The sequence below is a fragment of the Diadema antillarum genome, unplaced genomic scaffold, assembly GCF_040938485.1.
Source record: "Diadema antillarum isolate AM-2024a unplaced genomic scaffold, OU_Dant_1.0 seq00000740_RagTag, whole genome shotgun sequence".
Taxonomy (NCBI): domain Eukaryota; kingdom Metazoa; phylum Echinodermata; class Echinoidea; order Diadematoida; family Diadematidae; genus Diadema; species Diadema antillarum.
This window is the reverse complement of record NW_027271638.1, coordinates 363,281-424,228: the sequence shown is the minus strand read 5'-3', so window position 1 is coordinate 424,228 and position 60,948 is coordinate 363,281. Positions and strand designations below refer to the sequence as shown.

Sequence of the window (60,948 nt, the reverse complement as noted above, 5' to 3'; positions counted from 1 at the left end):
GTTCATGTGAATAATGCAAAAATCGCCCATCAGTACATGCGTCACCTTACGAGTGCGTGCATGTGTGTGTGTGTGTGGGTGTGGGTGTGTGAACGTGTCAGTGTGTGTGTGCGTTTGCGGGTATACAGTACTATGTAGGCCTCTATGTTACATCGCTCGACTTCGGTCCCTGGAATTTCCCCGCCTCTATATTTTGTTTGAGAGTACTCGACCTGCTCTGAGTTGGCAAGAAGTGATGTCAGGCGACACACGTAATTGAGTTACTGTCTCCGGGACAATTAAGTCGGTGTGATCACTGCTTTAGCTCAGGCTTGAGTATTGCCCATCAAAAGACGGGTGTAGGCTATACCGGCTCACCAAGCAGGTAGCTAGTCGTTAGCGTGTTTTGTTTTTGTTTTGTTTTTTTCTTCAGAGATTTACCGATTATTCGTCATATTTTCCTCCCTGCTGGGTGTCCCCGCAAATCTTGCGACTCCCAGGTCACATTCCGACGCAGGTAAGTCTGTGCTTGAGCCTTTCTTATTCTTCTCCATTGTATCGTTCATCTTCATGTTAGCTTTCACTATGCATTAAGTTTTCCATATTTGCAAACCCACAAATTACTGAGAGGGATATTCTCGGGCTTTCACCTTCTACCCCCCCCCCCCATCTGATTTTCTTCTCTTCATTTCCACATTATTACTGTGGAATTCGTCTGTTGCGTGTCATGATGAAGAGGACCACAAAGAAGCAGAATAATAAGAAAATCAATCTTTATTCTGATGCCAACAAGATTTGTTTAGATACATTTTGTACACAAAAACAAGGGAAGGAACAAGAAAGAAAGAAAAGTTGTACATTTAATGTTTATTATAGCCAAACTTGTGCAACAGTCTTTTCTACAATATATCGTGTGTATGGGTGGAAATGGTTGTTGGCCTGGCCAGAGTAGTGGAAGTAATGTGACTATCATAACAAACACCTAGAGGAAAGACTACGTAGATCTTGTCATACAGCCGCGATGGTATCATACTTCTTGTTACAACGGTCTTCCCCACTGAAGTCGAAGTATACTTCCTTGGCTTTGGCGGTGCCCTGTCATTATTCCAGCTGTTCAACATTAATCTTTAAATACGGAACAAGAGAAAGAAAATCGTCTTCTTATTTTCTCGTACGAATGGCATAACTTCATGGTTCAACTGATCAACTGTTGTCAAAATAATTGCAGTTTTGTAGACACACTGCAGTGGCCTTCCTGTTAGGCACTGTATAGAGCTTCTGCAAGTGGATATAGTGTAGTAACACTTACATTTTCTCATGCAAATCTCTCTAAAAGAGAAGCCGGCTTAAATTAGAAAACATTAAAAAAAATCATGCGTACACATTATCATGAAACTGGCTCGCTCTAATGAGTGTATAGGTAGATACCAACACAAAGATATACTAAAGTTTTATATACATATATATATATATATATATATATATATATATATATATATATATATATATATAGGAGATTCTCAAAAAGATAAAGTTCTAGTTCCAACATCTCAATTTCTCTTTAAAAAGATTAAAGAGAGGACCAACAAACATAACATCGGTAACAAGTGTACAAACACACTTAACATGAACACACGAGCAAACGCGTTGTTGCGGTGGGTTTTTTTTTCCCCGGAAGTTAATAACTTGTTTCGAGAATTCATGAGGGAAGGAAGCGTGTATAAATGAACAGTATCCTGCCAGAGAAGGCGTTTTCTACAGTAACTCCTTCTTCTCCTTCTTTTTCTTTTCCTTCTCCTTCTCCTCCTCCTTCTTCTCTTCTCTTCTTTTCCTCTTCCTTTCCTCTCCTTCTTGTTATTTTCTTCTTCCTCAACCACCATAGGATATGTGTCGAAAGTTGCACGTCACATTCGCCTGAAATCTTTGATGCGCGGCAACGCTTCAAGGTTGAGGCAATTGAAAATTAACCATTTGCAATTATCGGATTTGCATCTTATCATCGTTTTTTTTTTTTTATTGATTTTCTTCGTGATGTCTTTAACAAGAGCATTAGAACGGCATAATGCCTCGCATTCCTTTGCTTCTTAGATCAGTATCATGTTGCCCCTTGCATTTTTTTTTTTGGGGGGGGGGGTGGTAAGGTAAATTCCCCAGAGATTAGGTACAGCTCTTCGGGGTCCAATGGTAAAACGTGTGTGCATTGCATGGGAATAACAAAAAATAAAGAAAGGTACAGCAGCGGAGGGGGGGGGGGGAGGGCGGCGGGACAGGTGTAGGAAGATTCAAGTTTTATCACTTTGTTTTGCGTTTGTCTTGTGCATTCGTAGACAAACAACATCTGGCTGGACTCATAGATACCGAGTATGTGTAATCTTTTGTTTTAGAACGCTGCTTTCTGAGTGTAGTCACCGATGAGGTTAAAACGTCATCGACCCTTTGAACACGGGGGCCTGGTGCCATCACCGTGTCACGTGTACATTCTCAGTGATTTTGGATTTTGTTGTTATTGTTGTGGCTGCTGCTGTGATCATGCATGTTTAGAGGAGAACAAACGTCTACACATCGCCATGTAATACATGGGTTGTAATTGTTGTATTTGTTTGTTTTTTTTCCTGTTAATTACCCCCCCCCCCCCCTCCCTCAAAGCGTGTGACTATCACGCTGTGACTTGAAAACGATTAATCACCGTCTATGTAATGATTGTAGCCACGAATGGTGTCTTTCTATGTTTGTTTGCAAAAAAAAAAATGTCATTTTGTTCTTGTACAACAGTTTCCTGCACGTGCTGTTAGAGGTTGATACATCTCAATTTGGGTTATGTTTAAGCTTTTTAAAGAATCGCATGAGTGATTAATAATGCGGGATCATATTAGCAATATGCCTTGATAATGTAAATGCGGAGAAATTGAATTTTTCCTTCAATCAGGCAGCACCAAATTATCGCCACAAGTCTATAATCGTAAACTGTTATAAATAGTACACATGACCAGTATTGCTTGTTATAGTGTATTATGTCTGTGAAAATAATGTTGTGTTTAAACTGGCTAGTCAAACTCATTGTTAATGTTAATATCCACGTGTACTCAACATGCTAGCATGTATGATATAGTAGGCTCCTGGCTAGATCCGTCACTGTAGAGAAGATTTGCTCCTAATATCAATCGACGACTGTGCTATCAGAAATTGGTCCTTGCTTTATGGGGATATCATATCAACTTTATCATACAATGTGGAGTACGTGGAATTTGTACAGCATCCCTCCCCTCCTCCACGGCTCGAAAATGTCGGCAATTTCAAGAAACATGAAATTCACTAAGTGTTTACTAGTGTGTAAAATGTTTTAATAGTTCAGTCTAAACACCTTTATCTTTGGAAAGGGAGCGGAAGGTCGAAGTCAATTAGGCCTACTAGTCACGGCAGATCAGTGCTGCAGTAAGCACATCTATAAATTTATAGTATAGGACCCTAGTATGATTGTGTCAATATCATAAATGGCTCGAAAGAGAACACTAATTCAAGGGCAGTCACATGATTGTGTTTTACAGTGTTGGTAATGAATCTCATTTTTGTTCCCCGCATCTTGTTTTTATGTGTTTGATGGTTTGGCGTTTTTGGTTGTTGTTTTTTTTCTTTTACCTCCATTTCTTTGGCTCGTCATAATTAGTCATCTTTTATAAAATAATATATTGTTACCTTGGTGGGAATTTATACCTCCGCAAGTGAAGGTCGTCTCTTTACTATACAACACACGCAGTATATACATTGAATCTATATTTCTTGCTTCCAGACAAAACAGTCTATATGCATTATGCTTGTCGTGACGTTACTGCTTGTGACGGGACTATCAATGCATGCAGCGAAGAACAATATCGTTATATTGCCCGCAGGAACGTCACGTCGAGTAATAATAACAATAATAATAATAATTATTATTATTATTATTATTATTATCACCGTTCTTATATAGCGCATAATACCTTTGGCAAGGTCTCTATGCGCTTTGGAGGGAGACAAAGAAACATACAAAAAAATATAACATTTTACAGAAACGGTAGAATGCTGCATAAATCATCACCGACAATCACTATGTTACTTTCTGAACAGATAATTCCAGACTTTTAGAATTTCCCGACGACGTTATAGAATGAAATATGATAAATCATAATGATATACCTTGTCTATACTGTAACACTGTACGTCTCCTCATCTAAATTTGCCTTAGATTCTGGGATAGGCCTATAAGCTTTGAATCCTTCATATTCGGATGCCTGTTTACTTTCAGGGAATATCGTTTAAAAAAATCCATTGTTATTCTGTCTGCTGCTATTCTCGCTTCGTGTTAGGCCTATAAAAATGTCAATTCTAACGACTGTATCCGAATGCGAAATCACTAACTTACTTTTACAAAATGATGTTTTAATGATTAGATCATTTTTGTCTTTTTCTCTTTTTTTTGTCCCCTCCCCTTCCCCATCATACGCTTTAAGTGTATATTGACATATAGATATAATTGCAGGGGTTTTTTTCATCTGCTACTCATTTTCATATGTACTTTCTTAAATCACATTCTGCATTTATTACAAATATCCTGTACATATGCATTATATATAATTTCTTTGTTTATTTGATGGAAGTGAAAAAATTTTAAATCTTGAATCTATAAAACAATGTCTCAGATAGAAGTGCTGAGCGTTGAAAAATCTTTCATTCGTTTCATTTAGTTTATTTCATTTCAGCAATGTGAAACATTTCATACACAAAATAACACAAATATCAATACAATGTAGTAACAAAGAAAAATACGTGAAGTTAAGAATACTACGCATCACAAAGCAAGTGAAAATTGAATTAAATCTACAGTTGCCGGAAATGGAGGAGACATGCTAAAAGCTAAGCTGAGTATTTTGCAGTCTCCTCGTGGACAAAAAGACTAAATAACATCAAAGAAGCAATTTGCTAGATATCTTTCCACATTACCCACGGCATGGTAAATTTCTCAACGGTTATTTATTACACAAGGGTGTGTTTCATAGCCATATGAAGCATATTCGCGAAGGCAGGAACCCTACTGATGAAATCGTTTAAAACAAAAAACAAAAAACAAAAAACTACAAAAACCTAACGGATCTCTCCTCTTGAATCTCTTGATGATTGTTAAAAGCTACGAAACGGAAGGTGTGTGAAAGCTCGTGTCATCGTTTGCGGTTACTCCGGGTCAGGGCTGCCGCTAGGTGTACTGAAAAAGAAGGAGAACAAAAAAAGATATAGGTTTGGGGCAGAGATGTTTAAAGAAGGAAGTTTGGTTCCCCTGAAAAACGTGCCATGCTTGAAGTACCGAAAGCAGTCAAGGATATGATTAGCGGCCAAGTGATAAGGTTATTTTAATGGGATAGTGCCGCATTGGCAGGAGAAGGAATTCAGCTCTTACATTTTTGCGAGATATTTAGGAATGCCTTTGTGAAATGCTAAGAAGCCTGCAATTCTGAGATGAACTCAAAGTATATTGAGTGAAAATCGGTTTTGAAATGGCTGAGAAAAGGTGGGACCAACGTTTTATTAGGATCGCTTTGTTTTGGGGTGGTTTTTTTTTTTTTTGGATATCTTATCCATTTCAAAACCAATTTTCACTAGATTCATTTCAGAATTGTAGGCTTCTTTTAGCATTTCACAAAGTCATTTCTAAATACCTCGCAAAAGGTTAAAAGCTGAACTCCTACCTCACCCAGGGATAGTTTTGTGCGGGATATTTTGCCAATTTTAAAACTAATTTTCTTCAAATAAACTTTGAATTCCTCTGAGAATTACATGCTCTGTCATATTTCATAAGAGGTTTCTCGTTATCTCAAAAAATCATCATCAAAAAATGATGGAAGCCTCAATCCCCATCTCAACTGAAACTGTACCATCCCTTTAAAGGAGGGTTCCCATTACTTTATTCATGGAACTGTGTGTGCATGGATTCGGTATGTATTATTCTCTGGTTCCTTGAGAGAGTTCTCACCTTGTACTTCGTTCAGAAAGCAAATAATTAGGCCTATCTACTGCGAGGGCGATGTTAGATTGTAACCATTGCCCGAGAAATAGGAGATGGATATTTTCTTTATATTCCACATCGATTGACACATTGAACTAGAGATTTGATTAAAATGTATCAAACACGTAGATTTTTATTTTATGATCGTGCTGAATATTTCAACACAGGCGGTATACAACCGCAGCCCGCGGCAGTCGAGTGAGCGAGACTTCATTAGATCTAAGACGATAACAAGCAATACTCATGTATCGATAATGGATTGTGTGATGTTCACGTGTGTGTGTGCCACTAGAACTTATTGGCACGTCTACCGGGCTTGGCCATGGCCGATAGATGCGAGCGATATGCCTTTATCGATTGCAATCGCAGGTACGGTAAAAAGTGCATGCTAACGAAAAAGTATATCACATGTGTGATAGCACCACGGCATGGATGTTGGGAGAGAAATATCTCTCGGTCACGCGTTCCAAATTCAAGTAATCCCATTGGTCAAACGTACTTATGTGGGATGTAAGTTCAGCCAAAAACATTTTCATGCATGTGGTCACTTTAATACATTTTTGACCCTGGAAATACTCACTGGTGTTTCTTGGACGCGTGACATACAGGTCGTGTTTTTTTTGCCTTTTGCTTGTTTTTAGTCGGAGATAAACACCAATATTTAGATACGTTATACGATCGATATAGGTATAATTCATGTACAATTCCCCTGACACTAACCCTATAATCCTAATCCTGAACATAATCCTAACCCTAACCCAAACTCTATAACCCTAACCCTAATCTCTATACCCTAACATTATCTGATACGGCTTGTACTTGTATCCAATAGCATTCTAGAACAGTGTAAGATGATGAGGGTTCAAACAAAGCAGATGGGGCATTGCGTGCTATCGAGCATTTAAAATTCCATGCGTCACTATTAGCCAGGACCTCGATCTCTATGGCAGCTGACGTCAAGACATGCAACATACCAGCATGCAATATACCAGCACTTTGTCAGTTTTTGTGTCAAAATTTACTGCCAAAAGGAAAAGAAACACAGCAAGTCAAATTTCGAGAACAAGTAAACTGAGAACAAGTTAATGCGTACTTAACAATGTGGTTTTAAGGGCTCTTGTTCAAGATGGATGTTGACCCTTCCTCCTGAAAACAACACTAAATATAATCATATATGATAAAAAAATATGTATATAATAAACCTACTTTTGACTTGTTTTGTGATGACGTCAACTTTTAGTCGTTCGCATTTAATAGTGCAAATTGTTCCCCTTTCATCTAATAACTGAGCATTCAATACAGAGTTTCTCCACTCTACTGAGTTTACCCCAGTTTGTGTTTCTTCTTCTTTTTTCCCCCCTTTTTTGCTGGTTTTTCTTTCTATTCTTTTGAAGCCCTGTTGCGCAAAAAGGTACAATTAAACATAAGTCAGACAATTACACATAAGTCAGGTATCAGCCGATCAGAATTTAGTATTCAGAGACTTATGTTTTATTTTCTGTAAGACCAGTGTGTTTGATCTCAACTTTTATGCAACATGGCCAGATTTAATTCTACGTGCAAGTGGATGACACGCCTTGTGTAGGATATGTTATGTTACATTTCGTGATACACCAGCACGATCACCGTGAGAGTGTCAGCGAGAATTATAGGCCATAATCATAGATGAGGAAAAGAAATACGGGAAGTCTAATTGGATGAGATAAGCTGTAAATGGACACATACAAGTATCGTGTTCTTCCATGCACACAAAATACACCATATTTATGCGCGTTTATCAATAATTGATAAACGCGTATATATGGTGTATTGTGTGTGTTGATGAATTATTTATCAACACTCAATCATTACATTGTGAAACAAGGCTCTGTCAAAATGTAGACACTTAAACATTAGTCATTTTGCGTGTATGTGATATCACAGTGTATATAGACAATATTAAGGTTTAAAACAGGCTACGAGTAAGACGTAACGAGGCATCGATTGGGATTTACTCTTCTAGTGAAGTTGGGATAAGTTTAATCCCAATCTGTAGAAGAGGTGGAGGGTTTCCTCTGCGCAAAAATCCAATGAAAAAGACGCAAACAGGCTTCATGATCCCTAGGCTCGAGACAACGTACACAAAGTATACTTTCGATTGGTTCTGAAGCTGAAGAAAATTAAATTTCCTTATAGTTAATAGCCTCCGCCTGTCCCATCTCCCCTGATCAGCCAGTCCGAGAACGATAATACGAGGACGACTCGCCTCACTTTACCCAGCGACATCTTGGGGAAATCCCCGAACGATGTCAACACACATGAAGAGATCCGCGTCAAAGTTCAGTTTACCACACACCGCACCCCCAAAAAAATATTTACCATTCACTATCAATAGGGTGACCAATTGGTCATCTTTCGCTTTACCTCTGGTTTTACCCAAACTTCAAAAATGCTCAAAGTATTATGCAAATAAAAGACGTCACTGCGGTCTCACGTTTCTGGGCATGCAGATTTCGTAATTTGTCTCCCACTTTACCCTTGCGCTCTATTAGAGCGCAAGGGCAAAGAAAAAAAAAAAGAAAGACTATGTATGATATGTTATGTAAAACAAATGTTTGTGTTAGTTTATCTGTGGCATTTGTATACGCAAATGTACAAACACATACACACATCATTGCCTAACTATTAATGATTTTCTACTACACAACTACCAAGCCTGATCCTTGCGTGTTATTTCTTCTTACAGTCCACAATCCCAAGTCACATATCCCTTTGTCTCCATGCCTTAAGCAGTTGGCAATGTATTAAAGATGACATACCTTATAATAATTAAAGTCATGGGGTCACGTTGCGAGTAATTTTGAATCACAATTTAGTTTTGGCCTTCGTTGTTGTTATTAACGTATTTCATACAGCAAGAAAACCCCAACATTATGGCAAAAGGTGATATAAAATCTGCGTCACTGTATCATGGGCATTGTACGTCACTCTTTACCACCAATTTGCGTCACGAAGCGACAAGATTTTTTTCTATTTGGTCGAAAATGACTCGAAAGTCACTCGTGAGGCGAACAGGTGCTCCGTTGCATAACGAGGCACAGTCACTGTGTGTGCTATACGTGATCACACGTGCGCGAGTGGCTGTGACCGTGATGACTGTTCGATTCAGTTTTAAATCTTTCACCCGTGCTGGCCTCACGCAAATATCGATTGAGGAAGATTGAATGATTAACAAACAATACATTTTCTTCGCTGTGCGAGAAAGAGAAAAGGTAACGTGAAAAGCAGGAGGCCTCACTAACATAATACACTGCAACGATCTTCCTTGCGATGCATGTCTACGTGCAGCCGACGACCAAGCAAGGATCACTGCTCAGCCCTGCCCGAGCTCAAGCGAGACATTGTATCAAAGTTGCTGCCCTGGATTTGCCCAGTACATTGTGCTGGGCATATCAATTGTAGATCTGGGACGTTATATTATAATCGGTTAATGGCGATATCATTGATGATACCACTAAAATGTGTTTGTGTGTTTGTTTGTTCGTTTGTTCGTTTGTTCTTATTCTATTTTTTAGATGACGTGTAAAGCGGCATTTAAGATAACATTTTGTTTCCCAATATGCGGAGAACTTCGGATGATTGTTATTCCCTCTACTACTACAGGATTACAAAATTTAATATAATCATTATTATTTGAGTTTCGTCTATATCTTTCAATGATTAAAGCGTATTTGTTCGCGATTTTGTTTGAATGGTAATCACTTCATCACAAATGATAGAGTAATATTAAATATCTCACTTTGCTAACAGAGCGTTATGGATTTGAAGAAACTTGAAAGAAAAGATGTCATAAAATAGAACAAAGAAGATTATCTATCATAAAACAGATATTCGTTAATATCCTTTTTTTCTTCTTCTTCTTTTTTTGAGTCGTTAGTGGTAGCACAAACGGTACAAAATTATACGAGTCTGGAGAACCAAAAGTTTTGATGAGTTTCTCTCTAATATTTGTCAGAGGGCATGGAGAGCATGGTTGTACTTTAAGCTGTAGACCAAACTTGACTAATGTTTTCTGACAGATGGGCAACGATTTTCTCCGAGAGTTTTCCTGCAATGATAATTATAATAATAATAATTATAATGATAAATAATAATAATGATAATAATAATAATAATTATTATTTTTATTTTTATTATTATTATTATTATTATTGATTATTATTATTATTATCATTATCATTATTATTATTATTATTATTATTATTAAGTGAAATATGCAGAACTGAACAAAATGATTATCACCGTTCCCCAAACGTTCAATATTGCTAGTCTAAACACATAAAACCAAATAGCTCGACAAAAAAGCGAAAATACGACTATAAAGCAAACATGTCTGCGTTATGTACTTTTAGCACTTAACCATCAGAACAAAATAGATTGCACGTCTGTTTGTTTGTTTTTTGCGTGTATATGTGTGTGTGTATGTGTGTGCGTGAAAGAAGCAAGGATTAATAAGTTATAGTATGGAAATGCGTGGAAATACAGCCATAAGCTCTTAATTCAAGATTTCAATATTATTAATTTAATTTGATTTCGATCTTTTTTCTGAATTTCTTTTTCATACATAAAAGAAATACAAAGTCAATTGAACGAACTAATTGAGCACTGTATAATTTGAATCTGACAGTTGAAACAGGTAAGTGATTAATTCAAATATCCAATATTTTTTCTAACACAATGCAAAATAAAAACAAAGAGGCATTATTTCATGCATAGATTCATGCAAACATAGGATCCCATAATATCTGTCATTCAAAGACAAATTAAGCAACTCTGGATGTTATAACAGAAATACAGGAGACTATCGTCATAAGCAAACGCTTGACGAGAACAATGGCCTCAGAAATGATTGTCTAAACAATACGGCATTGTAAGAATATAATATAAAAGTCACCACTCACTGAGTGGCGATAAAGAGCGAGGGAAGAATGAGGAGAAAAAAAAGAAAAAGAAAAGTGCAGCGGTGCATTAGTGTTTGCGTGGAAATGAGTTGTGAATATATTATTATGTGTTAATGTTTGTATTTTTGATGCTGTCTATTAGGGATTTAATTTGGTCATTAATACATCCCTTTCATTACAGACTCACATGGGCATATGGCAGAAAACACACACACAAACACACACACGCACGCACACACACACACACACACACACACACACAGAGAGAGAGGCAAACAATCAGGAGCATTAAGTGTAACGGAACCTTGACTGGTCTATAGCGTTGTCCGACCGTCGCGCGGTCACAACCCGAAGGTCATGGTCAGATAAACCATTGTTAAACAGTGTTAAAAGGGGCAGGTTTTTCCCAGAACGTTGTCTATAATATAGGTCAAGCCAAAGGCAGAACGATTATCAGGAAAACACTCCATGCAAGTCTGCGGAGAGTTCGATGAACCATACAAATGCTATGCGTTATCTAACCCTTTCTATGCCAACGATACAATGTGTACAAATTTCACACACATATCGGGAAATGAACGTGGCACAAAGAGGGTTTAATGTTTTGGTTGATTCTGCATGGTGCCCTATGAAACTATACATACAACGATTTATATGTCACAGTAGTAAAACGATGTCGAGAATATGTGAACTGATTCAGAAGCTCACTCAATTCCATTTCCATAAATTTCCATTTCCATCGTAATTATGAACCTGTGCTATAGTTTACGAATTTGTGGAGGGGGGGGGGGGGGGTCAGTTCATGTAAAACAATACTGTATTGTGTTTTGTTTTGTGGGTTTTTTTTTTTTTTTTTTTTGGTTTGCATATCATTTTTCTTTGGGCCTAAATGCCTGTCAAAAATACAGATATACTTGCTGTTGATGAAAATAGATTAAATTAAAGAAAATTCAATGCAATGCAATTATTCACTAAATGATTTTTTTTAGGATATCGAGACAGCACTTGAAATCTTCCAAAAGCGGTGACTATAGTTTGCCTTCAAAATAGTCAAGCGGAGATGTGCACTTTTTCAAAGAATGTATATTATGAGGAAGTGACAATGGTGTGTGTATGTGTGTGCGTAAAAGAAGCAAGGATTAATAATTTATAGTATGGAAATGCGTGGAAATTCAGCCATAAGCTCTTAATTCAAGATTTCAATATCATTAATTTGATTTGATTTCGATCTTTTTTCTGAATTTCTTTTTCATACATAAAAGAAATACAAAGTCAATTGAACGAACTAATTGAGCACTGTATAATTTGAATCTGACAGTTGAAACAGGTAAGTGATTAATTCAAATATCCAATATTTTTTCTAACACAATGCAAAATAAAAACAAAGAGGCATTATTTCATGCATAGATTCATGCAAACATAGGATCCCATAATATCTGTCATTCAAAGACAAATTAAGCAACTCTGGATGTTATAACAGAAATACAGGAGACTATTGTCATAAGCAAACGCTTGACGAGAACAATGGCCTCAGAAATGATTGTATAAACAGTACGACATTGTAAGAATATAATATAAAAGTCACCATTCACTGAGTGGCGATAAAGAGCGAGGGAAGAATGAGGAGAAGAAAAAAAAGAAAAAGAATAGTGCAGCGGTGCATTAGTGTTTGCGTGGAAATGAGTTGTGAATATATTATTATGTGTTAATGTTTGTATTTTTGATGCTGTCTATTAGGGATTTAATTTGGTCATTAATACATCCCTTTCATTACAGACTCACATGGGCATATGGCAGAAAACACACACACAAACACACACACGCACGCACACACACACACACACACACACACACACACACACACACACACAGAGGCAAACAATCAGGAGCATTAAGTGTAACGGAACCTTGACTGGTCTATAGCGTTGTCCGACCGTCGCGCGGTCACAACCCGAAGGTCATGGTCAGATAAACCATTGTTAAACAGTGTTAAAAGGGGCAGGTTTTTCCCAGAACGTTGTCTATAATATAGGTCAAGCCAAAGGCAGAACGATTATCAGGAAAACACTCCATGCAAGTCTGCGGAGAGTTCGATGAACCATACAAATGCTATGCGTTATCTAACCCTTTATGCCAACGATACAATGTGTACAAATTTCACACACATATCGGGAAATGAACGTGGCACAAAGAGGGTTTAATGTTTTGGTTGATTCTGCATGGTGCCCTATGAAACTATACATACAACGATTTATATGTCACAGTAGTAAAACGATGTCGAGAATATGTGAACTGATTCAGAAGCTCACTCAATTCCATTTCCATAAATTTCCATTTCCATCGTAATTATGAACCTGTGCTATAGTTTACGAATTTGTGGAGGGGGGGGGGGTCAGTTCATGTAAAACAATACTGTATTGTGTTTTGTTTTGTGGGTTTTTTTTTTTTTTTTGGTTTGCATATCATTTTTCTTTGGGCCTAAATGCCTGTCAAAAATACAGATATACTTGCTGTTGATGAAAATAGATTAAATTAAAGAAAATTCAATGCAATGCAATTATTCACTAAATGATTTTTTTTAGGATATCGAGACAGCACTTGAAATCTTCCAAAAGCGGTGACTATAGTTTGCCTTCAAAATAGTCAAGCGGAGATGTGCACTTTTTCAAAGAATGTATATTATGAGGAAGTGACAATGGTCATCAATATTATTATAATAAATGTAGAAATTACAAATCATGAAAAATATATTCTATGATGAATAAAAAAATGAAATTACAGTCCTAACCATTTCAATGATATCAATATCATATTCATAATGATGATAACGATTTTGACTACAACACTATCATAGTATATACGTACTACTTATTTACTGATAGTGACAATAATGAAGCAACGACATGAACGAAGTGAGTGTTACCGAGAGCATTTTCTTTCTTTCTTTTTCTTTTTTTTTCTTTTTTTTTTTTTTTTGGTCTGACTTACAAGTGAATACTCATGGTATATGGATGGTTCCAAGGAGAGAGGTGGGAAAAAGGCTGTTTTTACTAACATTTTAGAAAAGTTACGGACACTCTTTTGTTTTGTTTTGTTTTGTGTTATATCATTATATCCGTGGTGTTAAATCTAACACCGATTTTATCTTACTTCTTTTTTGCAGTGTGCCAAAGAATTTGAGAGGAAAACATAACAATGGTTTCTAACGTGTGTAGGCCTACGTAAAGCTATTTTGCCAGTGGACACCATTTTGTTTAATATACAAAAAACAACAATAACAGAGTATCATAGAATTATATAATAGCGCACGTAATACAGTGGCGAGTAAACAACGGGTAGAAACCTGCGAATGGATCTAGTACTACTATATATTGGAAATTAACGGAATGAAATGAAAAGGTCTAGAATTGGGATATTAGACCCGCGATCTATAGATATCATTTTTACGAAGTCGATCTGCGCCGAAGCTGTCAAAAAAAGTTAATCAACCACACTCTCACAAGTTTCCGAAATCCTAACACATATGACTTTCATTTTAGATATGGCGTCTGGCTTGGTTTTTGTTGTTGTTATTGTTGTTGCTGTTGTTGTTTTTATCATCATAGTTCACTGATCAGCCCAACCTGTTGAGAGAGCCCCCCCCCCCCCTTTATTATTAGTATCATTATTGTGTGTGTGTGTGTGTGTGTGTGTGTGTGTGTCCTATATCATTTCCTCTCATTCAAGAGTAAATATCAAATGTGTTGATCACGGTTTGTGTATGTCGGAAAATGCGCGGTTGTATATTACAGGTGACCTTCAATTTGCTTTTCACAATAGATTGACATTATTAAATGATGTTTGTTGTATTCAAGACACTCATTTTATACCGAGCACTGAGGCAGAAATCCGTAAGGAATGGAAAGGTGAATGTTTTCTTTCATGTAATACCTCAAACTCAAGAGGTGTCGCCATATTATTTAAAGACACAATTCCAGTAAAAGTTAATAGAGTTATGATAGATAAAACAGGAAACTATGTGATATTAGATTTGAAATTATATGAATATAATCTGACATTTATATCTTTATATGGTCCGAATACTGATAAACCTGATTTTTTTGTTGACCTTCAAAAGATTATATTAGAATTCGAAAACCCACATACTATCCTTTGTGGTGATTGGAACTTAGTTCAGGATACAACCCTCGATACATATAATTATGTACATGTAAATAACCCTAGGGCCAAAAAACAATTAGACACAATGAAAAATGATTTAAGTTTATGTGATCCATGGAGAATATGTAATCCGGATGAAAGATGTTATACGTGGCGGCAACAAAATCCCTTTAAACAAAGTAGATTAGACTTTTTTTTGATATCCTCCGAATTGCTCTCTTTAGTTTGTAACACTGATATTTCTTCAGGTTACCGTACTGACCATGCTAAAGTTTCTCTTAGTTTAAATCTTAATGAGTTTAAACGGGGACCAGGGTTTTGGAAATTTAATAATATTTTATTGAAAGATGAAATATATGTTCAGAAAATTAAACAAATTATAAAAGATACAATTATATTTTATGCAAAGGGAAATGTCCAGTTTGATCACAGTGACAACGTAATTGGTGAATGTCAGCTGACTGTTAATGATCAGTTATTTTTTGAAACTTTAATGATGATAATACGTGGGGAAACTATTTCTTACGCTTCTTATATTAAAAAGCAAAATATTGATAGAGAAAAGGAATTGGAGAAAAATATAGAAAATTTAGAAGAAAAATTATTACTGTGTAATGATAAAAGCGAAATATTAGATGAAATAAATAAACAGAAAGAAGAATTTGAAATATTACGCTCAAAAGAAAATGAAAGAATCGCAATGAGAAGCAGGATTAAGTGGATGGAATTAGGAGAGAAGCCCTCAAAGTATTTCTTAACCTTGGAAAAACAGAATAATGTTAATAGACAAATTTGTCAGCTCTTTTGTGAAAATGATATTATTATGAATCAGTGCGATATACAGAAAGAAGTGTTTAAGTTTTATTCCAGTTTGTATGAAGAAAAAGAAACCACAGATGTAGATTTAGACTTATTATTGTCATCTTCTGACATACCAAAACTATCACAACAAATGTCGTTATCATTAGAAGGTCCCTTAAATGAAGAAGAGGTATACTCTGTGTTAAAAAATATGAAATGTAATAAATCTCCCGGATTAGACGGTTTTACCGTGGAGTTTTATCGTGTTTTTTGGAAGGAAATAAAATCTTTTTTGTTAAATTCCTTAAATTATGCTTATTTTTCAGGACAAATGTCGGGAGCACAAAAAATGGGAGTAATCACATTAATTCCAAAAGTAAATCAACCCCGACAGTTTCTAAAGAATTGGCGTCCAATTTCTTTATTGAATGTAATATATAAACTGGCATCTGGTTGTATAGCAAACAGATTTAAGACATTTTTATCATATTTGATACATGGAAATCAAACCGGATTTTTGGAAGGTCGATACATTGGTGAAAATATTCGTTTACTGTATGATATACTTTTATATACAGAGTTACATGATATACCAGGTTTGTTACTTTTAATTGACTTCGAAAAGGCTTTTGATTCTGTGTCTCATAAGTTTCTTTTTAAAGTTTTAGATTTTTTTAACTTTGGCCAATCTATGAAAAAATGGGTTCAGTTGTTTTACAACAATGCTACTTCCAGTGTTTTAGTGAACGGTTATTTTACAGATAGATTCAAAATAGAACAGGGCTGTCGACAAGGAGATCCCTTGTCACCCTACCTTTTTCTGTTGGTCAGTGAAATTCTTGGAATTATGATTAGGCACACAAATTCTGTGGTTGGGTTGCAAATTAATGAAAAAAATTTTAAAGTATTACAATACGCAGATGATACACTTTTAACACTTAACGGATCAGATCAAGATCTAAAAGATGCTCTTGAGATTTTTGATACTTTTGCTAACATATCGAATTTAAGAATTAACCCCAGAAAGACTAAAATAATATGGATAGGAAAGAATCGGAATTGTAGAATTAAATTATTGGAAGATTGTAATTTTGACTGGATTTTTCAGGGTAGGTACTTTAGGTACCTGGGAATAGAATTTTCAGTTAAATTATATGAAATGGTTGAACAAAATTATTGTGAAAAAATGAAAGATATTACAAACACAATGACCTCCTGGTCTAAACGATCACTTACTGTTTTAGGAAGAATTACTGTAGTTAAATCATTATTGATGTCAAAATTAAATTATTTGTTGTTATCACTTCCTGAACCAAATTTTAAAACATTGACAGATATAAATCGTTGTTTTTATTCGTTTATATGGGAAAATAAACCTGATAAAATAAATAGAAATCAAATGTGCCAGCTATATTGTCATGGTGGTACTAAAATGATTGATATTTTCATGCATGCTAAATCTCTTAAAATATCCTGGATCAGAAGGTTTATTTGTGATCCGCAGACTGAAAATTATACGTTCCACATGTTCCGTTCTTTCTTGCCCCAACCAGTATCGTTTCATTTATTTATGGGGTCACTGTACTACAAAAAACTTGCCAATGTAATGTCTAATGATTTTTGGAAAGAGGTACTTCTGGCTTTTTCAGAATTTCTACAAATCAATACAAATGATAATTGGGTAAGCCAGCCTCTTTGGAATAATCCTTTGATTAAAATGAATAATAACACTGTATATTTTAAGTCTTGGTGTGAAAAAGGTGTACGTTTTATAAATGACTTGTTAGATAATGATGGAAAATTTCTTTCATATTTTGAATTTCAGAGGAAGTTTGATATACAAACTAACTTTCTTCAGCACGGTGGACTGTGTAATTCTATCCAATCATTTGCAAAAAACCGCATGTCGAAAATAGCAGACCCTTTTATTCCTCATGGTTTAAATGTAATACTGAAACATAGGAAAGGTTGTTCTGATATTTATCAAACGTTGTTAAGACACACGTCAAAACATTGTAACAGTTTTGTTAAGTGGAGTAGCATGTTGGATCTTGATGATGAAACATGGTCTTTATACTGTTTAATTCCTTTTGAATCAACTGTTGATATTAATATGAGGTGGTTTCAATTTAAGATTCTCAATAGAATATTATATATGAAAGATGCTCTTTTAAAATTTGGTTTTGTAACAGATAAAAAGTGTACGTTTTGTAATGACAGTGAGGAAACCATAATGCATATATTCTGTTCATGTCCTTATTCAAATAATATATGGAATAAGTTTGAGCGATGGTTACTTTTGAAGATAGATAAACAAATTGTATTTACAAACCAACACAAGTTATTCGGATTATATGGTCTCAACAACAGTGCATTAAACTGTATGATGATTGTTATAAGAAGAGAAATTTTTTCAGCGAAATTAAAAAAGACCGTTCCGTCATTCGAACATATAATATCTGAGATAAAATGTTATTTTGAGATGGAAAAATGTATAAGTCAAATGAATAGTAGAGAAAAAACTTTTGTGAAGAAATGGGCTTTATTTATTAAGTGCTTTTGAATATTAAAATTGCATGATATTCATAGTGTTTTCAGGGTTATTTCTGCCAATAAAATAAAAAAAATGATATAAGTTATATGTTATATGTACAAGTGCAGTAGGCCACTCTTTGTCGATGTTTTGTATTTAAAAAATTATTTGTAAATGTGACTTTCTGAATATGTGTATGAATAAAACACCCTGTGGAAGGGAAAAAAAAAATTATTAAATCCAACTGTATGAACTCACCAAGATTCCTCTTCAAATGTTTTGAAAATCTTCAATCTTTGCTGCAGGGGCGACAAGACCTCGTATCTCTAAAATGTCAAATATTCAGGAGAGGAAAAACAAAGCAAAACAAAACAAAACAAAACAAAAACATGCATGGCAGCCAAACTCTTTATCCAATGGGATAGCCTTTCCCATGACATGCCGCGGTAGCCTCATTTTGGGGGCTAAGACAGCTACGACTTGGACAGGACATCACTTAACTCATTATCTGACTATCAATCTAAAAATGGTCATGTTCACCAGAATTTGAGGTACAAGAACTAGGCCTTTGATATAGGTCATGTCACCTCAGCGACGTTCTGCTTGATTCTATATGATCGGCTGAAAATATTTGTCTTTCTGCTGTCACCTTGTGTGAAACAATTAAGCATTGTTTCTCTTCAAAAGACGGCATTTAAGTCATGTTGATCTGCTCTTACGTTTGGTGCTTTTCAATACATTCCAACCCACACCTCCATCTCCAGTTCAGACATCCGTTGTGGTATAATACATGTATATCAGATATAGAGCGGAATCTCACCCGCCCCCATCCGACCGTGAACCTAAACATCTCTTTCTTTTTCTTTTTGCTTCTTCTCTGGTCCATTGACAAATAAGTTTAGCAGGAAACACAGAAGCATTCGCACATGCTGTTACATTTATCACGATGTTTTTTTTAACGTTTGAATCTTCATGTACACATTCTGCATGCGAATGAAATAACAACATCTTTTCAACACTATCCACAGTCATGTTCAAAAGAATCCATTTGATCCATAAAATCTCACTCGGCAAAGTGATTTACACTTATTATCTTCCACGTACTCGAACAGTTTTCTAAAAAAAAAAAGTACAATTATTTTTACAGGACTGCAAACAGTAGAATGATTTTGCTTTTGAAACAACTCAGACTACATCTTTCCAAGTGTATTCAAACGTGAATTAAAGGTCCTGTTTACCATTGGGAGCAATGATTTAAAAAATGTTCGAGATATCACATTGATGCATATTTTGTAAGTCAGTTGTATCACAATTGTGATACAACTGACTTCCTGCAATAATATGTAAAAAGTTTGCCATAAAGCCGTTTAACGAGATATCACTATTTTTCTCCTTAAACCACAACTGTATACTAGACTGTTCAGTCTAGAAACATATCTTATTGCTTAAATGTTGTATATTTAACAATACTTAACATCAACTATACTGATTCAAATTTCTACATTGGTTATGTTTCTATGCCTAACTCACATTTTAGAACTATTTTGAAGCGTCAAAGCTGCATGAGTTTTTGTTTCATCTGCAAATGGTGAATAATGTCTTTAAAGTTATTCATAAATGATTACTCCCCTGTATGCCTCAAGTAATAATAGTCACCCAGGTTCAGGAAAGATATTATTGATACGTATATACTCTGGCATGTGGATTACATACGTATTACATATAATGTAGAGAATTAACTCAATCGTTCTGCATGCAAATTAATATGTAACTCATTTAATTATGTATTATTACAGATGTATTTGTAAACGACAAAAATGATGATAATTGTTGAAAATTTTAACACTACTGTTATTTTGTATAATGTTCATGAAATTGAAGAAAATTTATGTACTTGAAAAAAAATGGCATACAGAGAATAACTCAATTCAAATTAATCAGATTAAATCAAAACGGATGGCTTTAAAAAAAAAGCTCAAACCAAAAAAAGAAACCAGTAAAAATAAACTCATGACTTCCCGAAGTTGGCACTTCAATTCTCAACCCCCCCCCCCTACAAAAAAAAAGAGAGAAAAAGAATGGAAGAGAGAAAAAGAGAATAATCATTATAGATCGTGATTCACTGAACAGTATGCGCATACTGTTCAGTCCCTGAATCATGATTTATAATGATTATTCTCATTGTCTGAGAGGGCCTTGACAAATGGCCAGATAGTATGGGGATTCGAGCATGTCACTGGCGTGAGGGAGGTGAAGGGAGGTGGGGGGGGGGGGGTAGGAGAGGTTTGTACGCATCAGGAAGAGTTAGGAGGTCGGTATAGGAGGGTCGCACAACAGTAACTTCACGAACACGAGTAAGTAGTCGTCCGCTTATGTGACTTGCATGTCTATTTCGAAAAAAAAAGAAAACAAGTTTAGGACACTCCCCGACATAGCCTTGTATTTCAAGCCAGAATTTCTATGGGGTTGAAAATAGATCCATTGATATATAGGCCTATTAATAGGCCTATTGTTTCCATCAGGGAGTTTTGTGGCTTTGAAGTTTTATTTGCGTTTTTTTCTTCTTTCGCTGTTAGTTAAATAAAAAACTTCTACCTGGGATTTGGTGGGTGGTGTTTTTTTTTCCTCTCTCTCTTTCTCTCTCTCTCTCTCTCTCTGCATGTCTCCTTTACTTCGAGGTAGGAGAACGCACAGGTTCATCCAAAATTATGGTTAATTCGGTCCCAATTCTTTTAATAGAGATATACTGTGTACTTTGAGTAGGCAGCAAAGGTTATTGAAAGAATGTGCTTATTATTAAAGGCAGATGTCTACGTGGGTGATCTTTTGAAGGATGAACGAGATAGAACGTGTGTGTATGTGTGTATATGTATGTATTTACAATGTGCGTGTGTGTGTGTGTGTGTGTGTGTGTGTATAGCAGGTAGGATGTTTTTTCATAGAGACTTATTTGATGCAGGAATAATTACAATACAAGATATATTAGATAACGGTCATTTGAGATCTCAGTCACATTTTCAAAGCTTGGGTCTTGGTTTTAAGGTAGAAGAATTGCTTAAACTGAATGATATCTTTAATGCTATACCCCAGAAATGGAAGGACTCTATGAGAGCAGGTACACTTCAGCAAGTTGATTCCACAAACTTTGACTTAAAATTGATTTTTTTTCTGGTCAGAGAGTAAATTTGCAAGTTTTAAAATCGAGAAAAATATATGAGGCTATGGTGGAAGATTTACAGTCATCTTATGTTTTACAAATTAAAGATGACCACAGTAGCTATGATTATACAAACAAAGAAATAAAAGATCTTTTTATTAAACCGAGTAAGTGTACATTGATAAGAAAATATAGAGAATTTCAATTTATGATGTTACATGGCGTAGTTTACACTAAGGAGCGTTTAATGAAGTTTGGTTTTGTAACAGACAGCCTTTGTTCCTTCTGCCAACATGAGCCTGAAACTTATCTGCACTTATTTTTACACTGTGTTAAAGTGAAACCGTTATGGGAATTCATAATTAATTATTTTGATATAAATGAGTTAAGGAATATGGATTGGAGAGATATAATTATTTGGGGGAATCTCGGGTTATTCAAATAGATCAAAATGTGTAAATACTTTGATTATCTTAATAAAATACATCATTTTTAAATCTAGAACGGGAAATAAGTTACCCACTGGAGAAAAGATGCAAAAGATTATTGCTGAATTAATAAATGAGGAAAAAATCCTTGCGACCAAGGCTGGGAAGCTACATGTACATTTACAAAAATGGGAATATTTTGAGACTTCGTTGAATAAACCAGTCTGAAGCTACGTGCAACGTCTGTGACTTTTATGAAAATAGTAATGTTTCCATAGTATTCCACTCTTTCTTTTCTTCATTTTTTTCCTTTCCTTCATTCCTCCTCCTCCTCTTCTTCTTCTTCTTTTTTTTCTCTTGTGTTGTTTTGTATTTTCTCCCCCTCCTTTCCCATGCGTTCCTGTCAGCCTGTTGGCGGGCTGATTATATAACTATATTTACTATATTGTGATGTGTAGGCAAGAGCAGTTAACCAAATTAGGTGCATGTGTATGTGTGTGTGTGTATGGGTGTGTTTGTGTGTGTTTGTGTGTTGCATGTGTACAGATAGGGGTGGGGAGGAAAAAGGAAGGGAGGGAACTGGTGGGGGTGGTCATAGGGACTCAGGAAGGGATATGAGTTAGTAGGTGGGCGGGTATTGGTTGATAAATAATATGGTTCCATTATTTATTACTGTATAATTTTGCTGCATAATTCATTTGGATGATTATTAAGATTAATGCTAGAAGAATTGAATTATCACTGTTGAATTTAAGCAATTTTTTTGAGAGCATAGGGGAAGTGACTGTATGTAAATTGATAATTGTTCATGAAAATGTAATTTTTGTTATGTCATTATGTACAGCAATAACAAATTTGCTATTATGATCACAAATGTATATTTTCGTCATTTCAATTGTAGCAAATGAAAATTGTTATTTTTTTTATTACTTTGAATGGAACAGAATAAACATCGTTGAAAAACAAAAAAGTGTGTGCGTGTGTGTGTGCGCGTGTATGTGTGTGTGTTTAGCAGTCACTCATATACTTACTTTGTAAAAAAAAAATAAAAGCTAATATACATTCTTCCGTGACAAATTGATCTCAACCAAAACAGCCTTGACAGTCCGCCAAAGATTTGGTTTTTGTGTTGCCCTACAAAGCAACATTAATCTATCCAAGTTGAACTACCGAAATAGAGGTGTATTCAAAAGATGTGGTAGAACAGAACATTATATAACCAAGCGACTCCGTTTGAGCGACACCCCTGACTTTTCCTTAAAAATTGATTAAAAAAACGTATGGAGATACATATAAATCTCCATGTACTATAGTGTATATTCAAAGTAATTTGAAATTGTATTGAACACCTTTCCCTACCCATGAAAAGTCGATGATTGTAGTCGATTGTTTGTTGCTATTTGTAGTTGGGCTAACCTTTGGCCAGCGGTCCAGTTAGCAGTTAGTAGCAGTGCATGGTGATTTAAGAGTCATGATGCAAATAAAACACTGTGATAAATATTGGCTTTACCGCTGCATTGAAAAAGAGTAGACTATGATCTCTAGTAATTGCAAAAATAAAAGCAAAGTATACAGTGATACATGACTTGCAAAGCTTCTTCACTTGTGTCATTTATCCTGATCATAAAGTGTAAACAAATTAGGCCCTACCTAACCTCTTTAAGGATGCACAACAGTTTACTTAAGAAGACAAATCCTTCAATGTGCAATTCAGTCTTATGCGCGACTGCAAAAGAGAAAACCATATTCGATGGACGTTTGAAACGCAGGACGCGCTTTTGTTTTAGGCAAATAAACCTTCCGTACGTTCGTAGGAATGTATTTACCGTTTCGCATAGCAGAAGAAAACAATAAAAACAACAAATGACGTCATGTTCTATGGCAGAGGGTCTCTGCTTTAACACCCCCCCCCCCCCCTGATTGTGCCTGACCTTCCACTGGTACCCTTCTCTTGAAGAATTGACAAGCAGCATCAATTGTCTTTTCTTTGATTGAAGAGAATAGGGTTGGCACGCAATCAGGCGTTTTCTTACAGTGCCCCTCCCCCACACACAACATAAATACACAAGGTGGCAAATATTGTGGTGAAATACAAGTTTTTGTGCAACTTTAGCTATACCTTCGATGAATTCCACGCGATGTGTTCCCTTACTTGTCGATTTTCTGTGTCTTCTTTTTGTTGTTGTGCTTTGATGCGTATTTCTTTTTGTTGTTTTTTTAGACAAAGAAATTATATTGTTTGATGTTGGATATGATGGAAAGGTTCAAGAATCGTTAATGAATATAAAAGAACACAAATATTCATACATTGTGTGTGCATTAGTATCTCAATACATTAAAATACATCAACTGTGGCTGAGAAACAAACTTCGATATACATGCCACAATGAGTACATGCTACAGGACAATAATGTACGGATTTGTAGTTCTAACTCCTCTGACGGTTGTGCCGTACAGTGTCTATTCATAAATAATATAACAATGACTTATGTGGTTTATTTCGTTTTATAGACATTCACGGAGCTAAGAGTCTGTGGATTGGTAACCCCTGTTTTACATTTTGCGTGACTTGCGGGAGAGGGCCATTGAACGATACGTCTCATTCCGTGAGTGTGGTGAGTATGGTTTAAGGAAATTGCGTCTCTGGGTTGAAATAAAATTTCGCACGCAAGCGAAAAAAAAACCCTCTAATAATCACCTTGAAATGTTAATTATGATAGTTTTGGATTATTTACTGTTTTGAAGGGTAAGTTGCTGTTGTTTTTGTTGTTGCTGTTTTTGTTGCTGTCTTCACACGATAGAAGTTGTGTGTACTTTCTAGTTCGGTTTTCTACCAGGGAACCCCACAGAACTGTTTCCGCGATGCTGTCGCTGACTGTTTGTTTGTCCGTTCGTTTCATTTTTGTTTTTGTCTCCTGTTCATGGAAATCAGGTAAATTCTAGATCCTGACGTTGTCAATGATTGTTATTACAACTCTTTGTTTCATAAAGTGCACGGTGATAGAGTAAAGCGTATATGTTTGTACGAGGCCCTGTCATCTGATAATTACTATTAACTATTCATTTCAGTATTCAGTGGCTACGACCACTTGTTGTCCATTACAAGGTTCACCTTAAAGTAGCAGCTTTGCCATTATAAGTAAGGCACCTTCTCCTAAAAAAAATCGTGTGTTTGTAATACCAAACAGAAGCCGTGTTGCCCGAGCCCCCAGCCGAAACTCGCAACCGGTTTTCGAACGACTGGTAGCCGGTCTTAATAGGCATGTAGACGAACTACAGGCAAAACCGACCCCACCCCTTACATGGGTAACAGGGCTCTGATTAAAGAGGAAATCCATTCCAAATACAACTTAGTCTGATAAGAAAGAGTAAAATATTACAAGTTCAATGGTTTAATTTTGATCGGAATCGGATGAAAAAAAAAGGAAGTTATGACATTTTGAAGTTTCGCTGTTTTTTTTGTGGGTTTTTTTTGGGGGGTTGTTTTTTTGTTTGTTTTTTTGTTTTGTTTTTTTTTTTGGGGGGGAACAGTTTTGAACAGTCAATATATAATACAAATGGCAAAGTGAGCATGTCATCCCCGCACAACTTACCATATAGTTTGTACATAAAACTTTGAAATTTCCAGTATTTCATTAAAACGCAATTATGCCCGAGGCTCAAACCCTCGTATATCTAACTGATCACTATTCTGAAGTTATTCAACCAGGAATCATGTTTCACACTTCAATGACAGAAATATTGAATTTTCGTCATTTCTTGTACGCGATCAATGGAAAATTGTGAGGGTATGACATGGTAAGCTCATTCATTTAGTCAAATTTTTACTGTTGAACTCATAAGATTTTACTCTTTTTTTATCAGACTAACTTATATTTGGACTGGATTTCTCCTTTAACTACAAATCGGGCTTACTATTAAAAGAGACGCTTTCAAGAAGAACTTGCAGCAAAGACATGATAATAAAAAAAGAAGATGAAATTGAGGATTGACAGAGCTGATAAGAATGGTATCTTCACTGAGTCAGAAGAGAAGGTACAGAGATTACAAGAATAAACAAAAGAGGGGGATCCATAGAGGTAACAACAGACATGATAGAGACGGCTGCTGGGGGTGGGGATTGAATACAATAAAATACGGGTTATTTTGATCAGAGAGGGTGTCTGTTCATGACAATGAGACACATTGCAAGAGCGTGGGAGAGTTGGAGAATTTGGAAAGTTGTGGGACCATGCAAAAAAAAAAAAAGAAAGAAAAGGCACGTTGATGTTAAAACAGCAAGAACTATCATTCCGAAGCTATTATGGAATGGATGGGAGCTTTCGAAAGCTGTATCTGTGCAATGATTATACGACGTAGTTTGTTTGGTTTTGGGTTTTCACTTTTTGTCTGTCTGGCTTTCATTTTCCCTCTCTTTCTCCATTTCACATGGAAATGTTGCGACATGTACTGTAATTAAGATAGAACGTGACACAGTGTAATTCTTTTGAGTAAATTCCTCATCGTGAATTTCACAATTTCAATAGCGTAATGAAGATGATTAGGTATTAAATGCAGCGACACATCGCATCACGTGAATAAAGAAATAGCGTTGGATGCGCCCCTCACGAGAAGTCATAGGACCTAGCGATTATTTATACTTATGATTATTATCAATTTTGACCAATAAAGGGGAAGTAGACATGTTAGGAAACGTCATCATCACATTCTTTCTTTTTTGTGAAACTTCGAAAACATTCATTCCTTCAAGCTCTGTTTAATGTGACGAGCATAATATGCATCTTCTATAGCTGTTATTACCTATATTTATGTCCCCTCGCATTGCAATGTCACGTGTACTAACATAATTATTATACTTTTTGTTTGAGTTATTGTTTGTCATTTCTCTACTTTAATACATTGTCTCCTTCTGCCATTAAAAAGATGTTGAAAGATATCATGTAGTATCATATACTGAAAGTGCAGAAATAAAGTCCTTCCTGAAATAAGGAACCAAAACCAAGAATCTACCAACCGAAAGAGAAAAGAAAATGAAGATTTTCAAGTAAAGTCCCTAAGCATTTTGTGAGATGTGATTTGACACACTTTTAATCACCCAACCTCCTAATTCGTTACGTTAAAACATCGGCGAGGGGCAGGGGTATAAGTTTAAAAGGAGAAGCGACCGATCGTGAGAGCGAGGGCGAGGCCTTGGATATATGCATCTTTACGAATTTTCAATGTGCCAGCATGCATCATTTGCGTCATCATTCATAACCTCCAAGAAAAAAAAAAAGAAAGAAAAAAGAGTTTTCCCCCTGTGCTGGTATAGATCGAACCCGCTCTAAGTATCTGGTGTCGCCTTTATTGTGACACATAAGGAGCCGGCTAGTGTCACGTTCCCCCGTATTCTCTTTTTTTTTTTTTTTTTTTGTGCGGGTCACTGATATTGGATCCTCCGTTTTAGAAGTTGAATAACTTTTGAGTCGCTGAATGTCAATTAAGTTGGGGCACTTGGCGTCAGGTGATCACTCTTTGGCAGGTGTCCAGTTCGGTTCAGTAACGGAAATCACTCGCGAGGAGTGCTAGAAATTTGGCATACAATTAGCCGTCGCATTCACAGCCGAGCGTACTCATCCGGTGACATGAAGAAACGCTTAATTTCGTGCTCTTTAGATTAAGTAAGTCACATCGTTGCCGCATGCTGCAAATTGAAGGAAACGATAATTATGATTATTACCGATCGGTGATGTTGTTTGTCTGTTTATTTCTGTATGATTTTGCAGCGTTCCATGATTCATTGCTGTGTTTTAATCTTTGTCATCCCCCTCCATTTCCATCTGGTCTCCTTTTCATTTTTTCCTTGTCATTGTTTTTTTTTTTAGTATACATGTCTTCTATTCTATTTGTGTGTATGTTTTATGTATGTGTGTGTTGGTGGGTTTACGTTTCATCTTTTTGTTTTCATACTCTGCTGTTACAAATTAACATACTAGCATTATTTTTACAGTCTATAGGTCACGACACATTTTTCATTCATTTCATCTTTGTTGAGAGTTTAATGAACATGACGTTACATTTAGACTCACTCACAGGTTATTCTGTTCTAATTTTCTATGACAGGAATAAAAGCATAAGCCAAACGCAGAGGACAGGATATTCTAAACCGCGTTAACCTACAACATAAGGACCCGTTGCCGATTCTCTGATCGTCATGACTCAGGAGATCGAGGAAAACGGCACCACGACGTCGCCGATGATGAACGAACAGGAGGAAGCGAAGGCGGATGACCGCTACTGCATGGTGGACGAAGATCGCTCGCAGAGTAAAGGCTATGGCTGTTTTTCCTGGCGACCTTCACGATTACAGGTAAGATTACTTTTTGAGCCTTAAAGGGGATGGCTAGTAACTGATCAGTGGGAATCAGTGGGAATGCTGGGGGATGATTGTTCTAATCCTTGTGGGATTCATTTAAGAGCACATAACATATCTATTGTGTTAAAATTATTTGCTTCAGAATGGTCTCATATTCAAATACCATGCATTTAAATGTTTCCAGGTTGGCATGCCTGTACAGTGACGGGGCATATAACTGCACATTACTTTAATATGAGACCGTACTGAAGCAAATAAATTTCACACAACAATAGATATATAATGTCCTCTAAATGACTCCCACAAGAATTGGAACAATCATCCCCAGCATTCCCACTGGTTCCCACTGATCAGTTACTAGCCATCCCTTTAACAAAAGGTTTGGGAGAGAAGGAGGAGAAAAAGGGCTAATGAATAACTTCTATGATATTAATCTCTTCCTCCGCACTGTAATTCTTCACAAACAGAACGCTGCCTTTAACTCTTTTCCGTCCACGTCAGGTTGACGGTTATTCAACGTCGATTTTCCTAATGTGATCAGAGATCCTTACAACGTTGATTGTGCTCATATCATAAGGGGTCCTGATTTTTTTTTCAACCACTATTTCTTTTTGTCTTTACTTTGTGTAAATTAAGGATCTATTCAATGTATGCCACCAGCTCCATGTGGCTGTCCGTGGTGCTGAACTAATATCACGGGTTTAACCATTAAAGTGAAGTTAATGAAGTTAAATTAAGTTAAGTTAAGTTAATTTAAGTTAGTTTTAGTTTAGTTAAGTGTAGTTTAGTCTAGTTTCGTGTAGTTTAGTGTAGTATAGTCTAGTTTAGTTTAGTTTAGTTTAGTTCAGTTTAGTTTAGTTTAGTTTAGTTTAGTTTAGTTTAGTTTAGTTTAGTTCACAAGTTAAGACAAGCTAAATTTTAGGTCCAGCAACTCAACACCGTCAGCATTTCTCCTCGTTTTTGTCTTACATAACGCGTATCATTCAATCTACATCAAAAGGATGGATCGGTGCTGGATAACAAGACTACAAGAACTCGCGTTGTCCAAGTAGTCAACATTATTTTTGTGAATGTAAGGAAAATGCCATGGAATATCTCTCGCAGAATGAAAGAGCGTCTGACTGGCCTCTTTCAGAAGGCAGCGGCAATCATTGTGACCCTGCACCACAAAACCAACAAAAAGTTGCCAGACATTTATTTTTAGTTAAGGACAGATTCTCAAAGAGCAGACTTTAAGCTTTAAAATGATGTATAACTCAATTCAAATGGACTCTCCAAACCCACCTAAATATTGAAAAGAAAACACATACTGTGGAAAAGTGTTAACTTAGAAAAGAGGCTTTGAAGTATAGGGTACTTGCACAGTCACCTTTTTTTTATACATCCAACTTTCTTCACTGTAACCTACTTTTACTTCTAAAGCTCTGTCACCTAGAACTGTCGCACACCAGAACAGATTAGCTCCATGGACAAGCTGCTATCGGGATTATGTGTCTTCAAGGTTCAACGGTTTATTCAAGCTCTCAATTTTACCACGCCGTGCTGGCTGTACGATGAATAGCATTGAAAAACAGGATTTGTTACTTCGTAGCACTTACAATGAATGAATGATTGGATTAGGCTGAAATTGATCACGTTCTAATAACGCATTATATCCATGGCTGATACCAACTTTCAAAGCAGTAGCATTATCCCTTCAAAAGTTCTTACAGTTGAAAGTGAAGATTGTGTACAGGCAAGGAATAAATAGGGGACTTTAAGACACAACTAATCACAATATTCTTAAAAAAAGGGTTGTGGAAAAAAGCTAAAAACACAATTTCTTATTCATTTTATTAACCCACATTTTACCATGATGCAGATGAAGTTTCGCTCTTTCAAAAAATGCAAATTTTCAAGATTGCTTGTAGGTTGACCCATTTCACCTATTTTGAGTCCTAACACAAAATCAGTGTGTGAGACTTTTTGTTGGTTTTGTGATACACGGTCACAATCAATTACCCTCAACATAAGTTTGGCAGTAACAAAAAGAACGAATATGCTATGATTTTCATTCGAAAATTAGATGTTCGGGCAATCGTTTTTAAATTCAATTTCTTTTCTTTTTTTCAATACTGCTGTACCAATGATAATTGTTGTATACTTCTTATTTACTTATATCGGCGTCGAAACTTTAAGAATTTATAACTTTGATCAATTTACTTTGTTCGAATTTCTTCACACCTTACATACTGTCGTTTACGATAATATTCTTCATGCGTTCACTCGATTGACTTAGTATCTTGGGGAATATCCCTTCAACTCTGTAATAAGAACATGTGATCTCCTGGTTCACAGTGTCAATATTGTCTAAAGACGATGATCTATCAACGTGGTTGTAAATTAGAAGGCCGTCATGACAGTTGTACCTCATTTCCCTTTTAACTTAAATGATTCGACTGTTAATTCCAAGAAGTCGAGAACTGTGCAACACAATTTGGGGAAGAAGACACTCAGGCATTCTGTACACAGATTCCCTTGCTCGCATTGGGAAACGATTTAAGTAGAAATCCCCGACGTTTGGGAAATTGAGTCACCATTTTGTTGACTCACGTCACGCTGTATACAGTGTGGTGCCTCCTGTATATTGCCTATACACTGACACCTCTGTGTTTAGTTTCGTTTGTTTCACTACTACTCAATAGGAATCAACGGTTCTTGTTTGAAGTGACCATGTTGAAATATATTTTTGTGTAACAAAGACTATTACAAGATGTTCTTTGGAATAGATTTTAGAGAAATCAATACTGATCAAGCAAATAATGAGGAATTGATAGATAAGTACAGAAGTAAATGAAAACAAGGGATTATTAAACAAGAGGGGTGATGTCATAAGGTTTGAGTTTTCTTCTATTTTGTATGCTCTCTGTACAAATGAAAATGTTTGTACTGCTGACATACATTACATTTTTACAAACATTATTTCGGGACAAAAAAGGATACAGTGGAGGTGGACAAAAGCAGTAACGATCTTCCAAAAAACAAACAAAAAAAAACTGCACCGAAGGCAGATAAATGAGAAGAAAACTCATACCTCATTCCAGAAGTTACAGTTAGACACATGCACAGACAACGTATAGTAACACTGAACTTAAGTTATTTTACAAAAGTCTTCACAATTTGTTTATAACCAGAAACCACTCGAGCGCAGACAGGTTACTCTGTTTGGAAGCATTATAAGTAATTGCATGTTGACCACTGAAATGACTAAAATTGCTATACTCAGTATTGTGATATCAGAGAAAAGAAACTTGACAATAATCTATAGGTACTTTATCGGTTCCTGTTTGAGTTTGTACCCTTAAATCAATATTTGAATATGCTGGTTGTTTGCCTAGCGTTGAACATGTTGAACGCGTGTATGAGTGTGTCTGTTGGTGCGGGGGTGGACCCCATAGCGTAATAAAAATCCACTTGTATACACTGCAATGAGGTTCCGAAGATGGCCACAAGATATCACAGTATTTTGCAAAATGTCATGTTACAAAATCTGTTGAAATCGAACTATCTTCGAGAAAATGAAAATACACAAACAAAAATAATGCTGCCACTGGAACATTCATGGGAGTTATCACGAAACTAGAATGCAGTACCTGGTAAATAAATGTCATTAAACTAATGACTGCCTGGATCCATTTTACCTGTTCATATAATATTTAAGAATATAACAGCTCTAGTTGTAATGGCAACTTCCCATACCAACAGCCAATCAGGAAGCTGGATTATTTGCGTTACCATGGCAGTGGTCATTCCTGCAAGAGTTGCCTCACAACTTTTTATCAAATGTGGCCCAGATCTTGTCTTCTATGTTTGTTTTTATAGTTTATAAAACTGAAACCTACGTATACTGAGAATTAACATCTTGGAATTTCCGATACCACAAAGAAACTCGGCGCGATGAACTTGGAAAATATGGAGCTGAAATATTCCGCAGATAAAACTGTGGAATATGTTTTTGTCCCGTTCACTGAAAATACCTGTAGAATTTTCGTATAGTCGACTGGAAGGGAATGGAGTGGACGGGGGAATATCAGCAACAATAATGTATTTCCCACAAGACTATAGTTTGGCATGATTATCATTGTTCATGTTTAGTTCCTGGCCTCGGGACGGTTCTTCTGCGTGCTGCTCTGCTGGGTAGTGGCCTCAGATGCTTTCAACTCGGGGACCTTCGGCAGCGCAGTGACCTCTCTGGAGACCCGTTACCAGCTACCTTCGTCCAAGCTAGGCTTCATCAATAGCATGTACGAATTGGCGTCTCTCGTTCTGGTGATTTTCGTGGTCTACTACGGCGGCAAGCCCACTAGCCAGCGCCCCCTATGGATCGGACTTGGCGCAATGCTCATGGGCGTCGGCGCGTTGGTGGCGCTGCTGCCGCAGTTCATTTTCGGCGCTTACACGTAAGTTTGTTTGTTATGCTTTTGTTCTATTTGGACGTGAAACGGAAGCTTTTAATATACAATTGCATGTGTGTAATATCTGATAATATAGAACGGGTTCAAGAATGTAGCCTATTATAAGCGGTGAAATGACTCACTTAACGTATATATTATGCACTCTCTCCTTTTTTCCATGACATGTGAGGGAGGGCAAAGAATGTGCAGCAAAACACAAAAGCACAGTGATGCACGCAATAACCTACCTGCTATTCTGTGGCACATGATGGTTCTTCCTTCTGGAAAAAAATGTGAGAAGATCTATCTCAGAACACAAAATTCTGTATATTTTCAACTCCCTTTTACCCTCACATTCGTGTTACAACATGAACGTGAATGTAAGAAGTCTTCTAATATCTGCACTGTATAATCTGTAAAGCAAGTACATTGTTATTTTTGATTGCCTAAACATGACAATTTGAAAAAATATTATTTCATGATCTGCAGAGCGATTTTTGTACAATGCTGTAATTTAAGACTGCCACAGTTGTTTAAACAAACCCAAAACAATTGAGTGATTGTTTGTTTACTGCACTAGCCCCACGGTGGACTCCTCGGGTGAAAACGACACCACTGCCAACGTGTGCAACATCGGGGACCCGCCGGCGGACCACTGCAGCGCGGAGGTGACCGGTGACAAGGAATCGGGCAACCACGCGGCCTTCGTGTTCATCATCTGTGGCCAGATCATCGTCGGTCTCGGCTGGACACCCGTCATGGCGCTCGGCATGTCGTACATCGATGACAACGTGAAGACGGCGACCTCGGCCATGTACATCGGTATGATCAAGAGATCTGAATTATTTTCATTTTCACCTAAAGAACTATTTTAGTTATTGTTTTTTCTACGATTCAACCATATTTGTTATTCATGAAAAAAAAATTGACTGTAATGAAGAACAGGAAATACATTTGTCATTAAAGGTGTGAAGAAAACGCTAGCAAAATAAAGAGGAAATAAAATTCATAATATCAGCCTAAGAGGCTAAATTGTCAGTGGCCTCCTGATTTGATTTCCATTTCATCGCCATGATTAATACTTCAAAGAAAATAAAGATGAAATCTTACATAACCGTCTGACATTTTTCCACTGTGTTTGTTCCACCCCCCCCCCCCCCTCCTCCCCCTCTGCCACATGTACAGGTTATGTCCAGAGCATGTTCGGATTTGGTCGGATCGTCGGATTCCTCATCGGCGGCGTGACGGTTCGCAAGTGGGTGGATTTCTACCGCGACGATCCGGAGAAGTACGGGGTAGGCCCGAAAGACGCCCAGTGGGTTGGGGCTTGGTGGATCGGTAAGCAGCAATGTGATTTCGAGTATCCGGTTACTTTCAATAGGTTATGCATTTCTTTTGGTTTATATTTGCTTTGTTGCCTGTTTTCAGATAATTTTCAGGGAGGGGGAGAGGGAAACAAAATTGAACAAACTCCCTCATCGCTTTCTGTCAATTATAGCAATTATAGTGAGAGTTTTTTTGTAATCTTGGTTATTATCGTAATCACATTTCTCATTAATTCACTTAAACTATTACTTGATGTATATATTCCAAGGGAAAGAGAGAGTTAAGTATGGAGATATATATAAGTGCATGCACACATACACATTCTATTAATAACAATGAGAGATGGGAAGATATTAGTCATTAGCATCAACAAATGCTAGTTGTTTGGCTCAAAAAGTAAACTCGCCGATCCTGCTTTGGTTTTCACGTAAATCAAAGATAACGTAAATAGCTCTGCTTGAATGATTATTTGTTTTAATTCGATTATCATGCATTCATCGACATTCTTGTTCCCTTCAGGTTTAATCATCGCCAGCCTCTCCTATGTCCTCTCCGGGTGCCCACTGCTCGGCTTCCCCAGAAGTCTTCCGAAGAATTACGACGAGGCCCACCATGACTTCATGGGCCAGTCCTGCAAACGCAAAGCGGACAACGGAGAGAACGGGAAGGAGGTGACCAAGCCCGAGGAACCGCGGAAGAAAACCGCCTTCAAAAGTCTAGCCGGTATGGCGTCATTTCTTGTGTATAATATCTTCCTTGTTATCAAATCTCACTCTCTTATTCCTTCTTCCTCCTCCTCTTCTTCTTCTTCTTTCTCTTCTGGTAATTCTTTGATCTATTTCTCATCATTTCTGTCTTATTCTTTATCTTCCTCTTCTTCTTCTTCTTCATCTCTTTTATTTTTTTTCCTTCGTCTCATTATTTTAGTAGCTATACATAAAACCCGTTTATTACAACCACCTCGTGATCACTTGTATTTCGTGACATTCTCGGAAGTACAAGGGTTCCAAACTAATGCAAATGAAATTTATGAACTATATTTAGATGGTTTATTCGGTAGGCTCTTGGCAAATACTCCCCAAAGTCATCGTGCTATAGAAATCATCAGCATCTATAAACAGATGAAGCTCACGTTGAAATTGGGAATATACTGGTAATATCATTCATATCACTAAAACGTGATTTATTTTTTTTTCTCTCTATCTCCTTCTCTATCTCCCATTCTCTATCTATCTATCTATCTATCTATCTATCTATCTATCTATCTATATACCTTCCTGTCTCTATTTCTATCTCTGTCTCTATCTCTACCTCTATATCTCCCTCTCTATCTACATCTCCCCCTCTCTATCTCTATCTCTTTCTCTCTCTATCTCTATCTCTATCTCTATTTCTATCTCTATCTCTATCTCTATCTCTGTCTCTATCTCTATCTCTATCTCTATCTCTATCTCTATCTCTATCTCTATCTCTATCTCTATCTCTATCTCTATCTCTATCTCTATCTCTATCTCTATCTCTATCTCTATCTCTATCTCTATCTCTATCTCTATCTCTATCTCTATCTCTATCTCTATCTCTATCTCTATCTCTATCTCTATCTCTATCTCTATTTCTATCTACTGTATCTATATATATATATATATATATATCTCTATCTCTCACGTTCCTGCTCACCTCATCTTTTCCTTCTCCCTCTGGAATCTGAAATAAACAAAAGTGTTTACTCCCAGGCTGTTGTGATTTTTTTTAAAGGATCAAAACGGGTCAGTCGTGGGACAGAAAGTCTTATAGCGTGCAGTGGCCTCAGGATTCACTACTTCCTATAATTACGGGTATATAGTTCATTATTATGCCCCATCACTCCTGAGCCAGAACAGATATTCATTCCAATGCTGACAGAATGGATATTGTTATTGTTATCGTTATTGCAAGTTTTTGCTATTATAATCATTATTGTCATTTATATTGTTATTGTTATTTTATTATTATCGCCGATTTTATTCTAATTCATATTGCTATTGTTAGAATCATTATTGTCAACTGTTATTACTTTTTTTGCAGAAATGCCGGCGAAATATTGGCAGACGTGCAAGAATCCACTCTACCTCGTAATCAACATGGCCTTCGTCACCGAGTTTGCCGCCCAGATCGGTCTCAACATCTTCTTCCCCAAGTATTTGGAGACCCAGTTTGGTCTGACGTCATCAGTCGCTAACCTCATAACAGGTAATGTATAACACACCAGTTTCTTTGTCGTTTCATTGCAAGGCGCTTCTGCAATATTGTGGCAAAATATGATGATACTATCAATGCGCATGCTTACACAAAGACTGCAAGATGTATTCATGTAAGACTACATACAACCCTATCAAACTCACATCAAAATGTGTTCTTAATACTTAATGTTTAATAGTATTCATACTAATTCTACAGCATTAATTTGAATCGTAATATCGAGGATAATTCTTTCAGTATAGTTAATATACTCAAATCCATGATAATTCATTCTAGGTTTGTTACTATACTATACTAGGGTAACACAAATCATAATCATAAATCTTATTAATTTTTTTTTTTTTGCACAGCATGATGCTTATGGCACAGTTTTATTCGAGTCCCCTCCATGTAAATATACAAAATATAATCGTACAAACCCAATTTTGTATACACTGACATATGCCACTTAAACTGTAAGAATTACAAAAGTCAGTTTTCACTTGTTGAAGTGATTATGGAACTTGTTTTTGTTTTTGTTATTGTTTTGTTTTTTTTTTTGGTGTTTTTTTTTTTTGGGGGGGGGAGGGTCCGGAGTGAAGATGAATTATTTGATTTGTTTATTTGTTTTTTTCTTGCTTGTTATGCGTGCAAAAAGTGACCCCGATTCCATACGCTTAAACAAAAGGTGAATATTTTACCCTTCAAATATTATTACTCCGGGGAAAATAAGGCCAGAGGTTAGACATGATGAAAAGAATTCAGTGCAGGATGTACATGCCCAGGAAACGTCAAGTACCCTCATCATACTTGGACTGTGTGTCGGTATAGTGTTTCAGGCGCTAATTAATGAAGCGAATGGAAGGTTTTCCACCAAAGATATGCTGGTTGATACATACTCTAGAAATGAATACGTAAAGATATCCTTTCGCCTTTATGACGTCACTCTCAAGGAAACAAGAGGGTATCCTTGGTCATCCTTCGGGGCTTGTCAATGATTTCTCTGTATATATCATTAGATTGATGGTTGCAGTTTGCAGCAAAATATAGATCCTGACATTTTTAGAACAGGTACGTTACGTAATGCCTCGCGTGCGAACAACATCTACAAAACCGAACTTTCATTGGACGTCTATAGTGGGCGGAGATAGAATTTGCTAATGAATGTTTTTCTTAGGCTGCCAGATTAATTTTTGTTTGACTGAGTTTGCTCCTGGAAATGTTTATTGTAGCCACACAGTAACTGTTATGATCGGGTTTTCATTACATTTTGACCAGATCCTCTGAGGATTCAGTGATAATGTTGTTGCTGTTGTCCTTGCTTCTAAGCCACATTTATAGGTTATTCTTAACACACATTTTCACATCTACATTTCACAGTAGTCATACCTGAAATAAAGATACCAAGTGAAAAAGACTCGACCGAATATCTGACCCTAGAAAACTAGAATAAAATGCTTGTTTCGTAGTCATGTCGAGGCTTCACAATCATGTCTTGCAATCATGTGACAGATTGAGTAACAGATAAACGTGTTGCGTGTGTTTCAAATGAGATGCACAACCACTAACAAGATAAAAGTGGAAAAGATGTTCCGGCTGAAATATGTAGAGGTTTAAGAACACACACACACACACACACACACACACACACACACACACACACACAGGTGTTTACCTGATGACTAGCTTCAAACGAAGAAGTATAACACTATTGCCTGTTGCAGTTATTCTAGGAGAAAATTTAGAGAAACAACAAACGTTGCATGAGAAATAGAAAGCAGCTATGACAAGTTACGAAATGTTGCCTGTTGCAGGTGCTACCCTTGTGCCTGCGGCCGCCATCGGGTCCATCGTGGGCGGGCTCATCGTCAACAAGCTAAAGACAAAAGCGGAAGGTTCCTGCAAGATAGCCTTGGCTCTGAGTGTTGTGGCAATGTTCCTCCTTCTCATTACCTTTGGCATCGGCTGCAGAACTGTGCCGATGGCTGGAGTCACGACTAGCTACAATGGCGAAAGGTATTAGGCCTTCAATAAGTTTTACCGAAATCTAAACGCGTAGCCCTCCCTCTCTCCTCCTCCTCCTCCCCCTCCTTCTCCTCCTCCATACATATCTATCCATTTACCTATCTAAAAATGCTCGCAGATTATAGAATTATTTTTTTTAATGCTAAAGTGACGATCAAACCACACACAGCGTAAACCTGAGTCATAAATTACTGAGTTGATGTAAATAATTTTGTTGCCTTCGACGGTAAACCAGTCCTGTCTTGATTTAACGGAAGATTATAGATCAACAGCTGAGCTGCATCCAGAGTCGTGAGAGGATCGTAACCATTGGTAACAGCATAAGAACGGAAAGTCTGGCAATCAGATTGCAAATCAATTCAAGTCAAGTCGATTCAATTGTGCTTATATTTCCATCCAACAAAGAATAATACAAGTACAAAGTATACATTTCATAACTCATTTAATGATAAACATCGTGTAATAAGATAATCTATGGAAGAATGAATAGAAACAATGCATTTTATGCAACGGTGACAAAAAGTAAATATAGCCTGGCGTTATAACAAATTTGGCACTGTTTTAACGAGGCAAGTTGACAATCTGAGTATAACCAAGTCATTATGTAAATAACCATATATCGAATTATGTCGGTGTTTGCATTCTTATCTTGTAGAAAATCAATAAGCAGAACCTAGCTTATAACAAAAATAGATTACATTGCACTTTGATAAGTATTCCTTAAAGATTCCTGAGAGGTATTAGTAGAACCAGAGCCATGATATTATCATTTTGTTGATGGACAAAACGCGACTTAACATACTCTTTAATTCTTGATATTGATGGAGCTAGATGGAACTTTAATTACTGTATGTCTCTGATTTTCTGCACTTCCTTGGAACACATCTCGCAGCTCGCTGAACCGAAGTCATACCTGCAACGTAGCCTGTCTGTGTGACTCAGACGTGTTCTCCCCGGTTTGCGGCGAGGACGGTATCACATACGTGTCCGCATGTCACGCTGGCTGTCTCCAGGAGTATGACAATGATGTGAGTATCGTTGTAACCTCCAGCGTTAAAGGCATAATTTACCATTTGGAGATGAAACAAAAACCTAGCTTTAGTACTTCAAAATAGTTCTAAAATGTGAGTTAGGGATAGATACAAACAATGTGAAAAATTGAATCAGTATAATCAATGTTAAGGAATGTTGAATAAAAATATATAAAATGTGAACAATAGTTATGATAAAACTGTTTCCAGGCTAAACAGTCTACAGTTATGGTTCAATGAGAAAAATAGTGATATCTCCGTGTAGTTTGGGCTTTGCTGCAGAATCTTTATGTGTGGTAGGATATTGTGTGATACAACCATCACTGATCCACACCTAAACATCAAATGTGATATCTCGAACATTTTTTATTTTTTTAATCACTGCTGCCACTAGCAAACAATTGTATACCTTTAAAGGTATAAAACAATCGGGGATTCAGAAGGGCGCTGTTAGATGTAGCCATGATTGTCACGGTCATCATTGCGAAGATCAACGATGTAAAGCGAGTTAAACTGTCAATCAAAGTAGATTACGGATTAACACACATGTTTCCGCGGCTTGGTAGCAAGCAAACTTTGTCTGTGGAGGATTAGTTTGTAGCGTCTGGACCCAGTCAGACTTGACTTTTCTACCACCATTTTTAACTTACCCACAGTACGAATCGTCTTTTTGTTTTTTGTTTGTTTGTTTGTTTGTTGTTTTTGTTTTTTTCGGACGTCCGGAACATGGAAGATGCACATCCGTCGACATTATCCAACAGCGCCCTCTTACATCCTGGTTTGTGTTCCTTTAAAGCACGCGTGACCCCGAAAAAAAAAAAACATAATCACTGATTGTTTTTGATCTGCAAAAAATGCTCGCAAACAACAATACAGTATCGAGAATCGAGGGAAAGAAAAAAAAGCATGAATACCAAGAGGCAACCAAATTCACGAGTATTTTGTGTACCACGCGTGGCGTATTTTCCCCTACACTGCTAGTAAGTATCAATGCTTTTATGTTTCTTCTTCTTCTTCTTCTTTTTTTTTTTGCTTTGTTGTAGTTGTTTTCTTGTTTGTTTGTTCGTTTTGTTTGATTCTTTATTAGGTTGTTAATACTTCACAGATAATTGTTTTGAGTACACACTGATACAAGAATCAGGAAATTCCAGTTCGGCGACTTTGTTCAGGCTATCGCTGCAGCGGCGATGCACATGAGCCTGCGTCATCATGCGGGTCCAAGAGTCAAGAATAAGGTCACGAATAATACATTTTGTCTCCCTCTACGTCAGACTTTCGGCGAATGTGGATGCATCAAAGACGGCGGGATGGCGACCGACGGAGGCTGTTCCAATAACTGCCGCACCCTCGTGCCTTTCCTCATCGTGAGCTTCCTGGTCGTCGTCATTTCAGGGGCGGAAGAGATTCCCCAGACACTCATCGCTATGAGGTATAGTACTTCCGGTTGACCTCGTGCCATGGACCGTTTACCTTTGCAGTGCTGTTTCGCGTGACAAAACAATTATTTAATTTCGAAGACTACCCACTTTCTTCAGCATCTGTGACGTAAAGGAGAATGAGAGCAAAATCAACTAAACACAAGCAATGCTCTTTGAGAACATCCTTATAGAATAGTAAAACTAATGATTGTTCATTTTGTGCTTTATCTATCTTTCATAAGTCCTTCCATATGACCTTAAAACTCCCTCCTCTATTCTTTGTTTTTTAACCAACATAGAAAATAACAGTGGCACTTTTATAATATTCTCAGCTGAGTCAACACTCGATGCACAGCTTAAAATGGATTACTGTTTTAACAAAAAACAATCCAGCACCACAGTTGAAATGCTTGCAACTTAATTCATGTCTCTAGAAGAAAGCGGCGAACTGTCTGATGTGGAAAAAGAAAATAGATGATAGATGGTAGATAGAAAAGGAAAACATGGTTTTATCCTCACATTTTCGTTAGCATTATTGTGCAAAAATAAAATCGTGTTTCACCTCTTAATGTATAAAGTTTAATTTATAACTTTTTCAGCCGCCTTATGGAAAATAATGGCATATCGAATTTCATATGCTACAAAGAAAACCCACGAATATTGTCCACACTTTAAAGCGTCGGATTCATTAGTTTTCCTTTATCACAAGATCGCTGTGAATCATACCCATTTGCGTCGTGTAACTACTTAAGAAACCGACAAGTAAAATCCCTCAGAAACAACAATAATAATAGCAATGTACCGAACCTCAATAATGTTCTAGAGATTGATTGTCGTTCGTGTGATGAAATGATTACGTCGCAGTGTATTACGTCATGTACAAAAGAGAGAAAAAAAGGCAATACTAAGACTCGGGAAAAAGACTTAAAGGGATAGTACAGTATTGGTGGAGGTGAGAATTGGGCTTTTAACTTTTTGCGAGATACCAAGAAAACACTTATGGTATAGTACAGAGCATACCATTTTAAGAGGAATTCAAAGTTTATTTGATGAAAATCGGGTTTGGAATGGCTGAAACATCCAAAAACAAAGTAAAACAAAGCGATCGTAATAAAGTGTGGGTCCCACACTTTATTGGAATCGCTCTTTTTTGCATATCTCAGCCATTTCAAAATCAATTTTCATCAAATAAACATTGAATTCCTCATAGAATTACATGCTCTTTCATACTTCATAAGAGTTGTCTCATTATCTCACCAAAAAATATTAGAAACCTGAAATCAGGTCTCAACCAAAACTGTACGATCCCTTTAACATCGAATAGAGAATGAAAATAATGATATTATTCTATCATTGTTCAATCTTTCTTGCAGGTGTGTCGATCAAGACGCGAAGGCCATCGCTCTTGGAATTCGAGCGATCATGATGAGATTACTAGGTAAGAACTCATTAATCTTGCTGTCGATTGCCTGTAGTGCGTTGTTCATATAGTTTAAGATAGTTCAATTACTTAAAAATTTAAAGCATGGTAAAGAGCTGCTTTATGTAATAATGACACGCACGAAACAATCCTGCTGAGACATGTTACACGTGTGCTTTCGTTTAAGTGACCCTTACCAAAATGATCAAAATGATAGCGTTCATACCTGACATGTTCGTTGTACCATGTGTGTGTGTGTCGCTTACATAGGTGCGATCCCCGCCCCGCTCATTTACGGCGCCATGATCGACACGGCGTGCCGCCTGTGGCAGACGGACTGTGGCCAGCAGGGCTCGTGCTGGCTCTACGACCTGGCCGCCTTCCGCTACGCCTACCTCGGCGTCAATTTCATCTTCAAGTTCCTCACGGTCATCTTCTACATCATCGGCTGGTGGCTCATCCGGAGCCAGCGCCTGTGCAATCAGAACGGCGGGCTCCCGGCGGACGAGGAGAAGGCCGACAACGGCCTCGAAGACGGCGGCGACAAGAAGACCAGAAATCGGGTGGCGGACACGGAAAATGCGTGATGGTCGAGGGAAGTAGACGCTGGGGTGGAAAGAGGGGTAGATTGCCTGACTAGATTTTTGGATTCAAAGTGTGAAAGTCTACTGTTGCATTTTGAGACCTTGAATTGCAGACTCAATAAAAAAAAGGATAAACTATATTGTCATATTGGTAAAGCAAACCCTTATTTGTTGTTGTTTTTTAAAGGACTGTATGAAGTGCCTGTATATACTAATTCTTCCTATATACCATATGAGTTTTTCCTTCCAAGTAGAGAACAATTATGTTCACTTCGTGTCTTCCAAAAAAAAAAAAAAATCATCATTCTGGCTCTTGCTTGCTCTAGCACAAATATTTTCTTTATTGTTTTATAATGTGTCGTCTATAAACTCTTCCTGTCATTTATTCCCTTTGATACATACATGGTTTAACAATAAGCGATTCCTTATGATTATTGCATTCCATGTATCTCTATACGTTGTTGCGCAAATTGTGCACAATGACAAATACTTGCTGTTCTGGCATTGTTTATTTGTTTATACACTTTCAAACTTATCTCTAATATCTCTTTTTTACAAACTGATTCACATTATGTCTTCATCTCTCTCTCTCTCTCTCTCTCTCTCTATTGCTAATATTTTGACTATGTTTGTCTATATTTGTCTATGTATGTCATTTACGAAATAATTGTCTGTTTTCGTCGTTTCGTTCAAGCTCTCAATTACAACTGTATCTGCTGAAGGCGGTATTACTAGCATTTCCGCCAAAACTTTACTGTCGAACAATAAGAATATCATCAAAAAAAGTAGCAAGTGGTTACGCTGTGAGTATTCGATCGAGTATCACATGATTCAATACGTGATCAGATATGAGCTAGATGTTGGAGGTGGTAAATGAGAGGGGGAATGGGTTTTTTGACCATGTATAATCATATTGTACAATTATTAGATTGTGACGTTCGTATCTAACGCAACTATATAGCGTCAATCCTACATGGTGTGATATGATTTTGTGTTTATGTTCATGTACGTGTGTCTAGGGAGGTGACACGAGTTCACCTCGTGGCGTGTATGTGTCCGTGTGTGTGTGTGTGTGCTGGGGGGGGGGGGTCTAATATTATTTCTGTCAGTGCCGTACGGCACTAATTTCTGTGATGAGTGTTAATGTGTGTGATCATGATGTCAATGGTGAGAAAACTCGATTGGCTGTTAATCGCACAAAGGTTGTCACATAATTTTCAGAGGACAGTCTGTGACAAAGCACATAAATATGGTACTCAGCAAGTTTATCTATATATTCAGCCATGAAGGTAAGTATGTTTGAGAGCGAGAGGTTGTCGAAAAGAGGGTATGCATTTCTTTGTACATTTCTTTTAGTACGGTTCTGTAAAAGTAGAGCGATTGCGTTCAGTCTATGAGGTATCATGAAAGAAAAAAAAAGAAGATAAAAACGCTAAAATTCATGTGCTGGTTTTTGTAGTAACCCCAACCCAATTGAAGCCTTTCTCGTATGCAAATACAAAGAAAATGTGTAACCAAAAATCATGTAGGCATACAGTATATCATTCTTATTAAGAAGTGAAATGTGGTTCTGTTTATATTCTTTATGGGTGTACTTTTGTGTGTATATTTGATGGTTGTAAATGATGCTGTTTTTGCCTTTTTATTCCATAATTCTGTAAGAATTCGCATCCGTTTGAAAACATATTCTACGAGAATAATATATTACCCGAGATACGTTGTGACGTCAAAAATTAGTGCTTCATGCCAGTTCAGCAGTCAGGGGCCCGTTGCATAAAAGTTACTATTATGGTAACTTTGCCATCCAGTGGTAACTTCCATGGAATCCTTGATCTTGATTGGCTGTTGAGTATTGTTGCCATGGTAGTTGCCATTTGATGGCAAAGTTACCATAAAAGTAATTTTAATGCAACGGGCCCAAGATGGCAGAATTACATTATTTCGTACATTGTATAGTTGCTACAAATCTGTTTTCATTGCGTTGGCAGAAGAGGTTTGCACAATTTCAAACTTCGAGGTTTGTTTTTTTTTTTTTTTGGGGGGGGGGTGGGTGTGTTGTTTTGTTTTCTAATCTAGGTAAGATACAAAAACTGAGTGGAATAGTGTATATAAAATAAATGATCTACTTTCCACATCGCTCTATTAAGGTGCTCTTTAAAATAAATGAAATACCCATTTCTTGTCATAATATTAGAAGGAGAGCATACGCTGTAATCACATTCGTCTGTGTTTAAAGAAAGAGCAAATGAAAGAGTTTGACTCACATTTTGTAAATACTTTTACATTATTGTTTTAATCCAGCCTAAATAGATGTAATTATTCATTATTTTAGGGGGGCATTGAGAGATATCTGTATTTTGTAGAGAAATTAAGACTGATAAAAAAGGAGATTGGGTAATGTTATGTGTTTTGGTACATATAGATATGCCAGTGTTTGCAATAATGTAAAAAAAAAAATCAATATGACTAATGCATTTCAAATATCATGGATGTTATATACATGTGAAAGCATATTCACCGCAGCAAATACTAGTAATGTCTTCCGGTTGTTAAAGAGACTCGTTACAAGTTATACGTACTGAGATGGCTTCTTGGTTACAATAAAACACCAGTGGTTTCATTATATCGTGTTTCGCATTACTTTTCAGAGTTGTTTGTTTGTGTTGTTTGTTTTGTTTCTATGACGAACACTTGGCAGAGAAAGCGACACTTTGTCTCAAAAAAAAGAAGAAAAATCTCATACAAACACACCCCCACTTACACACGCGCATGCACACACACACATTTATACAAACATGGGGCTTTATGTATATACATCTGTATATATATATATATGTATATATATATATATATATATATATATATATATATATATATATATATATAAATGTCACAAAAATATGAACAACTATGACATTACAGTAAATGTTACTAGAGAAAACGAAGTTATCACAAAGTGAAGGGTTTAAATTGTATTATTCATGGGACATATATATTTCAAAACTCAACCCGGGCGAGTAAAAACAGTGTTGATTTGATTTGTTTTGTTTGTGTGGGTTTTTTTTTTCTTTTCTTTCTACAAACTATAACTGACACAAATATTAGCATAATTAGAGGATATACATGTAAGAGCATAATTACATATTACACTCTGTAATGAATATCACAAGCAATGAAAACATACAAACTAAATAAAAAATAGTGGCAAAGAAGGTGGCCTATTGATACGTTGCATGTGAGATTCTAAAAGCTCGCTACGGTCATTCAAACAGTCTCTGTATACTTTGCTCGCTAGATTTCCCCCTGGCTAAAATGCAGTGAGTCAAACGTGGTAGAATAAGGGTGCTATAATCAAAGTGGTAACAGCAACATTCTTTGGAGTATGACCGTAGTCTGTTCAGGATCTCAATGCTTTATGCATGTATATGAGTGAAAATAGCATGAGGACCGCCATGGTTGATAGACAGGTTTGGAGGTGCAACTTCGTTTATGGAACCCGAGATGCCATAGGCTGAAACTAGTACATGCCCTCGAATAAGTAGTAGAAGAAGTAGGACTGCATACATAATATATGGGGCCTACATACTATATTTTTTTAGATCCTTTTTTTTCCTTCCCCAATCTTTAAGGAGATCCATATTAATCATAGGCGTTGCGTGTTATGTGATATTGTGAAGTTTGATCAATTTCTGGCAGTTGCGATATGCGATGTCTCTGATTTCATTTTTGTTTACTTAATTATAATATATTTTGCAACGATGATACAAGCATAATATAATCCATATTTATACATGATATACATGTATGAAGAAAAAGAATTCCCTACGTTATACAAGGATTTACAAATATAAAATCTTACCCAAGCTTGGATGTCATTACTATATAAGATAATATCCCGGCTTGGATATAAGAGAAGCCATCATTTCAACTCAGCCCGACCTAGGTAGCAGGGCCCTTGCCAATTTGACAGCAACAATGTTGATACAGATAGGCCTACTGATGCAGCTCAGCCTATCAAATATTTACCAGGCTCATTGATTACACAATGGTAAAAAATGGTAGGGTAAAACGGACCGTTTCGGGCGAAAATGCAAGATCACGACTTTAAATGACCTGTAATGATTATAACTATAATTGGGTTGACGACCGAATGAAAATCCATCTTAACTATAAAAGGACTATGTATTATCTTAACCTTGGTGAATAGGTCAGCAGCGGCTAATGCTTGCTTTGTTTCTTTACTATTTTTTTGTATTTAAAAAAAGGAATTTAATACTATATACGTCCTCGATGATCAATCCACAGGGATAAGATACAAAAATTCCAAAGTACGTATATGCCAGAATTATTTTGAATAAAGATTATCAAACATCGCACATCTCAAACGTTCCTGTTACTCACGCTGAAATGGATATCAGTTGAGCAACGATCAATATTGTGTTCTTGTTTTTAAAGTACAAAATTATCCAGAACCGACTTATCTAGAATTATTGATAGTAAACGAACTGTACATCATGGGGCACTTTATTATTTGAAATGCCCTCTCCATCTTCCTTGCCCATCAGAACAGGATATAAAAGAAATTCTTTTGGACAAGCCGCACAATTGCGAGGATATGATGTATTCATGACAATTTCATTGTTATAAGCGTTTGAACCTGCACCACTTTATCCATCATAACTATAATAAGCTGAAGTGAAGACTACATGCAATCCAATGGTGTACCGGTAGCACTCCTGTATCTCTGTATTAAGGTGTGAGATGTGTCTTTGGCTTGGAAAATAATGTGAACTGTGAGTATGCGTTGTATGAAATCATTCATGCACGATACGAGCAAACAACTATAATATATAATGTATGCCTTCCTTGAACTGTGTCAACAGTATGCTGTATGGGACATGACGTCCGAAGAATGAAGACTTCACATGCATATATTATGAGCCAGAAAACGACTAACGTTGCAGGAAAGAGCTTCACATTTATTTCTATGCGCTCATTCAACAAAAGAATTCAGTCTGTCTCGGAAGGGCGAATCGATTTGGGCGTGTTTGCCGGTCGTCTTACTTGTTGTTGTTTTTTTTAGAAAACATTGATCACTATCACTACTTCATAGTGTATTACAGCACTATGATCTAAACGTGCATTTAATTCATTCTTTATGAATTATCTCAGTCTTTGACAACCTATGATGAATAGAAGATACCGTCTCGTTCTCATGTTAACATTGGCAGCTACAGTGCTCAATGGCCACACTGGAAAAGGTAAGTTTAATTTCATCAACTTGCACTCGGCTAATGCGTTATCGGGATCCGACAGACAAGTATTATACCAATGTGTGTACGAAATGACACATCCCGCGTGAAAATCACCAAATTAAGAAAATTACTATAACCGCTGGCTGTGTTTGAAGGGAGTTTGTCCGTTATTACTGTTCATTACGTTCCTAGCAACGCTAGGGTAATAATTCAGGGCCCTCTGAGCAGTGGCAGCACTGAAGAGGCTACCGTGGGATAGATAAGACATTATTACTACATTATTATTAGTAGTAGTAGTAGTAGTAGTAGCAGTAGTAGTAGTATTGTTATTGTCATTATTATTGTTATTATTATTGTTATCATTAATGTAGTCACCACTTACATAATATAAACTTTAATTAGGGGAAAACATACTTTATGCTTATGGCATATGGTACTTGTTTGCTTCTGCAGTTCAGTGTACAAACCTCATCAGCTCGTACAATCCTTGTGAGAATCACGACTTCGACAGGCACTAGTCATACAGCTCATGAGCTCGACATTTAAAGGAGACCTCCGGATGATTTTCAAACTTTTACATGATTATGAACAACTACAAATTGGTTTCACTTGGTGCTGATTTTCAGAATTTGTAGTTATTGAGATGAGGAATAGGAGTGTTTTCAAAATTTATAACGAATCACAATGAACAAGGATGATGACATGGCAGCCTCACAACAAGAACGCATGAGTTGGGGCTCAAGGAAGTAGAACAACAGAAGAAGGCATGCATAAATTCCACACAGGTGAACTTGTTAAGCACGTAGTATTGTAATGAAATTACATTGCTACATTTCTGAAATATGTGAGGCTCCTACGTCATCATCTTTGTTCAGTGTAATTTGTGTTTGGTTTCTCAGAATATTGATTTCTCTGCTAAAGGACCACAATAGATTTCACAAATCTATACATGGAGCTGTTGATTCATGTACTACAGGATGTGAAATTATGAAAATTGTCTGGAATGTCCCTTTAACAACGTCCATGAGAATATACAGCCCACGAGTCATACAGCCTACCAGCTCGATACTGAAAAAAAAAAAGCCTACCGGCTCGACATTAGGCAAAGACGGCCCATTAGCCTAACGCTATAGGTAAAGTAAGGCCCAAGAGCTCGGCACTAGGCAAATAAAGCCGACAAGCTCGACACTGTTTAAGCAAAAAAAAAAAACAAACAACAACAACAACAGCAACAAACAAACAAACAAACAAACAAACCATGAGACTAATACCGCGTACTTCAAACCCCTTAATGTAAATGTCGGTCTCTTGGGCCTTATTTGCCTAATGTCGAGTTGGTGGACGGTAGTCCTATAGGGCGTTGGCCTTTATCATGGCCCCTCCGCTGGAAATTGAACGCGGATATTTGTAATTTAACCTCTTTGCCGGCAAAAATGTTTTGTGAAAACAAGATTGGTAGCATGCGTACGAGGTTACACTATGATGTGTATGTACAGCTTAATGCATGCACGGTACAGTACAACAGCTAGGAACTGACTTTGCTCAAATTTCCATCGTGTGAAGCCTCAAGGGTAGGCACTGCCCCCAACGTTCGAGGATGGACAGGAGAAGACATTCGATTGCCATGTGACATCCAGGAGGAGCCTCTCGCTGTGCTCTGGGTCAAGAGGAGCATCTTGCGTCCAGAGCTGAGGGCCACCAAAGCTGAGTTTTTCGATGGAAGCTTTAGGAGCAGGGAAGAGCGGTTCGACATCGACAAGAACTTCAGCCTCGTCATCAGCGACGTGGAGGTGGCAGATGAGGGTCGTTACGATTGCCAGGTGCTGCTGAAGAATTTGCAAAGTTTGGAAAATTCCACCATCATGACGATTAGCTGTAAGTTGTTATTTTTTTTTTCTTGTTTAGGAGGTTCGAGAGATGGAGTTCCACGTGGCTAGTCACTCAAGCAGTTGTCTGTTTTCTACGGAAGCTCAATCAAATTCCATAGGTGCATGTGTGCCTATGATCTCAGCTTTTGATGCCGCCATCTTTCTTAGCAATCTAAAGATTCACTTTAAACTCTGGCATAATGCCGGATAAATTTATCTTGTTTATTCATAAAATGGGATAAAGTTTCTTGTGATGATAAAAAAGTTTAAAACAAAACTTAATTCCGTTCAGAAATGGATGAATTATTGCAAATGAGTATGTCATTATTATGTTTTGAATGTGTTTAAAACTTTACCTTCCTGGAAAACAGATACTATCGCCGTTCGATTAATTTCGAAATCTAAACTAAAATATATCATCCCAAGCCAGTCAAGAGCAGCACAAATTTTGGCACCATGGTACTGAAGACTTCGTCATAATTGTGTTCTGATCCTGATATGAAATAGTCAAATTGAACAAGAACACACCTGTTTGCAGTTTAATTTGTAATCATTAATAGATATCCGGAGTGATGGTTTATAGGCCCACCTCTCTCGATTCCGTGTAAACAGTTCCAACAGGATGAATAAATTGTTCAGATGCTAGATACACTGAGTTCACTAGCAACATAGAATTTCATACAGCCTTAACTTCCACAAATTCAACGCGCATGTGCATGACCCTGGTATTCACACATAGTCCTTTCCGATTCCTAATGATAGATTAGATTGCAAACAGGTAAGTTTTTGGTAAATTGCACTATCATATCAACAGATTGTACAGTTTTATTTTCATCTTCTGCGGTGAACATTCATCAGATTCAAGTCTCATTGAATTCTGTAGATTAAACAGAATAATGGTGCTGCAAAAATTATAACTCTCTCTCTCTCTCCGTGAAACAGATTAAGTTGTTGCATTTTGCTGAGAGAAGAAATGAATTCGAATACAATTCAAAAATACAATTCAATACAATTCAAAATTAAATTTTCCTATTTCCCTAGCAATGGCATCAAGACATGCAATCGAGGAATGCGTTGATAAGAGTCAATCTCGTCAAAGCCAGTGTACATACCAATCTCCCTCCAACACCCCTTCCTTTACTCTTACGTGTGTCGTGAGTGGATTCAAACCTAACGTTTCCATGCTATGGACGGAGAAGTCGGGAAAGAGACTGAATTCCGTGGTTTCACGCCAAAACACACTTTCTGACGACACATACGAGAGGTTCGAGACGATCACTGTTTCAGCTAAACATGGGACAGAGCAAACCTTCATGTGCGTGGCTACCGGTGACTCGCTGAATGGAACGTCGACCGTAGAAATCACCGTTTTGCCAGTATCAGGTTTAGTGCAATGTTGGCTTTTCCTTATTTCTGAAGATAACGGCTAAACAAGCAACAATACTCCAACGATCGTTTTAATTCGATCTTCTCCTTTTTTCTAATTGCACATTTTCTTAGCAAAACAGCCTTACTGTACACGAGTCGTTCTGTCAATCAATTAATTAATCAATTTCAAAGGTAAAGACAGATAACAGCCTTTAACTACTATTCGCAGAATGTCCTCTGAATAATGTATTCTATCAAAATATGTATAGCAGTTTTCTCCATGTAATCGATCGCCTCTTTGGTACTGACACACACACACACACACACACACACACACACACACACAAATGTTAACGTTGTACGTATATCCAGATTTTTATGGATCACTTTCTTGCTGTCTTCTAATGTAGTATTTAATGAAAATGTGCTTCATCTATTTGTATATCAAATCTCAGGGAAACGTGGTCATTCGGGTCTAATGATTGGAATCGCCATTGGTGTGCCTGTTGCCCTAGTCATCCTGTTTCTTCTCGTTGGAAAGTATCTTCAAAACAAATATCCGGACTACCTACCTCAAAAAGGTGTTGATTTTTGCAGTGTTGATATCTTTCTTCATCTGTATGTATGTGTGTGTTTGTGGGGGAGGGGTAGCCACTGCTAACCATATTGAAATGAATAAGAATCGACCTGCCATGCCTGTATTAACGCGAAGCCCGTGAAAAGGAACATGCTATTTTACACACAAGGATGACTGAGACATAGATTACAATACAGGGTTTAAATAGTCGTCATATAGAACTTGTGGTAATAGACCATTACTTCAAAACACTTGTGTGACATATTCAATAGAACGAAAAAATAACAACAATTTGAGGCTAATATTGAATACGTAAGGTATCAAACTATTCTGGCATTGATATACTGTGCGACAACTGCCTCTCAGAGACAGTACTAGTATTCTATACAACAACGATTTCCAATGACTGGTTCAGGTACACAATATTCGTACATTAAATCTGTACACATTATCATTATTTTCTAAAAGATCATTAATATTTCTGCGTATTCTTTCTGTTGTTATGTTTCAGGATGTGGCTGGAATCCCTGCTGGCGAAGAGCAAACATAACAGAGCGTTTTAACGAGGAAGAAGAACTAATGCTGAGTATGAAAAACATTTAAATTATCAGAGTACAATGTATAAATATTCATTGTAGAGGAATAAAGGATTACTGTCACGACTGTTTCTATTTTTACATCATGCACGATGAGTTTTGATATCTCGATTTTCATTCCTTACAAAATGATATCAATTTCATTCTAATTTGAATTTCATTTTATTTTCATATTTATCAATGACAAATACATCAAATATGACAACAAAAAGAATAATGTGATATCCACCTTGGATGTCCACTAGAATATCGAAAACATGATAATAGGTCATAATAAATATTGGTTATCTTTCTTCTCTTCTAAGGAAAATCCTCACTTACAAAGGAACAAGTACAGCAATGCAAGGAAGAACTGAAGGCGTATTACCGTGTGTCACGACGCAGAATCAGAGTGGATCCACTCAACTTTATGGAGCTTGTTGAATTGGATGACATTTATACCAATTTAAGTATAATAGACCGAAGCAGCATGCGTAAGACACCAATAGCGTACGGGGATCTTTTCCACAGCGATGGAAATCTTTCACAACGCCTTCTGATACAGGGTGAGGGAGGTGTTGGGAAGACAACGCTTTGCGCTAAGATTGCCTGGGACTGGTGCCAGGGTAGGATTCTTCAGGATCTGGACATGGTGCTTCTAATTCCTCTTCGAGATGTCAAGAACGCAACAAGTATTGGTTCTATTGTTAAAACTTATCTCTCCCATTCAAATACAGCAACAAAGAAAAAGATAGATGACTATATTTCAGCAAATCTCAGTAAAGTTCTCTTTATGTTTGACGGTTTCGACGAGTTTGATGAACAATTAAGTGAACAGAACAACAATGCGGTCATTCGCATTCTAGGAGTAGAACAATATAAGTCATGCAAGGTAATTGTTACCACACGACCATGGAGAACAGATGAATTCATGATGGACAAGAGTCTTGCCGAAGCTTACACTTTGCTTAGCGTCGAAGGATTTAACAAAGAGAATTTAACAACTTACATCAGGAGGTACTTTCGGATTAGAGAGAGGGACAAGCTTGCAGAAAGCTTGATCAGTTTTATGCAGGAAAATGACGTTATCCGGTGGAAGATGGCCCCGTTTCCCATCTACTGTGCAATGCTTTGCCTCATATGGAACGACTGCGGAGAAGAGAAACGAAAAGAAATGCAAACACTGCAAACTTTCTCTAAAGTGTTTGGAGAAATGATTTATTTTCTGAAAGAACACTACGCGTCAAAACTTTGTAAAAATCTGAAGAATCAAAGCGCGATTACATGTGTGAAGGAAGCTGGTCTGGCAATCGAAGACATAGGTGAGATAGCTCTGAATGGCCTATTGAACAAAAAGCTGTCATTTCCTGAAGAACAATTCAGAGAGTGTCAAGATGCCATGGAAACATGCTGCAGAGTCGGGGTTTTGACAATAGAAAGAGACGTCATGACAAGGGAGCGTCGGCGCGATGTCAACATTCAGTCCTTCGTTGTGTCAACGGTTTCGTTTCCCCACAAATTATTCCAGGAATATATTGCAGGGGTATATATTGAGAATCTTTTCGCCAATGATCGTGATAAGTACGACAATGTGAAAAATGAACTTCATAGTCGGCCTAGAGAGTTCCGCTTCCTACTGTACTTCACCTCAGCTTTACGGAGTGAGCTTGGCCTTGATATCATCCATGGCTTGGTAAACTGTGATAACTATTCCTTCGTACTTTCTAATTCTCCTGGGAGTGCTGATGATAATCAACGTAATTTTTGCGTTGACGTTGCGTTTGAATGTCATACTGAGGAGGCCACCAGAGCAGTGGGAGAACGATGGAAGGAATACAAACTCGCATCATACTTTTCAGAACATACAAATTCAGGAGTTGCGTTCATGGTGCGCTTTAACCAAGTGGTGAGTGATACAACTTGACTATTGATTTGAAAAGCCATTGAACAATTATGTAGAATGACAATGCATAACATTGGGTTTTCACGCACCATGTGTGCGATTCTCAGCGGCTCCTCATCTGCTCTATCTACAGTGGCTAAAAGACCCGATTTGTCACTTAAGGAAATTGTTCTGAAATGCAAAATCTTGTAAAAGTTGAATATCGATTGAAGTGTTATTTTATGCAGGTAATAACTGGTGTCCTCCGTAATGCAGTTGTAAGATAAGAATTGGAGTTTGAGCTAATTCTGAACCTTCATGTCACTTGAAATATGTCTTGTCATCAGGCAAAATGATTTTTGATAAATTGTATGAAATGTCTTTTCTTGGCCTTTTTAAACAAATTTGATTGGGCCAAGAATATGCTCGCATCTGATTAAACGCTGTGTATATCGACTAGAGATGGCGTATCCACTGTGTATGCTGCCTAGGTCCAATACATACACGTTACATAATATACGGCACATAGTAGGAGTATTATCACCTCTCAGCTCTGGTTGATAACAAAATACATGGAGAGTGTAAATTTACTTCATGAATTCTGATTAACGAATCACGACATAAATTGAACGTATCAATTTGCTTCACTTGAATTGAGTTTCCCACGTCCAAGACAACTGCATGTATAGTTCTAAACACCACTCTATGTAGGGCCTACCGTTGCTTGTTACCTCTCACTGATGTCAAATAATTTTCAATCCAATATTCACAGGAAACTTTACTCATCAGCGGAGTGAGGTACGGAAGAACTGTGTCACGTGATTTGGCAAAGGGAATGTGCTCCAGCTCTATTCTTCGCAAAGTAGATATCTTTGACTCACAATTTCACACTGATTTCTACAAGATCCTCAGCACAGAGGCTTTGAGCTGTCAGGTAAGTCTTTATCACGAATACTTTCATGTATTATAATGTACAGGCTAAAGATGAAGTGTTACTACGATATATATGACAATGGGGCAACACAATGAAGGAGATGACTAAAGGGATATCTCTTTCCACCTCCCTGATACAGAATTATTACCTTTATACTGCCTATATGATGTAAGAAACAAAATAAAAGTCAGAAGTATATACAGTGCTATACTGTGGAAAAGGCTTTTGAAACAAAGAAACAAATTTGCATCAGAATTTGTAAAGTTTCGCATACGTATGTAACTGTGAAATGCAGGCTTGACAGGAAGATCCTAAAGGAGCATTCCAGACGATTTTCATAATTTCACATCATGTAGGCCTAGTACACAAATCGACATGGATTTGTGGAATCTATTTTGGTCCCTGAGCAGAGAAACTAAAACTCTCAAAATCTGAAACAAATTACACTGAACAGTGTTCGATGACATAGGAGCCTCACATTTTTCAGTTATGTAGCAGTGTAATTCCATTACAATACCGCTTGCTTCCACTGGCGTAGCCAGGGGGGGGGGGGGGGGGGGGGGGGGCGGTCGCCCCCCCCCCCCCCCTAAGATTTGGACCGCGAATTTGGGAGGCGGAAAAAAAAATGCGCGTATACTGTATGCATGCACATGAAGCGGGTGTCCTTTGCAACCTTTCATCAATATTTTTTTTTTAATATTTCACTCAAAGTGTGCACCAGATCGTTGAATTTCAATTCAAAATATGCAAAATCTCTCGTGCTTGGGAGGGGGTATCCCCCTCCCAAACCCTCCCCCTCTGTGCCTCTTTCCCTAGCTTAGTACACTTTTTAGATTTACAAAAAAAAAATATATATATATATATATATGAATAATTCCGAGTGCACAAGACTTATCACTTATATTCCGAAAACTCAAGGTTCCCTCATGTCCCCTTCTAATCGACCCTTTCCTCCCTCAGTTCCCCCCCCCCCAATCAGTTTTTTTGTGTGTGTGTGTGTGTGTGTGTGTGTGTGTGATTTCCCAAACGTTGATTCCATCAAATATGCGTATACGAGATTATCTCAATTTCAACCTTAAAAAGGCAAAAGCTCCATCGGAAGGTAAGGTTGGAGATAACACTCGCCCACGCCTTTTCCCTGATCGCCCGCCCCTCCTCCTCCCCCCCCCCCCCCTTCCGCCATGCATAGAAGTAGACTGTGGCTATACCCAGATAGCTTTATTTCAATTCTAAAAACGCAAAAGCTCCGCGAGCGGGAGGGGGAATCCCCCTTCCCCTATAAGCTCTACCTCACTAGACTTTATACATACACACAGATGGTGCACATTCGGAATAAGAGCTAAATTCCGTGATTTTAACACTTAGATGAAAAAGTATCGCACCAAAAATTTGCACCAGATCGCTGAATTTCAGGTCTGAAAACGCAAAATCACCTCCGTGTTGGAGGGGGCCCCTATCTACACCCTCGTGTGCATGCTTATTCTGTTTGATTGCTGAACAGACAGCGTTCATGATATTCAGTGTAAGAATTGATACAAGAAGATTATTCAAATGATACCATTTTATAGGCAAATTGTTCAATGATAATCTACACTAAAATATACTGCAACCTTAAACAAGTGGGACTGTTTCAACTCGTTAAAACACGCAAAACATGCATCAAATTGCACCATTTGCAACATCAAAATGCAAAAATTTCCCACGTGGGAGGGGGGACACCCCCCTCCCACACCCTCCCCTCCCCCTTCGCTCGCTCCGCTCGCTCGGGTTCAGTCGCGTTCATGATATTCAGTGAAAAGAATTAATACAAGAAGATTATTTAAATGATACCATCTTATAGGCAAATTGTTCAATAATAATCTACATCAAAATATACTGCTACCTTAAACAAGTGTTACTGTTTCACGTCGATAAAACGCGCAAAAACATGCATCAAATTGCACCATTTGCAACATCAAAATACAAAAAGTTCTCACGTGGGAGGGGGGACACCCCCCTCCCACACCCTCCCCTCTCCCGTCGCTCGCTCCTCTCACTCGGGTTCAGTCGCGTTCATGATATTCAGTGAAAGGAATTAATACAAGAAGTGTATTCAAATCATACCATATTATAGGTAAATTGTTCAATGATAATCTACATCAAAATATACTGCAACCTTAAACAAGTGGGACTGTTTCCACTCGTTAAAACACGCAAAAACATGCATCAAATTGCACCATTTGCAACATCAAAGTGCAAAAAGTTTTCACCGTGGGATGGGGGACACGCCCCTCCCACACCCTCCCCTCCCCCTTCGCTCTCTTCGCTCACTCGGGTTCAGTCGCGTTAATGTATTCAGTGAAAAGAATTAATACAAGAAGTGTATTTAAATGATACCATTTTATAGGCAAATTGTTCAATAATAATCTACACTAAAATATACTGCTGCCTTAAACAAGTGGCACTGTTTCACGTCGATAAAACGCGCAAAAACATGCATCAAATTGCACCATTTGCAACATCAAAATGCAAAAAGTTCTTACCGTGGGAGGGGGGACACCGCCCTCCCACACCCTCCCCTCCCCCCTCGCTCGCTCTGGTCGCTCGGGTTCAGTCGCGTTCATGATATTCAGTGACAAGAATTAATACAAGAATTGTATTCAAATTATACCATTTTATAGGCAAATTGTTCACTAATAATCTACATCAAAATAAATTGCTACCTTAAACAAGTGGGACTGTTTCACGTCGATAAAACGCGCAAAAACATGCATCAAATTGCACCATTTGCAACATCAAAATGCAAAAAGTTCTTACCGTGGGAGGGGGGACACCCCCCTCCCACACCCTCCCCTCCCCCCTCGCTCGCTCTGGTCGCTCGGGTTCAGTCGCGTTCATGATATTCAGTGACAAGAATTAATACAAGAATTGTATTCAAATTATACCATTTTATAGGCAAATTGTTCACTAATAATCTACATCAAAATAAATTGCTACCTTAAACAAGTGGGACTGTTTCACGTCGATAAAACGCGCAAAAACATGCATCAAATTGCACCATTTGCAACATCAAAATGCAAAAAGTTCTTACCGTGGGAGGGGGGACACCCCCCTCCCACACCCTCCCCTCCCCCCTCGCTCGCTCTGCTCGCTCGGGTTCAATCGCGTTCATGATATTCAGTGACAAGAATTAACACAAGAATTGTATTCAAATTATACCATTTTATAGGCAAATTGTTCAATAATAATCTACATCAAAATAAATTGCTACCTTAAACAAGTGGGACTGTTTCACGTCGATAAAACGCGCAAAAACATGCATCAAATTGCACTATTTGCAACATCAAAATGCAAAAAGTTCTTACCGTGGGAGGGGGGACACCGCCCTCCCACACCCTCCCCTCCCCCCTCGCTCGCTCTGGTCGCTCGGGTTCAGTCGCGTTCATGATATTCAGTGACAAGAATTAATACAAGAATTGTATTCAAATTATACCATTTTATAGGCAAATTGTTCACTAATAATCTACATCAAAATAAATTGCTACCTTAAACAAGTGGGACTGTTTCACGTCGATAAAACGCGCAAAAACATGCATCAAATTGCACTATTTGCAACATCAAAATGCAAAAAGTTCTTACCGTGGGAGGGGGGACACCGCCCTCCCACACCCTCCCCTCCCCCCTCGCTCGCTCTGGTCGCTCGGGTTCAGTCGCGTTCATGATATTCAGTGACAAGAATTAACACAAGACGTGTATTTAAATTATACATGTACCATTTTATAGGCAAATTGTTCAATGATAATCTACATCAAAATAAACTGCTACCTTAAACCAGTGGGACTGTTTCACTTCGATAAAACGCGCAAAAACATGCATCAAATTGCACTATTTGCAACATCAAAATGCAAAAAGTTCTTACCGTGGGAGGGGGGACACCGCCCTCCCACACCCTCCCCTCCCCCCTCGCTCGCTCTGGTCGCTCGGGTTCAGTCGCGTTCATGATATTCAGTGACAAGAATTAATACAAGAATTGTATTCAAATTATACCATTTTATAGGCAAATTGTTCACTAATAATCTACATCAAAATAAATTGCTACCTTAAACAAGTGGGACTGTTTCACGTCGATAAAACGCGCAAAAACATGCATCAAATTGCACCATTTGCAACATCAAAATGCAAAAAGTTCTTACCGTGGGAGGGGGGACACCCCCCTCCCACACCCTCCCCTCCCCCCTCGCTCGCTCTGGTCGCTCGGGTTCAGTCGCGTTCATGATATTCAGTGACAAGAATAAATACAAGAATTGTATTCAAATTATACCATTTTATAGGCAAATTGTTCACTAATAATCTACATCAAAATAAATTGCTACCTTAAACAAGTGGGACTGTTTCACGTCGATAAAACGCGCAAAAACATGCATCAAATTGCACCATTTGCAACATCAAAATGCAAAAAGTTCTTACCGTGGGAGGGGGGACACCCCCCTCCCACACCCTCCCCTCCCCCCTCGCTCGCTCTGCTCGCTCGGGTTCAATCGCGTTCATGATATTCAGTGACAAGAATTAACACAAGAATTGTATTCAAATTATACCATTTTATAGGCAAATTGTTCAATAATAATCTACATCAAAATAAATTGCTACCTTAAACAAGTGGGACTGTTTCACGTCGATAAAACGCGCAAAAACATGCATCAAATTGCACTATTTGCAACATCAAAATGCAAAAAGTTCTTACCGTGGGAGGGGGGACACCGCCCTCCCACACCCTCCCCTCCCCCCTCGCTCGCTCTGGTCGCTCGGGTTCAGTCGCGTTCATGATATTCAGTGACAAGAATTAATACAAGAATTGTATTCAAATTATACCATTTTATAGGCAAATTGTTCACTAATAATCTACATCAAAATAAATTGCTACCTTAAACAAGTGGGACTGTTTCACGTCGATAAAACGCGCAAAAACATGCATCAAATTGCACTATTTGCAACATCAAAATGCAAAAAGTTCTTACCGTGGGAGGGGGGACACCGCCCTCCCACACCCTCCCCTCCCCCCTCGCTCGCTCTGGTCGCTCGGGTTCAGTCGCGTTCATGATATTCAGTGACAAGAATTAACACAAGACGTGTATTTAAATTATACATGTACCATTTTATAGGCAAATTGTTCAATGATAATCTACATCAAAATAAACTGCTACCTTAAACCAGTGGGACTGTTTCACTTCGATAAAACGCGCAAAAACATGCATCAAATTGCACCATATGCAACATCAAAATGCAAAAAGTTCTTACCGTGGGAGGGGGGACACCCCCCTCCCACACCCTCCCCCCCCCCCCCCCTAAGATGAAATCCTGGCTACGCCGTTGCTTGCTTCATAAGTTCACCTGTGGGTATCTATACATGCCGTCTTCTTTTGTTCTGCTTCCTTGAGCCCCAGCTCGTGCATTCTTATGGTGAGGCTGCCATGCCATCATCTTTGTTCGATGCAATTTGTTGTAAATTTTGAAAACATTCTTATTCCTCATCCCAATCACTGTAAATTCTAAAACTCTGTACTTAGTATAACTAATTTATAATTGTTCAAATGTATGAAACCAAAGTCGGAGAAATGATTTGATCTTTATGTCTATTATTACTTGAAATGCACGTGCATTACATGGCATG

The 60,948-nt window shown here is 37.5% G+C and overlaps 1 protein-coding gene across 2 annotated transcripts; it reads left to right on the top strand.

Annotated features, from left to right (window-relative positions):
* Window positions 1-226: 226 nt before the first annotated feature.
* On the top strand, window positions 227-43,214 carry LOC139738395 (solute carrier organic anion transporter family member 5A1-like). Of its 2 annotated transcripts, none has more exons than XM_071649032.1 (13): window positions 227-364; window positions 24,545-24,648; window positions 28,136-28,382; window positions 32,523-32,827; window positions 33,402-33,643; window positions 34,007-34,159; window positions 34,667-34,870; window positions 36,212-36,376; window positions 38,179-38,380; window positions 39,282-39,417; window positions 40,692-40,849; window positions 42,212-42,276; window positions 42,529-43,214. In XM_071649032.1, exons 3-13 carry the CDS (start codon window positions 28,227-28,229, stop codon window positions 42,843-42,845), a joined length of 2,103 nt encoding a protein of 700 aa, XP_071505133.1. In that variant the 5' UTR covers window positions 227-364; window positions 24,545-24,648; window positions 28,136-28,226; the 3' UTR covers window positions 42,846-43,214. The 2 variants fall into 2 exon arrangements, with proteins under 2 accessions (XP_071505133.1, XP_071505132.1); XM_071649031.1 differs by having other exon boundaries at window positions 235-496.
* Window positions 43,215-60,948: the final 17,734 nt, after the last annotated feature.

Excerpts from the sequence above, each read along its gene's own strand:
- LOC139738395 (XM_071649032.1), top strand. The coding sequence starts at position 28,227 with ATGACTCAGGAGATCGAGGAAAACGGCACCACGACGTCGCCGATGATG. Across the intron at positions 33,644-34,006 it reads GACCTCGGCCATGTACATCG|GTTATGTCCAGAGCATGTTC; the intron begins GTATGATCAAGA and ends CCACATGTACAG. Across the intron at positions 40,850-42,211 it reads CAGACACTCATCGCTATGAG|GTGTGTCGATCAAGACGCGA; the intron begins GTATAGTACTTC and ends TCTTTCTTGCAG.